The sequence below is a fragment of the Neophocaena asiaeorientalis genome, unplaced genomic scaffold (genome assembly GCF_003031525.2).
Source record: "Neophocaena asiaeorientalis asiaeorientalis breed wild unplaced genomic scaffold, Neophocaena_asiaeorientalis_V1.1 scaffold460, whole genome shotgun sequence".
NCBI lineage: Eukaryota > Metazoa > Chordata > Mammalia > Artiodactyla > Phocoenidae > Neophocaena > Neophocaena asiaeorientalis.
Genome location: NW_020172461.1, coordinates 1 through 60,106, shown reverse-complemented (window position 1 = coordinate 60,106; position 60,106 = coordinate 1). Strand labels below are relative to the sequence as shown.

General features: G+C 41.5%; 1 protein-coding gene across 1 annotated transcript; it reads left to right on the top strand.

Annotated features, from left to right (window-relative positions):
* Positions 1-3,438: 3,438 nt before the first annotated feature.
* On the top strand, positions 3,439-41,864 carry MTAP (methylthioadenosine phosphorylase). Its single transcript, XM_024738078.1, has 8 exons — positions 3,439-3,970; positions 11,918-12,004; positions 13,196-13,254; positions 17,539-17,706; positions 30,439-30,541; positions 34,806-35,045; positions 38,748-38,870; positions 41,038-41,864. The coding sequence occupies exons 1-8, from the start codon at positions 3,938-3,940 to the stop codon at positions 41,074-41,076; spliced, it is 852 nt and encodes a 283-aa protein (XP_024593846.1). The 5' UTR covers positions 3,439-3,937; the 3' UTR covers positions 41,077-41,864.
* The last annotated feature ends 18,242 nt before the right edge of the window (positions 41,865-60,106 follow it).

Here is a 60,106-nt window from a genome sequence, read left to right as displayed (position 1 = left end):
ACTGAAAGTGATGAAGGAGAAAAGCCTGCAACCAAGACTACTCTACCCAGCAAGGATCTCATTCAGATTTGATGGAGAAATTAAAACCTTTACAGACAAGCAAAAGCTGAGAGAGTTCAGCACCACCAAACCAGCTTTACAACAAATGCTAAAGGAACTTCTCTAGCCAAGAAACACAAGAGAAGGAAAACACCCACAATAACGAACCCAAAACAATTAGGAAAATGGGAATAGGAACATATATATCGATAATTACCTTAAATGTAAACGGACTAAATGCTCCCACCAAAAGACACAGATTGGCTGAATGCATACAAAAACAAGACCCATATATATGCTGCCTACAAAATACCCACGTCAGACCTAGAGACACATACAGACTGAAAGTAAGGGGATGGAAAAAGATATTCCATGCAAATTAATGAAGTAAGTCAGAAAGAGAAAGACATACCGGATGCTAACACATATATATGGAACTTAAGAGAAAAGAAAATGTCATGAAGAACCTAGTGGTAAGACAGGAATAAAAACACAGACCTACTAGAGAATGGACTTGAGGATATGGGGAGGGGGAAGGGTAAACTGTGACAAAGTGAGAGAGCGACATGGACATTTATACAATACCAAATGTAAAATAGATATCTATTGGGAAGCAGCCGCATAGCACAGGGAGATCAGCTCGGTGGTTTGTGACCACCTAGAGGGGTGGGACAAGGAGGGTGGGAGGGAGGGAGGCGCAAGAGGGCAGAGATATGGCAACATATGTATATGTATAACTGATTCACTTTGTTATAAAGCAGAAACTAACACACCATTGTAAACTATACTCCAATAAAGATTTTAAAAAAATAATAAAGATGATTAATATTTTGTCACATGTGAAAAGTATATGAAATTCAAATTTAAGCATCCATAAGGTTGTACTGGAATACAGCCAGGCTCATTCAATCAGATATTGTTTATGTTTTTGAGTTTCACACACTCCTCAATTTTTGCCTCTTTGTAGGCAAGGTTTGCAGACCCTTTACCTAAGTGCTGTAACTTTGTTTTATTGTTTCTTACTGATAAGGGTTCAGACTCTGGTGGTAGATATCTTGCTTGTTAAGATAGATAAGTGACAATCTTTTTTCGAAGTTGAAGATGCAGGTGGTATCTGTTCACAGACATGATAACCCCGAAGGCTAGAGTTTTATTGCCTTGTAAAATATATACCAGTTTTGTATCTAATTTTTCCATCTTATTCTAACATTCTCTTTTCTGCTGTTGCAGCATCTTACATCCTCCTTTGAATCAGCTTTGTCATCCTGCTGGTTCCTTTATTAATGAGTTAAATACATCTCTGACATGTGCCAACTATTTATTTGAATGTTTTTAACTTTCTGAAAACTTAATTTGACATGTTCTTCTAAAATCGATTCTTTTATTAAGAAAACTCTACAGTGGTTGTTGTCAGTTCAAATTACCTACAGCAGGCCAGTCCCGTGCTTCTAACATTTGTAAGCTCTTTTCTCAAAATGCATAATGATGAAAACTGCTAGAGTCCCCTTGGAAGGGGGATCAATTTGTCTTGAACTCCATGCCCCATACACAAAGAACAAAATAGTGCCTTACAGTCAGCTGGTGGGTGGGTGCCTGTTTTCTGAGAAGTTAAAAAATTGTTTAAATTTTGTCTAGAAATGCTAATTTCTTCCCAGAAATGGCTTATAAATTACATCACTCAAAAAACCAGACCAGACTTGGGACACTGTTCCCTTCACAGACATCACAAGTTCAAGAGCAAATGCTTGAGCCCTGTCCTGAAATTTAAAGTAGAAAAGTCCAGAAGTCCAGTTTAGCCCTGTTAAAAAGAAAACCACAAGCCCAAAATGGCATCACTTGCTTGTGCTAAAAGCCCATGAAACCAAACTTAGACTCAATACCTAACCTAACCGCAATTTCGACCTTCCTCAGAAATAGTTTGAAATTTTCTGATCAGCACCAATGAGGTAATCTGTCACAAGGGTCCTCTCCATCCATCTCTCCTTCCTTCCCTCCCCCACTACTGAGGAAGAAGAGGCAATATGCATGATAAAACCCTTGCTGGTCCTTTCCATCCAAAAAGATGTCCTGGCCTAAAAATAACCATTTCTTTTCTTTTGCTAATAGCTCCCTGCCCCATCCTTCTTCCTATAAAAACCTTCCATTGTGTACAACACTTCTGAGAGCACTCTAGTTCTAGCTAGGTGGGATGCTGCCCTTATGAATTGCCTAATAAAGCTAGTCAGACTTCCAATTTACTCAGTTGAATTTTGTTTTTAACCCTTCCAGGTTTCCAACTCCTTCTTTGTCTAGGGGTCTTCTAATGCTTACAGGATTTAACTTGTTTACAGGGTCTAACTCTCCTCAGGGAGACAGTGCTGAGTAGAAACTGGACTTGCTTGTCACATTAAAGCACATAAGTTGGTCAAGGTCCCCTAATTGTGAAGCAGCCATAAAACCCAAGTATCTGTGTCCCTGCAATGGTTCCCCTCTGAGTAGTGGGCTACCAACAATAGGACAAGCAGCAGACAGGCTCCTAGGAAATTACATTTGGGAGGAACTCCCAGCCTCCTGCTCTTTCAAAGGAGCACCCCAATCTTCTACTTTTATTCTTTGCTCTTTCATTTTTTGACTTAAAAGAAATAGAAGAAAATTTACATTGCAAGAAAATTTAAACCTAGAGCAAATGATAAGGAGAGAGTGAAAGTCTTTACTGTTTAAGTGAACAGTATACAGGAAGCACCCAGTGACGTTTTGAATGAAATTATGCTTGCATCGTGTTTCAGTGTTTTACTGCTATAGGGAAAGAGGAAAGTTTACCCTCCCACAGCCATTCTCCCACCCCCAGAGTAATCTGCAAAGTTTCTGTATATCAGAACATCACTGTCACCCAGCATTTTGTTGAAGAGTTTAATCCATCCGGGGAGTTTAAATTGGATTATCCCAGTAGAGAAGGGATGAGGATTTTGAGAGTAAGGGATTATCCCAGTGAAGGGCTGGTATAACGGGGGTGGGGGGTGGGTGACCAGCCAGTGTTGAGTGATGAAGACATGAGTCTGGATTCTGAATCTAGTTGGCTTGGATTTTGGCTGGTGTGGGTAAGGTTAAAGATGGCCCCGGCCCTGTTGACCCAGGCTGGGAGTTAGGTAATATTTTATCCCCTTGAAAGCCTGACCTCAAACGGCCAGAGTTTGTAGGTCAGAAAGGTTATCCAGCAGCACGTTACTCTGTTTATTTTCTTTTTGTCATCCCTGAGTCTTGGGTCAACCCCTCCCCTGCTCTGTCCCCCACGAATTAACAGAAAGGAGCAAACCCCCGGTTGGGTCACGGTGATAAGAAGAGCCAACCGCGCCCCGCCCCGCCCCGCCCCGCCCCGCGTTAGCAGCTGGAGGTAACCTTGGCGAAGAGCCTGTTCCCTCCTCTCCACGATTTTCCCTCCCGCGAGAACTTCTGCACCGAGAATGGGCCTGGTTTTACAGATAAGGCCGAGCTTGCAGCTGAGACGAGGCGGAGCCGGGAGTGCTGCTCTTCCTTCTTTGTAGCGTTCTTGTGATGGTTAACGGAGCTGATTAAAGTGCAAAGCACAGAGTCTGGAACAACATAAGTACTCAATCAGCGGTCTCCATTATTCTCACTATCATGAGCCTGTTAGTTATAACTGGGGGTCGAAAAAAAATCAACGGAGAACCAGAAAGGTCTGCAAACGGGGCGGGACCCTGGAACCTCAAATTGAGGTGGGGGGTGGCGGGGGAGAGCCCACACCAGCAGCCAATCCAGCTGTCCCGGGGAGGAAGAGGAGGAGCCACAGCCGCCCCCGGGACCTCGTTGGTCAGCCCCGGGCCCAGCGCCTGAAACCGCTTCGCTCCGCCGCTCCACGTCTCCACCCCGCCCGAGGCCGTCGCTCCTTCCTCGCGCAGCCATGGCCTCAGGTGCCACTCCCGCGGCCGTGAAGGTAAGATTAGTCGTTCCGGATGCTGCGGTCCTCCGTGCCCTGTACGATCCCGCTCCCGCTCGGGGGGACCGCGCCTCTGGGCCGCGCGCCCAGCCAGTGCGCCCCCGCCGCGGCGTGGAGGGTCTGAGGCCGGTTAGCCCAGGGGCGGCGAGCGGGGGAGAGGGAACAATTGCAGAGTCGTCCCCCAACCTTTGGTCTCAGCTGCATCCGCAGCGCGCAGCGGGTAGGCAAGCAGTTAAGAGAGAGGGACAGCGGACCGGTGCTGCGCCCGCGCCCAACCCTTCCCGAGCACCTTTCTGGGCAGATGCGTCTGGCAGGGGCTAGCGGGTGTGCCAGGTGGGTGGGCACCTGCAGCCGCTGAGACGGGCTCCTTGAGCCCTGACCGACTTCAAAGCTTCCGCTCTGACTTGGCTCTCTGCCCGCGGCCCACGTGGGAAAACTGCATGCTTGCTCTTTTGCAAGCTTCCGGCTTTTTTGTGTGTTCTAAACTTAGGCCTTCTCTGCTTTAGGAACTCTTGAGAGTTTTTTACAACGCCGAAATGGAGTATAGGAATGCTGGGCCACTCTCTGTTTGGAGGCCTCTGGCTTTAAACTGCTTTGTTGGCAATCTTGAAAGTTAGGGATCAGTTTCCTTGTGCCCTTGGTCCTCACAGGTCTCGGTACAAGGCATCATTGTGCAGTGGGAGCTTTGGCTGGAGGAGGGCACGAGTTCCGAGGATTGCAACAAGTTTCCCTGGGGCTTTGACGCACTTCTTCCTGGTTGATGTCTCGCAGGGAGAGACTGTAGAATTACAGTCCACAGAAATAAACAGGATCAAAGTTAAGATCTCTTCCAGGCTGTTTATGATCAGCTAAAAACTCAGTTGACTTGTTTGGCTGTAGAAATTCTTGGTCGTGAGATAGGAAGGCCCGTCGCCTTCAAGTCTCTCTCTTGACTCCGCGTTTTGTGTTCAGTTCCCCCTGGAGAAGGCAAATCTCTGAGATCAGTGTGTAATCAACCAGAGTGATTAGCTTAGTAGGCCCTTGCAGCTTTCAGACACTTGATGTCAGGGGGTGGGCTGGGGAGAGCTGCAGTCACATTTAGATACTGTATTCCGTTTGCCATTTTGAAAAGAATCTTGCATTAAACAAATATTGTAGAATGCCTCTTCCTTATCAGTCATGGAGAACAAAGAAGAATTTTTATGAAGCTCTTTTTCATTTCAGTAAAATGGGAACATTACTGCAGGGTTTGCTGGGACCTTAGAATTGTATTGTCTTTCTAGCACATGGCTGAAACTTATTAAATGGTAGTGCTTCTAAGTGAGGGAGATGAGATTAATTTTGAACATCTTTTCTCCAAAAATTACATTATGATAGGCCACAGTTTTCAGTGGGCAGGCAGGAAACTATTGCCTTTCCTTTACAGGAATACACTTAAAGTGACATTAAAAATAGAGAGCAGTGGTATTTAAAACAGTCTCACTTTAACCTGGTTTTGCATTCTCCCTGCCACAGTTTCCCTTTAAAATTAGTGCAGTGCATTTAAGTGCAGAATGGGCACTGTGATCAGAGCCCTGATGTAAATATTGAATGATGTACATTTTTGTTCTTGGCCAGCTCCTGAATATAAAATTAATAGGTACAAATAGTGCTAGGCCTGCCTGCTGATTTCTCTCTTTGGGGTTAGAACAGGTGATAATTTTGCTGTTGCAAATCCATGATTCCTACACCACTTCTGCCAGACTGCTGAGGCAACATCCTATATAGAAAACATGAACTGCTAGTGTCCAGAGCAAAATAAGCTAATGGAAACCATATCCTATCCCCAGATCATAAAATATAGAGCTGGAGTGTTCCTTAAGACCATATAACCACACAAACCTCTTTTTGTGGACATAAAGCTGAGGCCCAGAAAGGTCACCTAAGGAGTCCAGAATTATAGTTGGACCTAGGTAGTGATAGAATTGGCCTAGAGCCTGGCATTCCACCAACTACATGTTGTGAGCCATTTCTGAAATCTGACATGTGGTCCCGGTGCCCTGTTTTATTCTGTTGACAAAGGTCATGCAGCCTTAAGGAAGGGGGAGTGTAGAGTGTTTGCATGAAGCAAGCTGCCTGCCGAATGCCCAGTGGATACTCTCCCATAGTATTAGTAGCAGCCACTGTCTGGGAGGACCTCAGGGAGGCAGTGTCCTCCGGCAACAGCCACGGGCAGTGGCATGCTTGGCCATGCAGAGGGCTGAACCGATCTCTGGCATTCCGGAGGGCTCCTGTAATGGGCCATGGCTCCCCTAGGCAGCTGCCCAGCTTTTACTCTGAGGGATTAAAAATAACTCTTGTTTACATGGTTGCTATGACAAGGAGGGGATATGGTCCCATCATAGTTGGGTAGTGGGCTATAAACAAAATGGTATCAATATTAAGGGGGATGGGCAAGTCTAGACTGTGGAGAACAGGCCTTTGAAACTCTCCTTTTCGATGGCTGAGTGCGGCCAGCAAAGGCCTTCACACTGAAAGTCCTTGAGTGACCTTCAGAAACTGGTGGACAACCCACAGGCCCCAGTCAGAAACCAAATGACCAATGAGCCTTCATTTTTTGCCTAGAGACACAATGCCATTTGGGGTACGACAATTCCTCCCTTAGTATAACTGTCCTGAGCATTGTAGGACATTGTACACATCCTGGGTCCCCTCTCCCCACAAAATGCTGGTAGCACTCCCTCCAGTCATTGTGGCAGCCAGAAATTTCCCCGTGGATTTCCAGGCGCCTCTCAGGAGAGCCTCAGCACTTGGTTGAGGACCCCTGGGCTATAAATCCCTGAGACAGAGACTGCCTGGTGAGGAGATGAAGAAGCAGCCAGGTTGGTGTCCTGAGCAGCAGAGAAAAACAGAGATGGGGGCTTTTTTGCTGTTGTTACTTTGAGAAAGGGGTGTGTGTGTGTGTGTGTGTCTGCTTTGGGTCTTTATTGTGGTGCGCGGGCTTCATCTTGAGGTGGCTCCTTGTGAGGCACGGGCTCTAGGCACACAGGTTTCAGTAGTTGTGGCACGTGGGCTCAGTAGTTGTGGCTCATGGGCTCTAGAGCTCAGGCTCAGTAGTTGTGGCTCACGGGCCTAGTTGCTCCGCGGCATGTGGGATCTTCCCAGACCAGGGGTTGAACCCGTGTCCCCTACATTGGCAGGCGGATTCCTATCCCCTGCACCACCAGGGAAATCCCTGAGGAAGGTTTTTTGATTGTGATTATAATCATGGTATTCTAGTCTGTGCCTCAAAAGCATCTAAAGCAGTAGTTCTCAAAGCCTGTGCTGCATCTGCACCCTCCTGGGAATTTGTTAGAAATGCAAATTCTTGGGCCCTTCCCCAATCCTGCTGAATCTGAAATAGGGAGGTGGGCAGCAAATTGGATTTTCAAGAGCCTCAGTATATTCAGGTACCCGCTAAAATGTGATAACCATTGGCCATGGAGCTTTGAAAAGGCTGGGCATCTGCATTTTTAACAAGTTCCTCAGGTGTTTCTTAGTGAACTAGTTTCCTTGGCTGCTCTCACAACCACCACAAACTGGAGGGCATAGAACAACACAGGTGTAGTCGCTTAACAATTCTAGCAGTCACAAGTCCAGGATGAGTCCTATGGAGCTAAAATCAAGATGTCAGTAGGGCAGGTCCTCTTGGAGGATCTAAGGGAGAATGTTTCCTTGCTTTTTCCGGCTTCTAGAGATCACCAGCGTTCCTTGGCTCTGGGCCCTACATTACATCGCCTTTTCTCCCCCTGCTTCCATCATCACATCGCCTTCTTCCTCATTCGACCTTATTAAAAGGACCCTTGTGATTACATTTAGGGTCCACCCAGATAATCCAGAATCATCCCCCCCATCTCAAAATCATTAATCACACAGGTAACATGCACAGGTTCTCGTAATTAGAATGCTGACAGGCTCTCTTGCAGGAGCCATTATTCAGCCTATGATGCTCAGCTAGCCCAGATTTTAGAAATTGATGATCTGGGCCCTAGAGCAAGGGTGCTCAATTATGGCTACACATTAGAACCACCTGAGGAGCTTTAAGAAAAATAACAACTCTGTCTTGCTCAATTAGAATATCTGGAATCTGGGACCTGGGCTTTGGTACTGAAAGCTCCCCTGGGGATTCTAGTATCCAGCAGCTGACCCAGGAGGAGCACCAGGAAGAACGCTATGCTCTTCCACAAGTGAAGGAGAGTGCTACAGAGTACAGCAAGCTTTGAGGAAAATCCTCCTCAAAAAGTCACTGACCACTTCCGGAAGTGAACTGTATATTCAAAGAGGGTGTCTGCCCATTAGAATAATATCTTGACTTTGCAAGGAGAGGTTGGTTAAATTAAAAACTACAGATGTTCTGAACCTGAAGTTATTTTGGATTAGCACTCCCCCCAAGACCTCATTTAATTTTAATTACCTCTTCAAAGACCCTATTTCAAAAAATAGTCAAATCCTGCCCTTTGATGATGGCTAATCATCAAAGAAAGGCAAATCAAGACCACAATGAGATCATCTCACACCTGTCAAAATGGCTATCATCAAAAAGTCTACAAATAACAAATGTTGATGGAAGCAACCTAAGTGCCCATGAGCAGACGAAAGGATAAAGAAGTGGTATATATATACACAATGGAATATTAGGCATAAGAAAAGAATGAAATTCTCCACTTCATGGGGTGCTAGGTTCCTCCATGTAGTATAAAGTGATGGTGAACGGCTGTTGAAACCAAGTGGGGTATGTGAAATCTCCTGTGGCTGGTACCAGGGGAAGTGGACACAGGGTAGGGGTTGGTGTGAACCCTTTTGGCATCGTTGGAAGTAACCATTCTGGCTGGGTAAGCCAACATTTAGATAAAATGCTTACACAGTCTCAGGAAGTCAAACCATCTCTTCTTTTTGAGGAGTTTGACTTGGTGGTCTGCAAGTGGAAAAGTGTGGGATGAATCAACTTGCTGTTAAAATCTAGCAATGGCCTTGATGGACCAGGGGGTCCTTATTTCAGAACTTTATCTTGTGTAGTGAAGAAGTCCTGGCTGGGCAGAATTGGCCTAGAAATTCCATCTCAGACCTTGAACACTTTTCCTAAGCATTCCTAGGACTGCTTGGACTGAGGGCGATGCCTCTGGCCTAGGAAGCCTGGTAAGTATGCATGAGATCATGCATGGACAGCCCCCTCCCTTCCAAGGTGGTTCACTCAGGTGCCCAGAGTTGCTGTTTCCATGCTTGCTCTGTGACCTTGGTCCAGAACTTGAACTCTGAGGACCAGTTTCTTCATAACATGGAGACAAATTTCTAATAGGTTGTGGTGTTTATCAAGGATTCCAGGGGATACTGGGAGGTAGTACATAATAGTGGTTGAGTATGAAAGACCTGGGTTCCAATCCCAGCTTTGCTCTTTATAATTTGCTCTTTGGACAAATTTCTTTTAAGTTTTGTGTTTCTCTTTCCTCTTTTATAAAATGGGTGTTACACTATAGGGCCCATCTTACAGGGTGGTTGTGAAAATTAAATGAGGTAAGGCCCCTGGAGAACTTGGCCACAGTGCCTGTGACATGTAAATGCAAAGACACAGTTACTTTATCAAGGCAGGTACTGAGTTGACCATTTGAATTTAGAGGCTGGAGGGGAATGACAGGCCACTGGTGCTTGGGAGTTTCGTCCCATAGTTATACTTTACCATGGAGCCAGCAGGTGGCGACATTGCCATATCTTGGCACTGCTGGCCTCCGTCTGCAGCAAGAAAAAGGTTAGGGATTGAGTTCCCTGGTGTGGCTGTACTCAGTTGCTACACTTGTCCTGTGTCCCTTCCAAGATATGGGTTTTGAGAAACAACTTGAGCCAGTTTGACTGGACGGGCTCTCCTGCAGATAACTCCAGTGCCAGAGAACACATCCTGGCCTTTCTGATGAGCTGTAACGGCTCTTGTTTTCACACCCAGTACTAAATATTCCTCACTGAGGGCTGAGTTAGCAGCTACCCAGTGCATGGTCATCATGCAGCCAGAGTGTTTTGGGCTGAAGTTTGGGGCTGCTGAGGGTGGGCTCCAGGGCACTGAACTTCAGCAAGACCCCAACTGGCATTTCTTATTCACTGCTGTGAGGCTGGGCTGGCTTGCCTAAACAGAGGGTGGTTTCAAAACCAAGTCTGGTTTGTTTTGTATATACGAGTCTGAGTCCAGTGTTAGATCCAGAATGCGAGATGCCATGGCCCAGGGGAACGGCCAGAAACAGCCAAGGCAGAGTGGTAGTATTTTTTTAAAAAAAGGAAGCAAAAACACCAGACGTTTCCATGAGTAGTAGAGTCCCCAGAGGGTAGGCTGAGAGTAATTTCAAAGTCAGCAACTCAGTTCGGCGGTCTGAGGTGATGACATGGGCTGGACAGTTCATTGCACCCCCTACCCCATCCCAACTATGATCTGTGGTTCTTCGGCCTTACATGAAATGATAAAATAAAGACACCAGCTAGAGGATGGGTTAGGATTTCATAAAATAGTGCGATTTTAAAAATTTCTACTGAACTGAAATGAATTTAAACCCACTGACTTAAGTGAACACTTCTGTTGATTTGAAAACTGCAGTCCTGTATTGATCAGTCTTTACCTACAATGTTAAGTTGTAACAAAGAAAAATGTTGACTTGCTGTAGAATATGTAACCTGCTGTGGTTTCAACAATGTACCACAAGGTGGCAGCAACTTCAAAAACTGGTTTAGCCACTTGAGGATGCTTTCCAAGTACTAAATCGTGTAACCTGCAGTTCTTTGTAAAAATCTTACTCAATCGCCCTTTTTCTTATTTTGTTGATTTATTTTTCTAGGAAATAGGGCCAGAGAGGTAACTATTTTCCCACATACTAGTATAAATCAACTGTGTAACCTGATCTCAAAATTATTTAATTCAGATGTTCAGTTAATTTTTAACTTTGGAGTTTTGTTCTCAAGGAGCTACTTCCGCTGAGTAGAAATTTTACTCAAGTGACAATAGATTTAAAGCTGTTCATTGAAAAAAAAATGCTCAGGTGACTTTTTATTAGGTTTCTAGTTCATCTCTGTAGCCTGTTGCTGACAATTTAAATAGTATTTTTCCTTTAGGAAGTATCAACCCAGGGAAACCTTCCTAATGATTTCAGTTATTTCATATTTAGTTAACAGTTTCGTTAATATATTTAGTTACCTTTGTAATTGTTTTTGTTCAGGTGTCTTAATCATCAAATTAGATTAACTCTATAGGGTAATATCAGGGTTTTTAGACTCAGATTACTTCCTGAAGACGAGGACAATTAAGTTAATGTCTGGAAAATGCAATAAGACACTTGAAAATAATTTGGAACTAAAGACCTTTGAATTACTTACATTTACATGTATATGAATGACAGCTGGAGTTCATAAATATAGAGGCTAACTTTTCATGCTATTCCAGATTCCTCTTTCTGTGATCCCTTACAGCTCTGATTTTAGTGGCATAGGGAAGAAAATCTCTCGTTTCTTTATCAAGTGCGGTAATGAGGAGAAATCCTTACCAAATGGAAATGCTGAATATTTTCTATCCTAGTTGTTTTTTGAACGTTTATTCCATCACGCATTTAGTAGAGATAATAAAATTGGTTAGAAAGTACTTTCTCCAACCATATTTACCTATTTTTAGGTTTGGCTTTATGATTTAAACTAGTTGAAGTACGTTTCCATGCTAATTTGTTATTTAGATAGTCAGCAAGAACATGATTTAGTCCGAAAAGGTGACTCATGCTTTGGTTATTTCTGGAATATAGAAGGCTTTCGAATGTTTGCTGAATAAATGATTGCTTTTCAGGAATGTTCAGATTTTTAAAATAACTAGGGCTTACCAGGAATGGAGAAGAGCATATAGTATGGATAAACGAATTTGCTTAAAATAATGATTTTGTTTCTACTGCAAACTGATCAAATGTGATATCTTTTTATTGTCTCCTTCAGATTGGAATAATTGGTGGGACAGGCCTGGATGATCCAGAAATCTTAGAAGGAAGAACCGAAAAATATGTGGACACTCCATTTGGCAAGGTTAATATCCAGTTAGTGGAGACATACTAGCTTTTTTCTTTCTCCTTGCTGGCTTGATTTTTAAGTTAAAAAATCTTTTTAAATTGCTTTTGTCTTGGCAGCACAGGGCTGCCTGCCCCAGGCTGAGAGAGGCCAGGAGTTTCTGTTACTGGGCTCTGCCAACTGAGACAGTATCCCTGAGATTGCCTTGGACTTGACTACTGAGAACATGGCTTTTAAATGTGTACAAATAATTTCTTAATTATATCCCTAGAAGCCAGATGCTCATTTCAAACACAGGAACTGTACTCTCCAGATCACTGCATTCAAATCAGCTTCTAATTTGGGGCCTATCGGTCATACCACAGTCTTTAACAAATGGGAGGAAATATCTAATGGCCTTTTCTTAGTAAGCCCTGGCCCAAAGGGGGATTTTGGGGGAATGAGAACACAACTGCATAACTGACTTGGAAATAAAACACTCCTCCTTTTCTATTAAAAGGAGGCTGTTTAGTTCTCCCAGCTAGGGTGAGGGTGTCTGCCTTCTCCTAACTCCATAGGGCTACTTCCAAATGCTGTGGTTCCTCTGATCCTCCTACGAAGATCCCTGTATTTGGCAATCCCAACCAAACCCTCCTTTTCAGCCAAGTCCTTAGATTTTATCCGGTATCCTCCAAGTCCTGCTGTCAGCTTGTTCACTTCTTAGCCTCATGTTTTCTTAACCTCCTAGGTTCTCAGACTTTTTCCTCCATTACCTGAGGTCATCTTGTGGCCATCTTAGACCTGGTTAACACAGCAAACGGTTCCAGTGCTGAGTTCTTAAATTCCCTGATAGGGGCCTCCTATTCCTTTTGCATTCCACTCTCACACCTGTTCTTGAACCTGCTAAATAGCCTTGACACATCTGTGTATGATCAGTGTGGCATCAGAGTCTCCAGGGGTGTTTGCTACAAATAGATCTTACTAAATGCTACCTACCCACGCACGCTTCTAAGTCTTACGAATCTCTGTACTGGTAGAGAGGGCTCAGTAAATATTGAGTGACTAAGTTGATCCATCAAATCTAGACTCTTTTACTTCTTTGAAATATACCCTCAGACCCCAAGTTTCTATGAATCCTACTACAGATGAACAATTGAAATGGCAGCTTTTTGATTGTTTCTATATGTGTTTTTAAATCACTGACTTGTAACCATTTTTCACTGTGTGCAGCCTTCTGATGCCTTAATTTTGGGGAAAATAAAGAATGTTGATTGCGTCCTCCTTGCAAGGTAACGTATTTCAAGCTTTTGAATGTTACTACTAAAGAACATTTTAAATTTTACTTAAATTGTGAAAAGAGTAATGATGCAGGTATGAGTTTTTAATGTGTTGGTGGAGCCATAGCATCTGAGTCATCTTTATCGCTTACAGTTTCAGGGTAGGTTTTACTGACTTTGGAGATTAAAGATCTTGCCTATCCCCCCTTAGGTTGGCAAAATGTTTAGAACAATCCAATGAGTGATGCAATGATTTGACTAAACTTGAAGCTCTGCTTTCAGTTCTAGCTGCAAGAGGAAATGTTTTCTTTTGTTCTTTTCTGTCTTTTATCTTCTAGTTAACAAGATCAAGAAAAACTGCTTCATTCATGACCCCTTGTGTAGTAATAGTTGTATATTTGTGGGGAGTGGGTTTCGGGTCACTGAAGTGGGTTCTCGGTGGTGTCTACACCCTTATTGCCTTGACAAGGCTCGTGCTGTTCCCTAAAGAGAAGAGCAAGTCATTTTATCACAGTTAGAAATTAGTCAGACTGCATGTATTAGCTTTCTATTGCTGCATAACAAATGACCACAAATTTAGCAGCCTGAAATAGCATACATTATCCCACAGTTTCCAGGTAACCCGAGTGTGGGCACAGCTCATCTGCGTCCTCTTCAGGGTCACACAAGTATATATTGTGTCACATGGGTATATTTAAGTGCTTGTTCTTATCTGGAGCTCCAGGTCCTCGTTCAAGCTCATGTAGGAGTTGGCAGAACTCAGTTCCTCAGGGTTGAAGGACTGAGGCCGTCAGCTCCTAGAGGCTGTCCATGTTCCCTGCTTTGTGGCCCTCCCCGTGGGCAGTTCACAAGACAGCAGCTTGCTGCTGCAAGGCCAGCAGGAGGGCCAGGTACTGCATGCTGGCAGGCTGGGGACTGATCATGGGAGTGACTCCCAGCACCTTCCGCTGTGTTCTGTTGGTTGGAAGCATCTCAGGTCCGCCCACAGTCGAGAAGGAAGGAATTATTCAGAGCATGAAAATGAAGACCACCCTAGGGTCTGTCTGCCACACTGCATTTTTGAAACGGAAGTGGCTTTGCTGAGTCCAGTAAAACTAAATTTTAGTTCTAGATGGTCGCATAGGGTTGATTTCAGGCAACCTTCTTTGTTGGTCTGTGGTCATTGCTGGAGAAACGCTTAATTTTTTCCAGACTGTAAGAGAAAATGGTTCGTGTTGTAGCCCCATGGTGAAGGTTTTATACTCTTGCCAGCTGAAATGAAGTGTGTCGGACTGTGAACCACTTCATGCAGTGGTTCTTAACTCCTTTTGATATGTGAATTTCTTTTGAAAACCTAATCAGAGATTTGGAGACCAGCCTTAGAAAAAATGCATGTACAGTAGTCCCTTCTTACCCACGGTTTCAGTTACCCATAGTCAACTGTGGTCCAAAAGTATTAAATGGAAAAGTCTAGAAATAAACAATTCATAAGTTTTAAATCTTGTGCCATCCCACCCCCTCTGCTCGGGTCAGGAATCATTCCTTTGTCCAGCATATCCACGCTGTGTACACTACCCACCTGTTAGTATAGGAAAAAAACATAGCATATATGGAGGTCAGTACTATACGCAGTTTCAAGCAGCCACAGGGGGGTCTTGTAACACATTTCCTGTGGATAAGCGGGGACTACCATACTTTCTGGGCATTCATGGACTTCCACCTTCTGAGAGGTCGTTTATGACCTTGGGGTAAAAACCCTCATATGCTAATGCTTGTCTGCAATTATGTACAAATTATTTCCATATTCTTAATTCTGTTGTTGGTGAAGAAGAGACATTAAAGTTTATTTCAAAATATCAATATGGAATGATACAAGGGATATTGGATAGCAACCCTGTGGTGCAGGGTTTTTTATTATCCATTTTACAGATCAAAAAAAAAAAATTGGGGGCTGAGAAAGCTGAGTGATTTTGATGAGGTCACACAGCTAGTAAGTGGCAGACCTAGGATTTGAACCCAGGCAGTTTTACTTCAAAGCCCAAACTTTTAATCATTATCGTACAAAGTGAGATTTTTGTGTGTTGTTACTTCCTTGAAAGCCTGTTTCTATATTATCACATGTGAAGACCACTGGTCTCTTGACACTTAGCCTTCCTGTGGCAGAACATTACCTGTGATGTTCATACTTTTTCAAGCAGCTCAGGATAATTTTAACTCTCTGTGAAATACTGCTTATAAATATACCCTCTAACGTGTGAAGTTTTAAAGATAATTTTAGAAGTCAAGTTCCCGTTACTGGCTGTTTCCTGGCACACTGGGTGTGTGTGTGTGTGTGTGGGTGTGTGTGTGTGGGTGTGTGTGTGTGGGTGTGTGTGTGAGTGTGTGAGAGATAGGGGGAAAGAGTGTGTGTGTAAGTACTCAGTTTTTCATCCAACAGATTGAACTACTCATATGGCAAGTCCAGTTCTAGGTACCAGCAGGGAAGACAGATAAGGGCCTCACCGTCTTAGGGCTGATGCTAGTGGGAAGGATGGACACTGAGAAGGAAATATATAGTTTGAGTGGCCAATAGGTGCCAGAAAGAAAAATAAGGTCAGGGGGTAGTGATGTGATGGAGATGCAGTGGTCATGGAAAGCACTCCTCTGGGGAGGTGATGTGGGAGCTAAGCAGCGAGGCCAGTGAGGCTGAGCCCCGGTGGGAAGGGATAAAGGTAAGGACTGACGTTGCTGTTTGTAGGCTGGGCCCAGATGATACGAGCGCCATGGCAGAGTGTTTGGATTTTGTTTGAAGCGTGACATGAAATCATTAGCGGTTGTGTTAAGTGTGCTGGGGCTGCCGTAACAAGGTGCCATAGACTGAGTGGCAACAGAAATTTGTTTCCTCACAGTTCTGGAGGGTAGAGGTCGGAGATCAAGGGGTCAGCAGGGTTGGCTCCTTCTGAGGTTGGGAGGGAAGGATCTGTTCCGGGCCCCTCTCTTTGGCTTGTACCTGACTGTCTTCTCCCTGTATCTTCACATGTTCTTCTCTGTGTATGTCTGTGTCTTTTTATAAGGATGCCATTCGTGTTGGATTAGGACCCACTCTAATGACTTCATTTTAACTTAATTACCTCATTAAAGACCCTGTCTCCAGATATGGTCACATTCTGATGTACTGGGGGTTCGGATTTCAGCCTAAGAATTTGGAGGGGACATAATTCAGCCCATAACAGTAATGATGAGTGAGGTGATCCATTCTTGGACCATACCTGCTGATGTCAACATAAACAACTGGGAAATCTAATATTTTAAATGTTTCATTAATTTCTTTGGGTGATCAGGCAGAAAAGAATAGAGAGATTAGACTGGAAACTTGAGTTTCTATTTTGGGTGTTTCTTCCTTGGCACCTCTTGTTTTCTGTGTCATGGCTTATGAGAGACCAGATGCCTCAGATTCTGGGGTGTTGGTGCCCCACAGGATAGACATGGCATATTTTCCTGGAGAGTGAATTCTAAGTAAGCTATTACCTACTCTTGATAGGAAAGTAAACTATGAAATGTAAATTGAATCTGCACCTTATTTATTTTTATTTTCGGCTGTGTTGGGTCTCCGTTGCTGCGTGCAGGCTTTCTCTAGTTGCGGCGAGCAGGGGCTACTCTTCGTTGTGGTGCACGGGCTTCTCATTGCGGTGGCTTCTCTTGTTGCGGAGCACGGGGTCTAGGCGCGTGGGCTTCAGTAGTTGTGGCACGTGGGCTCGGTAGTTTTGGCTCTTGGGCTGTAGAGTGCAGGGTCAGTAGTTGTGGCGCATGGGCTTAGTTGCTCCGCGGCATGTGGGGTCTTCCCGGACCAGGGCTCAAACCCATGTCCCCTGCACTGGCAGGCGGATTCTTAATCACTGCACCACCAGGGAAGTCCTGAGTCTGCACTTTAAAACCACATAGTTTATACTTAAAGTAGGCTGGTTATTGCCTGGCCTGTTCTCACTCTTCCTCTGCCAAGGAAAGCATTTTGGTGGGAAGGGCTGGAAGGCACTGCTGTAAATGAGTTTTCTTTTCCAAGAGTATTAAAAATGCCCTGCTCGGGCTTCCCTGGTGGCGCAGTGGTTGAGAGTCCGCCTGCCGATGCAGGGGACACGGGTTCGTGCCCTGGTCCGGGAGGATCCCACATGCCGCGGAGCGGCTGGGCCCGTGAGCCATGGCTGCTGAGCCTGCGCGTCCGGAGCCTGTGCTCCGCAACGGGAGAGGCCACAGCAGTGAGAGGCCCGCATACTGAAAAAAAAAAAAAAATGCCCTGCTCACTCCTCTACCATATTTAATATATTTACTCTCTTTCCTTAGGCATGGGAGGCAGCATACCATCATGCCTTCAAAAGTCAACTATCAGGCGAACATCTGGGCTCTGAAGGAGGAGGGCTGTACACATGTCATAGTGACCACAGCTTGCGGTTCCTTGAAGGAAGAGATTCAGCCTGGCGATATCGTCATTATTGATCAGTTCATTGACAGGTGAGCAGTCGTCTAAAATGCTCAGGCTCCTCCTGTACAGTCGTTCTCAGCTCAAGTGGACAATGTGTGGGGACTTGTGGGAAAGGGGACACAGGCCCACAGATACAAAATAGAAGAATCATCATGAACTCTCAAGTTCCTAATTCCCAGCTTCAACATTTATCAGTTTGTAACTTTAAAAGAACTTTTTAAAAAACAAATTACTTAGTATTTCCTTAGTATTAGATGTCTAGGCAGTGTTCTCTTTTTCCCTATTGTCCCACAGACATTTTTTTTGTAGTTGGTTTGTTGAAATGAGGGTCCAGAGAAGGCTTTTTTTCTTTTTTGTCCTATAGTCTCCCCACATGCTGGATTTTACTGATTGCATCCTTAAGTCTCATTTAGTGTCTTCCCCTGTTCCCTCTGTTTACCGTAAACCAGTGCTTAACTCCGGAGGCCTGATCAGAACCAGGTTTGAATTCTTGGTGAGAATCTTTCTGCATCATATCAGGAGGCACGTAATGTCTGGTTGTCTTTTCGTGATGTTAAGATCAATAGTTGGTTCCTGAGCTAGGGATTTTCTGTTACTTAATTGCACAAGGAATCTATAATGTTCCTTTACCAAAATATTGAACAATAATGGACTGCCAAGATCCTGGGCTTTCTCTGCATTTAGAAGTAGTTGAAGAAGTCATAAGAAAAGGGGTGGTCTCCTAGGGATCCCATCCTCCTGCTGCCCCCACCTCCCATTCCTGGGGGAAGTAACCACTTCCCAGAATGCTCTGGATGGAGACAGGTAACTGCAGTCTGCTACTTGAGCCAGAGCGGTGGGGAGAAGTACCACAGAGGGTATAGCACTTGGTATCTCCTATCAGCATCCCCCATCCATTCACCCTGACCATCACCTACCTCAGTCCATCCTACTCTTCCAGTCTGTTAACTCTGGGCTCGCTGTACCCAACACCTCTCCTACCTTGACTGTTATGGAAGGAAGGTTTATTCAGTCCTGTTCTGTGTGTCTTCTGCTTTTCAGGTATTTAAATATTCCCTAGTCCATCAGAAGCATTGAATGTTACCTGATGAAATGAAGCTATTAGCTTGAACCAAATGAAATTGCCTGTTCTGTAAGCTAGAAATGGTTGAATATCAGTAATTTCATGTGGTTCAACCTAATAAATAATGAGGATAGACTAAAATCATTACGTGCCCCTCCCCTTACATTTTTCCTATCATTTTTCTGCACCTGACACTATATGTTTTTCATCTTCCCCTCTAGAATGTAAACGGTGTGAGGGCATGGACCCCATATGTCCTGTTTGCCACTTTATCCCCAACACCCACAATACTACCTGGCCTGTGGTTGCTCAGTCAGTATTTTTTGAGTGACTGAATGAACATGATTGTTCGAAGGGAGAGGGAGGCTGGAGTTTGTGTTTAGGGGACATCCTGATCAAAATCTCTATGGCCGTCAAAAACATGTGTTTGGGGGTAATGACCTAAGAAAATGGGTGCAATGTGGTTTTTTTAATAATGCAGTGCACAAAACTCTAGAATGATGTGGATTTATAAAGTATGGTAGATGGTACTGGAAGGAAAAGTTTGGCTTGGATACTAAGCCTGGGATTAATTTGTTACTTACGTGGTGTAACTGTACACTGTTGCATTTCCCAGATCTTTGTCTCACATGTAGTAAATGTAAATGTTTCACATACTGGCTCTCAAGAAAGCAGGTGGGGCACAAAGAGAATAGAAAGAGAACAGGTGTTGCCATCAGATCTGGTTTCTTTCTGCCTTGGCACTTATTAGCTGTGTGACCTTAAAATCTTCCGGTGTCTGTTTTCTTCTATGTGCCATGTCTATAACCTGCCTCCTTAGTCTTGCCTTGGGAGTTCTGAGTCCCTAGCGAGTGCCTTTTATGGATCTAGCCTGTGGTACCTACCCAATAAATGCCTTTACTGTGAGTCTGGGCTGGAGTATGTCTGCTAGTTAACATCACTTGGTAAAAACAGAAAAAAAGGTCTGTTGAAAGGAGGATCCCCTAAGTAAGTAACATTTAGAATGAGATCTCAAATTTTGTATCAATTATACATTGCAACAATAACATTTTTGATATATTAAGTTACATAAGGTACTAAAACTCATTTTACCTGTTTCTCTTATACTGTTTTGATGTGGGTGCTAGAACATTTTAAATTACATATGTGCCTTGCATTATTTTGCTATTGGAGAGCATCTTCTAAGTGTTACTGCTGCTGTTTGAGCTATGTGGTTTCTGTTACCCAGGCTTGAGAATGTCTTACAGGAGAGGAGAATCAGAACTTTTTGCCTTGTGAGAAATGCCCTACATGTGTTGTACTGACAGCACTTTTTTATTTTAACAAAGTAAATCCTGGTGTGTTAAGGCAGGCGTCTGAACCTCCACTTAGTCCTGTCATCAGGCATGAATGGTGAGCTGCAGGCTCTGCTGTTTACAGCCTCAGTGCCCATAGCTGTAACCACAGCCCCAGAATATTTGATAGGACTGCACCATCCTGCAGAGGTGCACAGAGGATTAGAGCTGTGGGGGCAGGAGCACTGAACTCTAGAAGGGTCATCTTGGCTCTGTTTGGCCTCAGGCAGATCACTTTACCTATGTGGGCCATGGTCCTTTCTTCAAAATTACAGGTTGAATTCTGTCACTTAAGCTCCTTTTCCTTGCACTGTCCATGGGTTCTTCTCCAGGGATTGATCTGGAAACACATTTTTGCTTACTACTGCTATAACTTTGCCAGCACATCATCTTAGAAAAAATATCCTCATCCTAAAGTGTCTTCCAAGACTAGAGGGACTGTTATAATCTCCCTGACATACATTTGTGATAAAGAATCAAAATGGAATAGTATGGCTATTCTTTTTTAATAGATGGCAGAACTAGAGCATCTTGCTTTCTTTGCCCTCAGTGCTCAGCATAGGGGGAAAAAACACCAACGTGGCTTGTCAACCATGCCATGCATAACTTAGAAGTCATTAAGATTTAAGAGTGACAGGTAGCTTTGATTTTTATGGTTGTTTTTAAAATCATTAGATGCCTATAAGTTAAAAATGAAAAATACCCTTGAAGGTGTCTGACAGGCTGAAAGCTCTTTTAGGAAAATAAGATCATTCTCTTCTGAAAATCATTGGGTTTGCTCATGCTACATTCCAACCTGTGAAAACTTGAAAGCCTCGGCATGAGAAAAGGGGAATCCTGGGTGTGGCTGACCTGGAGAAATCAGGACAGCAGACAGGTGGGGAGAGGAGTTGGTTCCAGTATTTTTGGGTGTGTGTACTCAGTCCTTTCATCTGTTTCTCAAACATGCAAGGAAATAACCTTTGCTAATATTTAAAGTGAAAGTAATCTTTCATTTGTGATTAGGGCTGCTGTAGAAAGGAAAATGTATGTGGATCTAGAACTTAAATGCTGAAAGAATGTGTTCTCTGGTCATTTTCCCATGTGTGTTGCACAGTGACAGGTTTCCTGACTCTTCCCTTATCCTGGACCCCATGTGCAATATTCTTCACAAACCAAAAATTTTAAATAGTAATTTATACCAAGAATTTGTAAGAGGCTCACCCACAGTAAGTGTCCTCAGTGCCTGCTTTGGGCCTCCTGATATACTGGGGGATTTTTGGTTTTTTTGTTGTTGTTGTTTTGTGTTTTTTTTTGCAGTACGCGGGCTTCTCACTGGTGTGGCCTCTCCCATTTCGGAGCACAGGCTTCAGACGCACAGGCTCAGCGGCCATGGCTCACGGGCCCAGCCGCTCCGTGGCATGTGGGATCTTCCCGGCCCGGGGCACGAACCCGTGTCCCCTGCATCAGCAGGTGGACTCTCAACCACTGCGCCACCAGGGAAGCCCACTGGGTTTGATTAATCCCTTTCTTCTACTTGGTGGAGGTCCCCACCATCAGAGCCATAAGTCATTTGGCAATTCATGATAAAACATGGTTAAGAATGGGGCTTGTTCTGCTTCTTGACCATTATTAAACAGTCCATGTGAACTGGGGAGAGAATGTGTCTGTCTGACCTTTCATCTGTTTTAGGATTGTGAGGCTATTTCTACTTTAAAAGGATCTTATAAGGGAGACACTCCCAAGATTCATAATTTGGGGTAGTTCTCCTGTGGTACAAACCTCTGCCCGTGCAGGGTACATCTGGCTCTCACGGTGTCTCTGGTGGGGAAGCAAGACTGTCTGAGTGACGGAGAGAAAAGACCTCATAGGGAATCCAAGTTGATTCCCTCCCCATAATCTGGCTGTTTGAGCTATGTGGTTTGCACATGAAACAGAGACAGAAATCTGAAAGCTTAGCTACTCTCAGGGTTCCACTAAGGTTTTTCAAATTGTTTCTCTACTGTGCTTTATACCTGCCTGCATCCTTGTGTCTTCTGATCTCCTGTATCTATTTGCCACTGTCCGGGAAGCAGCTGGGACAGCCAGCGGCTTTACTTGCTCAGTGGTTCTGCTGTTACCTCCCTTCCTGCTGGTAGAAGCACCTCCCTCCTTTGAGCCCAGCAGGATCAGTGGTAGGTGTTTTATGAAGCTGGATCCTCCCTGCCTGTGGTTTGGTGAGGGCTCCATATAAGACTAACCAAATTCTGAGACAAGACTTAGAAATTTAGAGGCATAACTATGCATTTACTTGGCTTTTGTTTTGTTTTGTTTTTCCTTTTCAGCCTTGCAGGTAAAGACATAACCATCCCTCGCATCCCACCCCACTTTTAAGGCCTGACTTGGATGATACATTATAAAGTGGAGTATAGAAGTGATTTCTAATGAGATTTTTGCTATTATAGAGCAAGCAACACTGTTTCCCCTAGATGCTTTTTTCAAAGCATGAGGCATTTTGTTGTCTCTTCCTGTTTTCCTTCTGTTGCACATACCCTCCATTGTCGACCCAGTCGTTGTTAGATACTCCTAGAAATTCATTTGTCTGTGGGGGGTGGGGACTGATTATATGGCGTCTCTTCCACCCTAGACTAGTAACTTTCCGTGCCATGGAAGGTACACATGGGCAGGAGATTCTAGCAACTTCCACATATGACCTTTCTCCTTTCACCATCAATCCTGAGTATCATCATTGAAGGGAATTCAACTCACCTTATTTGTTTGTTTATTTATTTTTAAAGAATTAGTTTTATTTATATATTTATTTTTGGTTGCGTTGGGTCTTCGTTGCTGTGCACAGGCTTTCTCTAGTTGTGTTGAGCAGGGGCTACTCTCTGTTGCGGCGCGTGGGCTTCTCATTGAGGTGGCTTCTCTTGTTGTGGAGCACAGGCTCTAGGTGCGCAGGCTTCAGTAGTTGTGGCGCACGGGCTTAGCTGCTCTGCAGAGTGTGGGATCTTCCAGACCAGGGATTGAACTTATGTCCCCTGCATTGGCAGGCAGATTCTTAACCACTGTGCCAACAGGGAAGTCCCTCACCATATTTATGAAAGGAACAATTAGATATGCAGAGTGTTTGGAAAGATGCCCACATTAAGTTAAAAAAAGGGCTTCCCTGGTGGCGCAGTGGTTGAGAGTCCGCCTGCCGATGCAGGGGACACGGGTTCGTGCCCCGGTCCGGGAAGATCCCACATGCCGTGGAGCGGCTGGGCCCGTGAGCCATGGCCACTGAGCCTGCGTGTCCGGAGCCTGGGCTCCGCAACGAGAGAGGCCACAACAGTGAGAGGCCCGCGTACCGCGAAAAAAAAAAAAAAAAGATGCATACTAGTAGGGTCCCTTAAACTGCTTCTGTCACTACCAGAAATATCTCAAGGTGAAGCTGGGTAACTTCTGTAAGGATGAGAATAAGATTCTTTCTTTTTAATAGCGGCCTCTATCAGGAATGTTTAAGGTGTTTGGGGGATTTTGTTTTTTGTTTTTTTAACAATGAGAAAAATATGGCCAAAAAATTAAGATTAAAAAAAGGCAGGATGTAATTCCTAATGCCAAGTGTTTTCTGCAAAATGCTGTTAACACGCTGGCCTGAGGCCCCTGGTTAGGTTCAACTAAAAGAATGTGGTGGAAGAAGCCCCAGCTTGGAAGTGAAGACATCCAAAATTGTATCCTGGCTCTGCCCCCAAATTCCTGTGTCACTTAGTGTCCTCATCTGCTAAATGAGGGTGTTGGATTGATTCCTAAGAGTTCTGATGCCCACCCTCTTAAGAGAATTATTTTCTCGCTAGAATCGGGAGAGGTTGGGGGTTGGGATGAGCGTTGGCTGGTGATGCACACTTACTCATCAGGAAAGTCCCGCTGTAACCACAGGGGTAAGGGATGATGTCAGTTTATTTCCCTCTCCCAAAGACATAACCCTGCCTTGGGCTTCCCCTAGGGTTTTACAGTGCAAAGTTCTTAGCCATCCTTGGAAGGTAGGCCTAGAGGTTGAGGTGTGTAATGATGTCAGTTCCTCAGTCTTTCAGCCTCTTGGGCACGGGGTTTGTTCTTACCAATAGAAATGGAGGTTTATGATAAAGAATTATACAGGAAGCCTTTGCTTAGCTCTTTCTCCCATTCCTGTCAGCAGCTACTTTGAACCCTTTCTGTTCTCTCACAGCTTCCTGCCCATATCCCTCGCTCTTGGTTGAGAACATTGCCTCTTTACAAGAAAACAGATGGTATTAGGCACAAACTCGCCATCTTCCTTCACCCTCCCTTTCGCCAGTTACTTGCATCCCTGTTCTTCTTTGTCACCTTGCTGCTGTCCTTGAAGTGGGAGCAACTGTTCCCTGTGTGAGGTTAACTCTGTTCTGCAAACTACCTTCTCACCTTATATCCTTACTGTTATTTAAAAAATGCTGTAAGCTCCCAATGTTTGAGTTCCTACCAAGTACCACAAATCAATTAACCCTATTTACCACATATATGGGTCGTTTCCTCAGTTTAAATTGAGGAAACTTAAGCTCAGAAATATTGGTCATTTGCTAATAAGTGGGACCTGTGGGGTTTGAATTAGGTTCATCTGCAAACCCTATGACCTCAACCACTCCTGACACATGGACTTCCAGCTCTGGCCTCCACCTTGAGATCCACACTGGCTCCTAGATACAGGACAAGGTCCCAAAGACACCTCACACTTTGTAATTCACACTTCATTAATTTTCCCCCTTGGTTGTCTTCTAACCCCACACCTTCCCCCGTCTCGAGCTCCCTCTTCTCCACTTGGTAAGTTGCTAAGTTGGTAATACCATCGCACTGCCATCTACCGGGTGATCGCTGCTGTGGATCTGTCACCCCTACATCCAGTCGGTCTCTAAGTCGTGCCCATGTGTGCCTTGAATCCACCCTGTCATCTGTCACCACTGCCCTCATCTGGGTTAGTTCTTAACATTTTTACTTCTCCCAGCTTGACTCCCCTCAAAGCTGGTTGCCATACTACTCCCAGAAAATATAACAGGAAGGAAGACACAGTCACAGGAGTGCTGGAAACCAAGCTCAAACAACTGCTACCCTCTGGGAGGGCTTGCCCCGGAATCTGTTACTGAGCATCAGCTCATATGCAGACTTCTGAATGAGCAGCACAGTCCAGAGAAGGGCTGTCCCTGGGTAGAAGACCTCAGCTATTCAGCTCTTCCTGTAATTTGATGTAATTTTTTCCTAGTTCCTTTTGTCATTGATGGTAATGATCTTTGATGTGTACTTAAAACTATCTTGTCCCCTTTGTGGTGGTTTCTTCACTGCTTTTGTACTTTGCATCCCTGCTCATTTCCCTTTCCCCAGTGAAGTATTAATGTTTATTATCTGGTCATCTCTGGTCTTTTGAACATGAAGTCAAGTTATTTCTGGATAATTATGAAGGGAAAGAAAAATATTAAGTTCTTCCCATCTGTGAGATGCTGTCAGGCCCTGGATAATTAACGCACATACCTATTACTGGTAGAGATGGTTAGAATCGTAATAGAAGGCCATCTGACACATTACTAAAGTTTTCAATATGCATGCCTTTCCAACCAGCCTTCCCCTTTTGCAGCTTGCAGTGCTAAGAGTAAATGCACCAAACGATGCATTTTTCACTTAGGGGCACTCATGAGATAGACTGTTTGGGTAGACTTTAAGTGATATGGGTAGAATCATTTCCCCGAAACCAAGCTGCATATGAGCAGCCCTTGGCCTCGCTTTGCCAGTAAATTAACCGCCTCGTGTTCCTGTGTGCTGAGGCTCGTGGACATGTGCTGTGCTCCAGAACCACCTTGGAAGTGTGCAGGTGTGTTTGCTTCTGCTGTGGGAAAAGTGTTTTTCCTCATCTTGTTTGCAACTCAGCATTTCCTCAAAGGAAAACTATTAACAAATGGCTGTCTTTGTGCCAGTTCAAGGATCTTGATCCAGAAAGAACCTACTGGTCAGTCTTTCTCTGGGCTTTGTTCCCCCACTGTGTCTGAAAGTGCCCAGTATTCTCTCCCTGATGGCCTTGAACTCATTTCTCTTGCCAGTACACAACATCATTTTGTCTTCTTCACTCTTCCATACGCAGTTTGTTGTTTGTTTTGCTAACTTTTCTCATCACATATCCCCGTTTTGGGGGTACCCTTGACTTGAGACCCGAGTACGTCTGCTCTGAAGTTGGCAGACGAGAAGTACAGAAGCAGATTTTCTACCAGCAGTAGTTACTCGGGCTGAGCACTTGCTTCATGTGTTCTTATTCAGTCTTCACACAGTATTTACCCTTCATACTTCCCCATTTAAAATATGAGAAGACTGATAAGGTGAACACAGGTCAGAGTGACTCTCTCCTGGAGGCACACAACCAGCCAGGGAGCAGTAAAGCCAGTCAGTTGGGCAGTCCCTGAAGTCTACTTCCAGTGGATATATATCCCAGGCTGATGGTGGAGAGGGGGGTGAAATTAGCAGTCCCTTTGCCTCGCTAGGAGGCTTCAGCAATTGAAGCAAGAGTTAGGGGCAGAGTTGCATTGTGTTAAAACTGTGTTAAACCATATGAGCACATGTATTAGCTTCCTATTGCTGCTGTAACAAGTTACCACAAACTTAGTGGCTTAAACAACACAAATTTATTATCTAGTTCTGCAGGTTAGGAGTCTAACATGGGTCTCAGTAGGCTAAAATCAAGGGCTGCATTCCTTTCTGGAGGCTCGGGAGAATCCCTTTCCCTGCTCTTTGCCACTTTCATTCCTTGGCTCCTGGCCCCCTTCCATCTTCAAAGCCAGCAATGGCGGGTCAAGTCGTTTTCATCACTAGTATTGACCCTTCTGCCTTCTTCCACATGTCAGGACTCCTGTGATTATACTGGGCCTACCTGGTTAATCCAGGATAATCTTTCTAAGTCCAGCTGGTTAGCAGTCTTAATTCCACCTGCAACCTCTGTTCCCCTCTGCCATGTAAGGTAACATATTCATATGTTCTGGGCATTAGGGTGTGGATATTCAGGGGTGTAGGGGGGCATTATCTTGTTTGCTGCCACATGCCACTTTCATAGCTTGGTAGGACAGAGCCGCCACCCCTAAACTCTCATCCTTGGTCTAGGTTGCTTCTGGAAGGTGTGTGATCCTTCCTGTTCTTCTCACCCACAGCCTAAAACACAGCTTCCCAATGGATCCAGCCAGTCGGACGTTGTCTAAGGCTAATTTTTTTCCTGTGGCCCAGGAAGAGATTCCAGTTCTATCTCTTGATGGGAGGAAGAAGAGATCTCATTAAGGGCCCCCTTTATCAGGGAAAGGTGCTCACCTAGGCACGGCTGCACACCTAGTTTCTGCCCTCAAGAAAAATCTGCAAGTGTCTTCCATTGATGAGCTCCTCCATGTGCTTGCTTCTGCTAAGCCTGTGTCCATCGGTAATGTGACCTGGGTGAATACTGTGGGCCGGATGCTGCATCTGTTCCCTCATTGATCCTCAGGGCAATAGTAGTAGCACTTTGCAACAATTACTGTTTATCCCCAAACGCACATTTGACATATAAATGGAGGAGTTATTGCATCACCCTATTGGGATGTAGCTACCGGAGGTTTTTTGCGGCCCTGTTTTAAACAAGGGTGTAAGTGGATGTTGCTAAATACCTTATGAAGAAAGAATTCAGGGAGGTTAAGTAATTTGCTCAAGGCCACACGAAAAATCAGTAACAGGATTGAAATCCAGGTACAAAACTACATTTTCTATATTTTCTCCATATCCGTCAGAAAACTCCACTTGAGAGTAGACTGCTGTTTTGTTTATAGAAGAGCTCTTTTGACTGGAAATTGGGAGTGAACAGGCAGGAACCCCCTTTAACACAGGCTCAATGAGGTAACAGTCCCCACCGTGTGGGACGTCCTTTGCTTCTTGCTACATTACAGAAGCTCTCACTTCTCCTTAAAAGCTCTCAGGGGGAGGACAGGAGATCTTAAAATCACATATATTTTCATTCTAGAATTTCACTTGGGTGGTGTCCTTCAGTCACTTCACTTGTGATTGCAAACCCCATTGCTCTTGGTCTGAATTTCATTCAGCATAATCATGCCTCATTATTTTATGCAGCATAGGAGTACTTATAGTGATTTAAAATTAGATCATTACTTTTCCTTGAATATGTCACTGTTTGAGTTATGCAGAACACCACAAGTAGGTGGGCAGTCTGTGTGAAGAGATGTTTCTTATTGGCACTTTCCCTCCTGGGATCTTAACAGCATAACCCTGAACCTATTAGAAATACTGGTATTAAAGTCCCTATTTCTTCCTCGGGGCTACCCCTCCTGCAAGGTTGGGTGCTCTGAGACCCCATTCTCAGCTACAGCTTCTCCTTGGTGCTGACTCCCAATTCAGTCTCTAGCCCAGACCTCAGTTCTGAGCTGCTGTGGGATATCTAGGCATCAGGGCTCACTTAATCCTTATAACACTCTTATAAATGGGTGGATGAACACTACATTTTGTAATTGGGAAATGAAGAATCAAGAAGATATGGTGGTTTGCTATAAGCCTTAGAGGTGGGAGTTAAGGAGCTTTGTTTAAAGAGAAAAATGTAAAATGTTCCAGTTGAGAGGGAATTAAAACTGTAGGCAGTTAGTATCACATGTATATAGCATAACATAAGGAATAACTCATACATATTATGTCTTAAGGTAAATGTTCAAAACAGAGAGAGGAGTAATTAGGCAAAGAAGGGATGGAGATAGAGAGGGACAGAGATAGATAAGATGGGGGTGTTACTGCATAGGTATCTATTGGGGTATAGCCACTGAAGGGTTTTGTGGCCCTGTTTTCACACTTAATCATGGTTGTAAGTAGGATTTTTGCTAATACTTGACTCAGTGAAGGCTGAAACCAAGCCAAAGCTGGAATATGTGGAACCATTTTATTAGTCAGTTTTACAAAAAGAGAAAAGCCTCTGTTTATATAGGCTGGAAGAGTCATTTGACCTGTTCTTCAATGCCATCTGACATTGCTTTGGGGTTAACTTAGCCTTTCCCTTAAGACCCGTATACGATAAGGGGTTGAGAGGAGAACAGACTGGGTTTTCATTCCTCCCAATCTCTGAGGCCTGATCTCTGAGCAAGGTGGCTTTGGTGCCAGCTAGTGTCACTGTTTAATATGTGATGGGGAGGAAGTAACAGGTTAACTTTGATAGGTGGACATGCCAGCTGTGTAAACTGAACCAGAATATTTCTCCATGCCGTTGCCTACCCTCCCACCCCCGGAAGCAGAAATGAAGTGATTTGCCTTCAGCTGTTGGTTTTCCCTTGCCGTGTCCCTCCCCTGCTCTCCCCTCTCTAGGGAAATGAGGACTTTCTTTTCTATATTACTCATGAGTTCAAGTTTAGAACAATATAATGGATATAGGAAGTGCTTTATTCTGAAAACGTTGAGAGAGAAGTTGCTGGGTGACTTGCCACTGGCTTAATTTTACCCTCTCTCCTACAGATTCAAAAATGTTTTATCAGAAAGTTAACTTTAGAACTTTCATGAGACTTTAGAACTAATTCTGGCGGGTAGACGCATAAGCTTAAGTAAGGGAGCAAAGAGACAAATGATTCTGAAATGTGGAGCTGGATGAATGGCTGCTTTCTTCAGTGGGTCAAAGGCATGAAAAAATAAGGTTGAGGGCAGAGGGCAGGAATTACTCTCAATTTAGTGACAGGGCAATCAAATGCAAAGTTTGGACAGTGTTTGAACATGAAACTAATCAAGCAACGGTTTAAAAAAAGATTTTTTTTTTTTTTGAGGACACCAGGGAAATTTGCCCATGGTCTATATATTAGGTGATACTGAGGAATTGATGTCATTTTTATCAGCTGTGATAATGACATTGCTGTGGAAAATACTCCACATATTTTGGTCCTTCTGAAGTAGGGGTGAAGTGACAAAGTCTGGGATTTGCAACAGATGAAGCAAGTTTGACAAAATTTAGGAAACTGTTGAATCTAAGTGATATATATGGGGTTCACTATACAATCCTCTACATCTGAGATGATGGAAAATTTTCATATTGACTTCTTAAGTGTTTTACCTGGCCTCCTGAGCCCGCAGTTGAGTTGCATCTACAGTTCAGTGTGGTTATCCTATCACAGCCACCAGACCACAGACACTTTAATTCCTGTTGGGAAGCACGTTGCCACCAACTCAGAGCCAAAAAAGCCAAATACCATCCAGAAGCTCTTTTTCTTGTTGTTGTTGTTTTTTTCAAAAAAAAAAAAAAGTTTCCTTCAGCTTATCCAGAACTATTGATTCTGGAGTGAGGACCAAGATATCGACCTAGATACAACTGATTACCAGCCCCCAGAGGGTGGGAAGGTGGCTTTTTAAAAACTACCCTTTTTTATTTTATTTTGTAGGACTACCAGAAGGCTTCAGACCTTCTATGACGGAAATCATTCCTGTGCCAGAGGAGTGTGTCATATTCCAATGGCTGAGCCGTTCTGCCCTAAGACAAGAGAGGTTCGTAATATTTCTGGAAGGTGCACCAGAATAAATCATGAGGGCTTGGGGTGGCATCTAGACATAGAATTAACTGGCCAAGCATGTGGTCTCTCTTCCCCTCTCTAGCTTGCTGCTTACTCAAGGTTTTATGAAGAGTTGTTTCCCTTTGCTAATAATGTCTCCCCTACTCTCAGTCATTTGTAAGATGAATCACTCAAAGTTGCAACCTACTTTTCTTTTTTTCTTAACTAAGTTTTGATTTTGCTGTCAGGATACCTTTTAAAATAATTTAGGGTAGCATAGTATGTCTAGAGTATACAATCTGGAACCAGATTTCTTATGATCAGGTCTTTACTCTTCAGCTTAATTGGTGTGTGTCTTTGGAACAAAACCTCGGGTTTGGTTTCCTCGTTTGTAAAATAAGGTGATGATAACATGTACCTTGTAGGACTGTGAGGGATAAAAGAGTTATTTACTTATAAAGTGCTTTGAGTGCTGCCTGTTAGTTATAAGACATCCAGTGACTGTTAACTGCTTTTATGAATTAAGTTATTAATAATCTGTAAATTGTCAGATTGGCATCATTTGCCTTTGAGCTGAGTTTGGCTGTTACTGTCCAGCTTCCTCTCCAGGATTATAGTAAGATCTCAGGACTAAAGGGGCAGCCCTACAAAAGCCAATGGTGATATAAAGTGAGGAATCACAGCCTTAGCTTTCAGAGAATAAAAATGGCTACCACAATTCAAAAGTCCATCCATGGTACTTTTCTTATAACTCAAGATTTGAAAGTCAGGTGCAACCCAGTAGGTCAGAAGTTATTGTCAGAGACAAACTGCCTAGTAAAATCTACTTTATAAAATAACTTAGACGATACAGATACCTAAACATGTTAATCATTCAGGTGATTTTAACACCTGAATGTGGAAAGTAGTATATGTTCAGCCTTGTATAATCATGTAAAACTAACTTCCTTACAGTTAAGAGCTAGGGCACCTTAACCTCACTCTGGTCTCAGAAATCTAGAATCCAAAGCCAGGCGTTGGAGCCATTTCAGATATATCACTGCATGTTGATTCTCTGTGACTTCTGTGAAAACACCTTTTTTACTTCTTTAAAACAAAAAAAAGGGCAGGTTAACTTTTAAGTGTGAGTTTAGAATACATTTGACCCTTGAACAACAGGGGTTGGGGCACTGACCTACCATGCACTTGAAAATCTGAGTATAACTTTACAGTTGGCCCTCCTTATCTGCAGTTCTGCATCCAAGGATTCAGCGAACCACAGATTGTATAGTATTGTAGTATGAATTTATTGGAAAAAAATCCATGTATGAGTGGACTGCACAGTTCAAACCTATGTTGTTCAAGGATCAACTGTGTATGTTCCTGGGTAGTTATCAGCAGAATATATCAGAACAATGTAAGTCTGAAACACAGATCTGTCCACAGAATAAATTTGCTCTCCAGAGGAAGGTAGATGTGTGCAATAACATTTTTGTCCACTTCAAAATGGGGGCAGCTTGGGAAGAAATAGACTAGGGAGAGAATATGCATGTTAGTGGGAAATCAGAGGTACTGCCCAGTGATTTGGGTACTAGGAGTAGAGGTGGGTAAGGAAAAAGTGCTAATGATGTATGCAGAGCACATGTAAATGTGGTGGCTGGATGATAGTTTCCAGTAATGCAGTTTGGCCTCCCTTGAGACTGAATTAATTCAGCTATTATTAGTCTAGTCAAGCTAAGGACCCTCACATAAAGATTTTAAAAGAATGCTGGGGAGGGCAGTTTAAGAAAATGGGAAAATAAGGCCTTCAGAGTATTACTTTATTCTTATATACCCTAAAAGAGATTTTAAAATATTGTCCAAAAAATGTAAAGAGTGGGTGGTGTTGCCCCTTAGTAATTATCACTTTAACTTTCAACATCATTTTGTCCTTTCGTGTACCGATGACAGATTGTCAAGTGGCAAGCAAGGTACACTATGGTTGTACTATATCTTACCACTTGTGTTGAAATATATGTATATAAAAGAGATAAATATGAAAATATTTATATGCAGATAGAGTGTTTCTGGAAAGTTGACCGAAGAACTGGTAACAGTGGTTTCCCATGGGGAAACTGGGTCACTAATACACAGGTAGAAGAAATACTTGTCACAGAATAATATCCTTTTGTACTGTTTACATTTTTGTACCATGTGCAAGTGTTACCTATTCCAAAAATAGTACTTCTAGTCGAAAGGTAATCTGAAACACATTCTTCTAAAGTCCTGACACAGTAAAGAGACCTCTCAGCCTGTAGTTTATATTTCTGGCACCTTACAGTGGCGTTATCTGTTTGTGTGGGAGTGCAGAGTACTTGCCCAGGTGGCAAGGGCCCAGGGTCTGTCACTGGCTGGCCCACCCAGGCCGATAAGCCTCTACTTCCTCCTCCCCATCGTGGCACCCACCACCCAGGGTGATGGTGAAGACGTACAAGGCACATTGCCACTGGCCTGCGATAGTTGTGATCTTCCTTCACACACCTCTAGAAGCACTCTGAAGTTTGGCTGAGACATATAGCTCAGTTATTTGGGATTTTTAAAGACATTTAATGAAGACAGGACTGGGCTGGTTATATCTTAATTTTGAAAGTGGGGGGGGGGGACAGCAGGGGAAAGAGTGATTTAATAAGCCTGTGTATTTATACCTATACTCCTTAAGGAAAAGTTTTTATTTAGCAGAACCTTATTTTCAGCATGTATAGGATAAATAAACATGATGTAGCATCAGGTGGTCATCTAGGGCTTGTCATGGTTCTAAATTTGGAGTTGCCGAAGCTCTTGTTAAAATTCTTTCTCGTCTTGCCATAGCATAATGTGTTATTTTTAAGGAAATAGGTTAATTTGCTTATGTGGTTCAGACATGTGCAGGTAGGACTTTGGCCTAGATTGGAGCCTTCTATTGACTTTGAGTCACTCCATCTTATATATGGTATCATAGGAAACTTGACAAATTATTTGGGAAATGTGTAGAAGCTGCCAGTGTTAATAATTAGAAGACCAGTTAAGCATTTAGATTCCTTGCTATATATATTCCTTAGCTCATTTAATATTCACGGTAGCAGGGCTTCCCTGGTGGCACAGTGGTTAAGAATCCGCCTGCCAGTGCAGGGGACACAGGTTCGAGCCCTGGTCTGGGAAGATCCCATATGCTGCGGAGCAACTAAGCCTGTGTGCCACAACTACTGAGCCTGCGAGCCACAACTACTGAAGCCCCCACGCCTAGAGCCCGTGCTCCGCAACAAGAGAAGCCACTGCAATGAGAAGCCCACGCACCGTAACAAAGATAAGCCCCCGCTGGCTGCAACTAGAGAAAGCCCACATGCAGCAACGAAGACCCAAAACAGCCAATAAATAAATAAATAAATAAATTCTTAAAAAAAAAAAAAAAAACTTCTCAGTATCTCTGAGTTATATAATATTATTATTCCCATTTTACAGATGAAAAAACTAGGACGTACATAAGGGTAAGTGAATTCTTGGCAGTGCTTTAACAGTTAAGTTTAAAAGACTAATTTTGTTTTTTAATTAAAAACGAATGTTGAAGCACAGGCTAAGAAAATAATGAAATTAGATTAGACATACGTTATTAGACACTAAAAAAGTGATCAAACTTTTAAATAATGTTTCTAAACTCATATGTGACCTTGCCTCTAAAGGGATGCCAAGATAAGTTTATCTCTGGATAGAAGAAATCAGCACAGCCCCATTCTGTTTTTTACTGTATGTCTTTAGAGAGGCAATAGGCAAAAGAGATTATAAAATCACTTTCTACCCCCAAAAAGCTTTCACAAAAGCCCTCAGGTTTTGTATAAAAGACCAGTGAGAATGAGTTTCTCAGGAGCTTGAAAACAGTTCACTCTGCACATCTCTGAGATGTGAATGAGGAAGGCACCTTACAGTAGCCTTGGAGGTTAAGAGCTCAGGCTTAAGCCCCCATTCACAATCCATGATAGTCTCTTAAAGTTGTTAAGAAGTGAGATTAAAGCATGTAAACAAATGCCTGGTGTGTAGAAAAACCTCACTGTTTGCTCTTATAGCTGTGAGCTAGGGGCTGGGGCAGGACAGAGCACTATGTAAGGGTCTAGGAAACACCCTTCTGTGATTTCCTAGGTTCTCTTTGAGGGCCTACAGGTACTAGGTATTTATAGTAACAGTCTTTTAAAGAATCAGAGGAAAAATAAATTAAGCTGAACTTCTGTTTGTATGTTCATGTGTTTTGAGTTTGGTTCTTTGCATTCTAGGTCCTCATAGAGACCGCTAAGAAGCTAGGACTCCGGTGCCACTCAAAAGGGACAATGATCACAATTGAGGGACCTCGTTTTAGCTCCCGGGCAGAAAGTGTCATGTTCCAAACCTGGGGTGCGGATGTTATCAACATGACCACAGTTCCAGAGGTGATTCTTGCTAAGGAGGCTGGAATTTGCTACGCAAGTATCGCCATGGCAACAGATTATGATTGCTGGAAGGAGCATGAGGAAGTGGTAAGTGAAATTCTTTTTGGAACTTGTATGGCCTGGGTTTCCACGTGCTGTGTGAGCCAGTAAGAGAGTGTCTTAACTCTTTGTTTATATTACATTAGTTCCAGAAAGTGCCATTCTACCAGGTTTTAAAGTCAGCTTTTTATACACTGTCATTAGGTATTAACAGATTTTTTCTGTAGTTTCCACTGGAAGAACAGAAATCTTCATAGAGAATAAAAAGACACTTTTATCCAAGGATCAACAGGGGAACAGTACATTGTAAACATGTAGGTGTGTTGGGAATTATATTGAGACTTGGCCCTTACTTTAAGGATAAAGACTTGGTTATAAGTTCTGTATGCTGTGCTACTGTTTATTATGTAGGGTGAAAACCCTACTATTACGTACCTCTTCCTGGTAAAAGGACTCTGTATTCATGTCTGTCTGTATTCCTGTTTGTCTCACCTACCTTGGCTGGGTACTGTGCTTGGTAAAATAATATGATAGCAGACAGACAAGTCCATAAGGAGCCAACATTCTGGGTTTTGTGGGGCTGGGTAGAGGCCAAGCAAACCAATGTGAGAAGGCTCAGGGTTATAAAGAAATAGTGTGATAAGGTACAGAAGTACATATCAAATTGGCCCAACCAAATACTTGAAATCCAGGAAGGCTTCCTGGTTTAAGTGTGATGGGAAAGATGGCCGTGCCTGAGTTGAGTGGAGAGGAGAGGAGGGAGAAGAGGGAGGCAGGGCCACGTAGGCTGTGTAAGGATTTCAGATGGGAGGTCAATGAGGGTTTTTGGCAGGAAAGACAGCAAGATCCAGCTGGTATTTGAGGACACTGGGCCACTGAGGTCAGGCTTCCAAAACAAATATTTTCTTTGTGGAAAACTTTGAACATCTACAAAAGTAGAGTCTAGTATAATGAACCCCCAGTTACCATCACTGAGCTTTCCACAGTTATCAGCCATGTCAAATCTTGTTTTATTTATATGCCCCTACCCACTTTTCTCTCCCCTACCCTAATTATTTTGAAGTAAATTTTTCTAAAAGGCCTCTCTTTTAAAATAATTTTTTAAAGCCACACCATTGTTGTATGAAAAAATATTGATATTAATTCCTTAATATAATTAAATGTCCAGATTTGTCACATTTTCCCTCGTTTTATAATTTTTAACTGTTCAAATCAGGATCCCTTATAATCCACACATTGTATTTGAACGATATGCTTCTTAAATCTTTTACTGTAATATTCTCCTCCCTTTTCATTCCTTGCATCTTACTTGAAAAAACCAGATCATTTGTCTTGTCATTTATCTCATTTTAAAAAGAGAAAGTGATAAAACTACAGCCAAGAACTTTTGAAGGAAGAAGTGCTGGTGTGGCGGTTCTGAACACACTTAGGGAAGGTGACATCTTCTCCAAAGGGACCTTACCACCATCTCAGGCTGCTTGTTTCACCATCCAATTTCATGTAAAATGGAGTAAGATATTCTAGCTGCCTGTCCATCCGTGGGTATGGATTTTGGGTCATAGATGAACACAGATTCTTTGCATGAATGTCTTATCCTGACTCCACAGTGTAATAAACTGTTGCTGACAACTAGGATGTTTGTTATGTAAGAGATTTGCAAATCCTGACTCAACAAAGTCTCTGACTTGGCAGCTTTGGTCACCTAAGGGACAGCTCAGCCTCATGATGTTGAGAAGCTGCTTCCAATTAATAGGAGACTCCAGCCTCTGCCACTCCACAAGAGCAGATTGCTTCCTGCCTGTGGCTTTCTGCTCGGTCTAGTAACATTTGTCCCCCATGCAGAGCGAATGGTACTTTCGTTTAGTAGCCCACATGAGGTTTGGAAAACAGTCAGTTGGAGCTACTTCAGTTAAAAGCAAAAAAAAAAAAACAAAAACCTAAGCTCTTTGTAAGCGGTAAGGCACGAAAGCAAATAATATTAAATGCCACCAGGAAAACATAGACAAAGATGGCATCATCTCAGTCAGCTATGTGTGTCATTGTGCTTTAAACCAGATGTGTAGCCTGGCATGGCAAAAAGGTTTTAGAGTTGCCTAAACCCTTCTTCAAATTCCTGTTGTTCTTTTTACTTGTAATACTGGTTTGAGTTATTTAACCTGTTCGCATGGGTGGGGGTTGTGTAGTTACATTTCTGACCTTGCAGATTATTAGGAGATTTATTAGGAGATTAGATTATTAGGAGAATTAAGCCATATGATAAGTGTAGAGCATCTAGTATAGTGCTGGCTCCTGAGAGGGTGGTCATCAGATGGTAGGTGTGATGGAATGGGGGAGGGGGATAGTTTCTGAAGAAAACTTCTCTGAGATTTAAGCTGGATGTTGAACAGAAGGTTAGAATTTATTGTGAGGAAGTTAGTAGAAAGGACATTTTGGGTGAAGAACAACAGCAGAAACAAAGAGAAAAAGGAGATCAGAATCTATATTAGTCACAAAGTGTGAGGAAAAGAGTAAAATACAAGGTAAATCTCTTGGATGCTTCATGACCCTGCATTTGAAGATTCATAGCTGGCCAGGCACCCAGCTAGCTGGTCACCACCTTGTGCTGTGATCCCCTCGCACAGTGATGGGACTCCCCTCTGCTACAGTGCTCATCATTTTGTTCTAAACACATCTCAATGTTGTGGGAGGGGTCTGGACTTGATACTTCAGGAAACAGAAAGGTGTAATCATTGTGCCCTGCCCCTGAATCTTGGGTTTCTTCTAAGCATAGTGAAACATGACAAGTACTCTTTCTGATCATCTGTTTTACACTTAACTTTTTTCAGCTTTCTTATGAAACAACTTTACTCAGAAACAGACAATGGTAATGAACGTCCAAGAATCCAACATCCAGCTTCAATCATAAACATAACAACTTAAGGCCAATCATATTTCATCTATACTCTGATCCATAATTTTATCCATAAACATTTTAGGAAACATTTAACATAACCACATTACCGTTATCGCATTCCAACAATAATTGCTTAATACATCCAGGCAAAGTTCGATTTTCTAGTTATCTCAAATAGCATAAGTGATTTTTTTCTTCCAGGTATTTTTTCAAGAAACCAGGTCATTTGTCCTGTAGAGTTTCCCACCATCCGAATTGGTGATATCATCTCCTTAGGGTGGTTTATCCAATTTCTCAGTGCTCTGTTATTTTCTGTAAATTTGCAGTAGGATCTAGAGATTTGATCATATTCGGTCATCATAATCCACAAGGAAGCTCATTAAAGTGGACTGTTTCTTTGTTTGGTTTGGGTTTTCTGTGATGTTAACAGCCCATCCATTAATTCACTGGGACTGTAAAATGGTTGATGCTTTGATTCCATCATTTTTCTTTATTAGCTGGAAGACTTCTCGAAAGAGAAATGTGCTTATCTTCTGATTTATCCAGTATAGCAACAGTTTTTAAAACTGGAATCCATTCTATGGACATGAGAAGAGCCACAATCTTTTTAGGCCATGCTAACACATTATATATCTGAGAAACTTTCTTGGATGCCATACTGAAAACCAGTAGTGCTTTTCAGAGATGTCATTGGGTTTCTCCAAGAGCTCTCCCTGATACATGCAGAGCTTGCGCTCAGGGGATTGAAAATGGGGTAAACTGACTTTAACAGATCAGGTAGGAACTCAAGAAAATGTTCTGTGAAAAGCAGTGGAATTTTAAATTGCTGTTAACATCCCGTGTTGTTGTTTCTCTAGGTTTCTGTGGACCGGGTCTTAAAGACCCTGAAAGAAAATGCCAATAAAGCCAAAAGTTTACTTCTCACTACCATACCTCAGATAGGATCCATGGAATGGTCAGAAACCCTCCATAACATTAGGGTAAGTATCCTCAGCCATCTGTAAGCAGACACTTCCATAGACCCTCAGCTGCCTTTTTCTCTTCATTTGCATTTCACCCTTGGTCCATCTTCTTATGTATTTTATACTAGACTAGATGTTTTCTACAAGTTTTCATGCTATTTACTACTACTAACCATAAATGGAATAGATATACATTTTGGCTGGTAATGCAAGAGCACTGGAAGTTAAGGTGGGGAGAGTTTTATTATGTAGTCTACCAGGTTCTTAACATTGTCCTGCTTTGCAGTATATCCCTAAGTTTTACTTCAGAAGATTGGTAATATTTGCTCTGTACATGGATTACACTGCAGACAAGGCTGTTTTCTCTTTGGCAGATCCATGCAAAGTGTTGGCAGCCTTTAAAGCCAAAACGCTGACAACAGCAATACTGAAATGGTGCCAGGGAATGTCTACTTAACAGTTAATGCTGCGTCAAACTAAGATAGTAATTAATGATAAACAAGTGATGGGTTGCAGATTGGTAGCTCTTCAATTCTAGTATTAATTCCCAGAATATAATTTGAACTGACTGCTGAGCTCAGAGATGTGTGGTTTTTATCTGGACATCTTGAGACTCTCTTGATTAACCACCTTGGATAAGGAGTTGCCTGAAATTGATCAGATGTTACATTCACCTAGTAGCCAGTATATCCTAAGGTCTCCTAGAACACATCTGTACTTTTAGGTCTTAAGAAAAGTAGTTGAGAGAGGATTCGAAAAGTTGATAAAAGCCCTCTCTACCTGAATTACTACCGAGGAGCCCTGGAATGAGAGCCACTGTTTTAGTGTGACAAGGACACTATGTGGTAGTAAATGATTGCCAATTGCTGGGCATGGAGGTGCCAAGATTTGTAGTGTTTGCTGATTGCTGTGGTATAAATGCTCTTGCACGGCCAACTTCAAGCTACTAACATGAAGCCACTGGTAAGCTGGGAAGTGATGTACATAATCAGGTTTTTACAAGCTGGTACAAGCAGGCTCCAGCACACCACTGTAATAATATGCCTCTCAGCCTTGAGGACTGGCAGAGTCAGGAATATTGACATTTGTAATCTGTCTTCCCTACTAGACTTTAAATCCATAAGGAGCAGGAAACACATCCATTGGTTTCAGCCTATATACCCAGGAGATAAATGTTCTTTAATGAGTAAATGTTAGGCCCTTCCCCCCATGAAGTATTTCATCATAATTGAAATACAGGCAGCCCTTATTATAAGGATAAAGAAAAGGGGAACAGAAAACAAATTCTAAGAATTGGAGAATGTCACTTTAAACTAGAAACAGTTACATTTAGCTAAACATAATGAGTGTAATGTGATAGAGCAGCATGACTTTGGCTTGTCTAAATAAACACACTGTTGATTGGCAGGAAATGTGACTCTACTTTTGCTGCTGCTGAGGGTATAACCTGCAAGATGGGATGGTGTGTTTTGGGTTTGTTTTTTTTCGTTTTTTTTTTTTTTTAGGTTTCTGACCCCATTTTGACCATAGTCCCTTGAACTTAAAGATAATTTGTCAAGCAATAAATTTATTATTTCAGCTGCATTTTTAAGTAAAGATGTATGGATAGTAGAAATTGGTGTTCTTTCTGTGACGCTTCTGAAAGTGTGTGTAAAATTGTGTGTTTCTGTATGTATGTATTTTTTAAGAGGGTCAATATGTGTAGAAAAGAGAAAATGAAGAATTGCTGCTCTAGACAAATTAAGAATCATGGCCTCCATTCTATAGCATTAAGGAACACCATACTAATAATCCCTTATTCCAGGGCAGTATTTTCAGCTCTCTCAGCACTGAAGTGTGTATCATTAATTCACTACACTTAGTGAGCACCCACTATATGTCAAGATATGTAAGACGCTGTAATGAAGAAGCTCCGATTCTATTTGGTGATACTAACGTAGAAATTTCAATGACGTTTTTCAGTGGAATAAGGCAAATGATGGAGGTTGCATAAACAACAATCCAGGCTAGAGGTTGGTGTATAAAATATGTCCTAGTGGATGTGAAGGCGGATGGAGATAAGTGAGAATCAGAACAGTCCTCTGAGATAAACATTCTGAACGTCACCTTACATGAAAGAAGAATGAAGAGCTAAAAGTTAGGAGTTACACTCAAAGTCCCATAATTTGTGCCTGCTTTCTTTCAGAAAATGGCCCAGTTTTCTGTTATGTTACCAAGACATTAAAATAGCATGGCTGCCCAGAAGACAAGGTAACCTTCTAACTCCAATCATTTGGGGAATTCCTGCTTGAGAAAACACAGAAGAGATATGCAGCTTCTGTGCCCTTGCCCCCTAAGGAAGAACAAGTGATAAGACAAGACATTGCTCACATCAGAGATGCCTTCTAAAAGACTTGGACTGCTTCAAATAACAGAAGGAAAGCAAATAACCAGAAAACGTGGGGAAATATTTACACATTAGAAAAAAAGAAGACACCTTTCACCATTCCCCCAAATTTGTAACAGTAAAGGTAAGCAGTAACATTCCTATGTTGCCAAGGAATGTAAAGAAATAGCTCTTAGACTATGTATTGATGTGACTGTGAATTGGTATAATCTTTTTGGAGGGCATTTTGGTAAAATGTGTCACAAGGCTTAAAAAATACCCTTTGTACTGGTTACTTTACTCCTAGGAATTTATCTTTAAGAAATTATCAGAGATACATACAAATAATTATGTATAAAGAAGGATGTAGAACATAGTTTTAATAGCAGATATTCAAAACACTCTGAATATCCAACAACTGGAGGTAATCATGGTTAAGCTCTAATTAGATTGTGAAGCAGCCAGCTGAACATCATGGTTTCACATAATATTTAACGTACTAAGGAAATTGTTGCTGTATAATATGAAATGGGGATATATAAGCATTTTACAGTACTAATTTTGTTTTAAATATGTACAAAGAATAGAAAGATATATACTCTTTTATTATATTTGGGGGGAGGGATACTGGATAAATTTTTAATTTTCTTTATATTTTTCCATATCTTCACATTTTTCTACAATGAATATAATCAAATAGTGAAGTTTTAAAAATAAAAATGGGGGCTTCCCTGGTGGCACAGTGGTTGAGAGTCTGCCTGCTGATGCAGGGGACACGGGTTCGTGCCTCGGTCCGGGAAGATCCCACATGCCGCGGAGCGGCTGGGCCCGTGAGCCATGGCCACTGAGCCTGCGCGTCCGGAGCCTGTGCTCCGCAATGGGAGAGGCCACAACAGTGAGAGGCCCGCGTACCGCAAAAAAAATAAATAAATAAAATAAAAACTAAAAAAAATAAAATAAAAATGGGCTTAGAAAGATCCAGTTCTTGAAAACACACTTTCTGGTAATGCAGCAAAAGTTAAAATGGCAATACTAAGAGGAGTTCTGTTTGAGTTCAGTCTTTATTTTTGTTAAAAAAGATAATTAATGACTGTATAGTCAGAACAATACTTGGGTTTGCAACAATGTGAGAAAAGCTGGGTGTTTAATATGGAGCTAATCTTAAATTATTTAAGAGACTGTATACACACATTATAGTGTGTCAGATATTCTTTAAATTGACATTTGATTTTTTGTTTCTACTCCTTTTTATGATTTGATGAATTATTTTCCATGAGTTGGTGATTTTTGTTTTTTAATAAAGAAAATGGAAGCTTCTTATTATTTTTTATTGTCAATTTTTTAGGAATGTGGTTTGTTTTCTTATCACAGGGAGATCATACTTCCCTCAAAATTACTCCTTCTCACTGTGGTCTGTTACTGGGTCCTTTAGTGATGTATCTCGTCTGTTTAAAGAGATTGTAGAATGAATGTGTTTGTGTCTAAGAAACTGTCTTCAAGATAATAAGCTGCTAATTGTAAACAATAAACTAGTTACCCACCCTTCAGCATTAATACTAAGCTGTCTGGGTTACATGTGAGTATGGCTCTTGGATTCTCAGATGCAGTGGTTTCAACTCTGCATATGAGGGAGCCACAGAGGAACTGATGGGTCTGAACCTAAGGTTCTCTGGCTCTATACCCCATGATTGTTTTCACTACCCTGTAATATATGCTATGCCTTATTTTCCTTCATTTTTGGTAGGTGTCTGAGGATGTCAAGGCCAAAATGTGGGCATTTTTCTTGTTGCCTTCCCAAAGTACAGTGCTTCCCAAGTTAAAGAAGTTCTTTTCTCGATCCAGTAGCCTTTTCTTGCAGCCTCATTTTTAGACTTCTCAAATGGAGTACATGGTACTCTTGTTTTGTTACCCATCATTCACTCCTTAAACAAAGCCAATAATATAATTTTCCTCCTACCTCATTCTTGAGGACTTTGCTGACCATTTCTTCCCAGAACACTTCCACTTCTATGATTCTTCACTCCTTTTCTTAGCTACAAAAATAAGTGAACACTGTGATCAGTTTTGAGCATTTCGAAGTTTCCCCAGTGGATTATGGGCATAATGGAAAAGTTCTAGCTTAGTGACTTAGCCCCTTGGAAGAGTGCTGAGTTACTAATTAGTACATCTGCATCTATTTAGAAATGTGTATTGGCATTGTGAGCTGCTTATTTTTGTTCTGCATTGTTGTTCATGATTTTGACAATTAGATAACCAGAACAGTTCATATTCAGTGTTAACCAAAAAGAGTGGAGAAGGCTGGAACAGCAGGCTTACATTTGAGACCTGAAAATACTTCGCAAATTAGCCTCAGTGCATCCGGGGTCTAAATAAGGTACATTAATTCAAATAAATAACATCTTTATGTGCCAGTAGAAAACAATGTCGGTGATAAAAGTGGAAACCAGAGAAATATGTAAAGTAAAATAATGCAGTTTGTGTGGGTGTGTGGATAGCATATTTATGCTTTATGTCCACAGAGTTTCTGGAAAGAAGCTGAGTGATAACCTCTGAGGTACAAGCCAAGGGACCTACTGTCTACCTCGTACCTTTCTGTACTCTTTGGACTTTTTACCATAGGCATCTTATCTACTCTTGGTTTATTCATTTTGAGGCATGGAGAATAGGGGAGGCCTTGCTCTATAGCAGTTTATATAAAATAACCTCTTTAACCTGACATTGAATTCTGCGAGGTCATGTCCGGGACAGTGTGTCTACTTCTGGGCACAACACTTTCAGGGGCACTCTGACCACCTGAAAAGCACCGAAAGAAGCGTATGGGAACTGGGAAGACCATGCCACGTACATAATGGTTAAAGGGACTGAATATGTCTAACTATTTAAGAGAAAATCTTATGTGAGCATTTCAAATATTTAAAGGGCTGTTCAGTTCTGGACTAACCTCTCTCACTACTGATAAGCCTCCATAAAAGCAGGAAACATCTTTTTTACTTATTATGGGATCCTTTGTTCCTTGTACTTAGCACAAGATCAGTGAATATCTGCGTAAGTGAAAATCTGATCCTATTTTTCCTACATAAAACCTCCATCAGCTCTTCATACACCTCCTCCTGTCTTCACTTTCAGCGAGTGACTTCAGTTCTCTCTTCACTGACAAAACTGAAGCATCAGCAGACAACTTCCAGGCATACCCCCATTACCCTCCCCCAAGCTCTTTCCCCCTCTGTTGTCTTTTCTGACAATACACATATTAGCAGCACCTGGAGGGCTTCTTAAGCCAGACTGCATGATCCCACCCTAGAGGTTCTTTTTTAGAAGTCATCAGTCTGGGACATAGTAATCTGAGGTTTGTAGCCATCTTGAAATTGTGCACACATTTCAGTACTGGTGTCTCAGTCCCCCTTTCTGTGTTTTGCATCTTCCAGCCTCTGCTGAGCTTGTTGATTGCTGCTCCCAACATAACCCATTCCACTGGTGGACAGGGGATGGTTAGAAAGAATTCTTTTTCTTAAATTTTGAATTGAAGTTAATCTACCTGTAACTTTCATTTGTCCTCTCTGGAACTACTAGGGAGCCATCTAATCTCTTCCACACAACACAGTTCTAATATTGGATGACAGCCTGTCCTTCCAAGAGACATTTTGCCTGAACATCTTTAGTTCTTTTTCTTTTCCAGTGTTATTGAGATACAATTGACATTAAATATTGTAAGTTTAAGATAGCATAATGACATATGTATATATTGCAAACTGATTAGTTAACATCCATCACCTCATACAGTTACAGAAAAAAAATGTTTTTCCTTGTGATGGGAACTTTTAGGATCTGCTCCCTTAGCATCTTTCAAATATACCATAAAGCGTTATTAACTATAGTCATCATATTGTACATTACATCCCCGGTACTAACTTATTACTGGAAGTTTGTACATTTAACCACCTCCACCTAATTCCCCTACCCTCCACCTCCTGCCTCTGGCAACCACAAATCCGATATCTGTTTCTATGAGTTTAGTGTTCTGTTTTATTTTAGATTCCACATATAAATGAGATGAATAGTATTTGTCTTTCTCTGACTTATTTCACTTACCATAATGCCCTCAAGGTCCATCAGTGTTGTTACAAATGGCAGGATTTCCTTCTCTTTATGGCTGTACCATATTCCACTGTTTATAAACATACCACATTTTCTTTATTCATCCATCAGTGGGTACATAGTTTGTTTCCATGTCTTGGCTGTTATGAATAATACTGCAATGCACATGGGGGTGCAGATATCTCTTCAACATGGTGATTTTGTTTAATTTTTTTGAGAACGTCCATACTGTTTTTCATAGTGGCTATACCAATTTACATTCCCACCAACCTTGCACAAAGGTTCTCTTCTCTCCACATCCTTGCCAGCATTTCTTATCTCTTTTTTTTTTTTTTTCTGATAGCCATTCTGACAAGCCTGATGTGTTATCTCATTGTGGCTTTGCACTGCCCTAATGTTGAGGACCTTTTCATGTACCTTTTTGTCATCTGAATATCTTGGGAAAATGTCTGTTCAGGTCCGTTGCCAATTTTTCAGTTAGATGATGATTATTATTTGCTATTCAGTTGTACGGGTTTTTATATATTTTGAATGTTAACCCCTTATCAGATACATGATTTGCAAATATTTTCTGCCATTCTGTAAGCTACCGTTTCATTTTGTTGATCATCTCTTTTGACTTTCAGAAGCTTTTAACTTGGATGTGGTCCCACTTGTTTATTGTTCATTTTGTTGTTTGTGCTTTAACTGTCATATCCAAAAAATCATTGCCAAGACCCATGTCAACAAATGTCTTTCCTGTGTTTTCTTCTAGGAGGTTTGTGGTTTCAGGTCTTACATTTAGGTCTTTAATTCATTTCAATTTAATTTTTGTGAGTGGTGTAGGTATAAAATAGGGCTTCAGAGTTTCTGATTCAAGAGGTCTGGGATAGGGCCTAATAATTTACCTTTCTAATAAGTTCCAGGTGACCACACTTTGAAAACTGCTATCATAGATGTTTTTCCCTGCTCATCCACTTACTAGGTCTTGTAACTCTCACCTAGTCAAAGACATCACTCTGGCACTTGCCTCTTTCTCCATAATCAAACTGCCCCTCGTTACTGGATCACTGCATCTCAATGCACAAATACGCTGTTATTTCTGCTATTAAAAAAATACTTCTTGACCACAATTCTACTATTTTTCTTAATGCTTTGACTTTCATTGAAATATAACCTCTTGAAGAGCTATCTATTTTCACTGCCTCCAATTCATCTTCATTCTTTTTTTAAAAAATAAATTTATTATTTATTTTTGGCTGCATTATGTCTTCGTTGCTGCACACAGGCTTTCTCTAGTTGTGGCGAGCGGGAGCTAGTTTTTGTTGTGGCGCATGGGCTTCTCTTGTTCCAGAGCATGGGCTCTAGGTGCACAGGCTTAGCTGATTTGCAGCATGTGGGATCTTCCCAGACCAGGAATCGAACCCATGTCCCCTGCATTGGCAGGTGGATTCTTAACCACTTTGCCATCAGGGAAGTCCCATCGTCATTGTTTCTTCAGCCCACTCCAAATCAAATTTTGCCAGCATCTCACTTCCAATACCACAAAAATTATACTCAAGGTCACTTGTATTAAAGCTATTGGTCAATTCTCAGACTTCACCCTTCTCCTGTCAGCAGCATTTGATACATTTTATCCCTTCCTGCTCTTTAATAAACTTTCTTCATGTAGCTTCCAAAGACACCACACTCGGTTTTTCTTCTACCTCAACAGCTGCTATTCAGTCTTCTTTGCTGGTTCCTCCTCTTCTCCCTGATCTCAATCTTTGGATTTTGTATCTTCACTCATTCCTTGGTGACCATTTCTCATCTTCCCCCCAAATCTGCTCTCCCAGCACAGTTGTTGGCAGTTTCATTCATCCAGTTCCTCAGACCAAAAACATGGAGTCATCCTGGCCTCTTCAAAACCCACATTCACACCAGGAAAACCTTATTCACTCTACCATCAAAACATATCCAGAAACTATTTCTCACAATATCTACTGCTTCTACCCTGCTCTGAGCTGCTCTCATTTCTCACCTGAATACTGAAATAACCTTCTAACTGGTCTTCCAGCTTCTACCCTTTTCCATGGGAGCAGCACCTGTCCTTTCTCTCTCTGACTTCCTCTCTTACTAACACCCTCTAACTCACTCTGCTCCATACCACCAACCTTGCTTTTCCTACAACACACCAGGCCTTCTCCTTGAGTACATGCTTGGTGTCCGTTCTTCCTGGAAAACTCTTGCCCCAGATAACCACGTGGCTCATACTAGCACCTTCTTCAAATCACTGTTCAAAATATGCCTCAGTGGGTCAACCCCAACCATCCTACTTTAACAGAAAGCAAGAATCCTCACTCTACACGCCCAGCACTCCTGAGAACAATTACCTGGCTCAACTTTTTTTTTCCCCATAGCTCTTAACATTCCCAACATACTCTAGTATGTTATTTGTGTTTGCTTCTTTGTTGACCCTCCTGCTTTCTCTAAAATGTAAACTCTGCAGGAATTTTGTCATTCACTGATACACATCCCAAATGGCCGGAACAGTGTCTGGCACTTAGTAGCCTTTCAGCCAATACTTCTGAATGTACGGTTTCCCCTTCCTTATCACAAGCACTGCATGTTCTAACATGTTATGGCTTACTCCAGCCTCTTCTCTCACTTCCCATATCTCATGGCAGTCTGGATCAGAGCTATCCTATAGAAATATAATGTGCACCAATATATAATTGCAAATCTTCTAGGAGTCACATTTAAAAAGTAAAAAGAGATAACTGAGGACCTGTTCGGCAGCAGCTGCCGCCTCCTGCCTTCCTTTGCCACCGCCACCCCACAGCATAGCAGAAGAGACAGACCCTGGCACTGTAAGTGTGGATAGCCAGCCCTCAGCCCCAGCAGCTAGTTCACTGCCTCCAGCCCAACGATTCTGAAAACCATTCCTCACTGGAAAGAAAAATCCCTTTTGAGAGGAGACAAGAAGGTGGAGTAGAAGGAAGTGAGCTCACCTCTTCTTATGGAAACACCAAAATCACAACTAACTGCTGAACAACCACTGACAAAAAAAATGCTGGAACCTACCCAAAAAAATACTCTACATCCAAAGACAAAGAAGAAGTCACAACAAGATGGTAGACAGGGTGCAACTGTGATAAAATCAAATCCCTACACATTGGGTGCGTGACCCACAAACTGAAAAATAATTATACCACAGAAGTTCTTCCACAGGAGTGAAAGTTCTGAGCCCGCACATCAGCCTCCCCAGCCTGGGGCTCTAGCAATGGGAGGAGTAGCTCCCAGAGAATCTAGCTTTGAAGGCCAGTGAGGTTTAATCACAGGATTCCACAGGACTGGGGGAAACAGAAACTCCACTCTTATAGGGTGCACGCACGGTCACGTGCACACCAGGACCAAGGGAAAAAAGCGGTAACCTCATCAGAGACTGGGCCAGATTTACCTGCTAGTATTAGAGGGTCTCCTGTGGAGGTGGAGGGTAGCTGTGGCTCACTGCAGGGACGAGGACACTAGCAGCAGTAGTTCTGGGGAGTACTCATTGGCGTGAGCCCTCTTGGAGGCCACCATTTTCTCACCAAGACTGGGCCCCACCCAACAGCCTGTAGGCTCCAGTGCTGGGATGCCTCAGGCCAAAAAACCAACAGGATGGGAATACAGCCCAACCCATCAGCAGACAGGCTGCTTCAAGTCTTCCTGAGCACACAGCTTCCTGCTAAACACACTCCCTGACACAGCCCTCCCCACCAGAGGGACAAGACCCTGCTCCACCCACCAGTGAGCAGGAACCTGTCCCTCCCATTAGGAAGCCTGCATAACAAGCCTCTCAGACAGCCTCATCCACCAGGGGACAGCCATTAAAAGAAAGAACTACAATCTTGCAGCCTGTGGAACACAATCTGCAATCACAGAAAGTTAGACAAAATGAGATGGCAGAGGAATATGTCCCAAATAAAGGAACAAGGTAAAACCCCAAAAGGGCAACTAAGTTAAATGGAGATAGGCAATCTACCTGAAAAAGAATTCCGAGTAACGATAGTAAAGATGATCCAGGATCTCAGAAATAGAGTGGAGGCACAGATCGAGAAGATACAAGAAATGTTTAACAAAGACCTAGAAGAACTAAAGAAGAAACAAATAGAGATGAATAATACAATAACTAAGATGAAAACTACACTAGAAGGAATGAATAGAATAACTGAGACAGAAGAACGGATAAATGATCTGGAAGAGAGTGGTGTCTTTATTCTGCTGCAGAACAAAGTAAAGGAAAAAGAAATGAAAACAGTCTAAGAGACCTCTGGGACAACAGTAAATGCACCAACATTTGCATTATAGGTGTCCCAGAAGGAGAACAGAGAGAGAAAGGGCCTGAGAAAATATTTGAAGAAACAATAGCTGAAAACTTCCCCAACACAGGAAAGGAAACACCCAGTTTAGGAAGTGCAGAGAGCCCCTGGCAGGATAAACCCAGGAAGGAACATACCGAAACATGTGATAATCAAATTGACCAAGATTAAAGACGAAAAAAATATTAAAATCAACAAATAACATACAAGGGAACTCCCGTAAGGTTATCGGCTGATTTCTCAGCAGAAACTGCAGGCCAGAAAGGCACAATATATTTAAAGTGACGAAAGCGAAGAAACTACCACCAAGAATACCCAGCAAGGCTCTCATTCAGATTCAACAGGAAAATCAAAAGCTTTACAGACAAGCAAAATCTAAGAGAATTCAGCACACCAGACCAGCTTTGCAACAAATGCTAAAGGGAATTCTCTAGGCAGAAAAGAAAAGGCCAAAACTAGAAACAAAATTATGAATGGAAAAGCTCACCAGTAATGGCAAACTTACAGTAGAGATAGGAAATCATCTGCAGACAAATATGATATCAAAATCAGCAATTGTGAGGGGAGCACAAATGCAATAAACTGGAAATGCATTTGAAATTAAAACACCAACAACTTAAGACAATCTTGTTCATATACAGACTGCAGTATCAAAACCTCATAGTAACTGCAAACTGAAAATCTACAGAGATACACACACGAAAAAGAAAAAGGAATCCAAACACAACACTAAAGATAGTCAAATCACAAGAGAAGAGAGCAAAAGAGGATGGGAAGAAAAAAGACCTATAAAAACAAATCCAAAACAATTAACAAAATGACAGTAAGAACACACATATCGATAATTACATTAAATGTAAATGAATTAAATGCTCCAACCAAATGACACAGACCAGCTGAATGGATACAAAAACAAGACCCATATATATTCTGTCTTTTTAAAAGAGACCCACTTCAGATCTAGAGACACATACAGACTGAAAGTTAGGGGATGGAAAAAGTTATTCCATGCAAATGGAAGTCAAAAGAAAGCTGGAGTAGCCATACTCATATCAGACAAATAGACTTTAAAATACTGTTACAAGAGACAAAGAAGGACACTACATAATGATCAAGGGATTAATCTAAGAAGAAGATACAATTGTATATATATATGTACCCAACACAGGAGCACCTCAATACATAAGGCAAATACTAACAGCTATAAAAGGAGAAATCGACAGTAACACAATAATAGTGGGGGACTTTTAACACCCCACTATTATCAGTGGATAAATATCCAGAGAGAAAATAAGGAAACACAGGCCTTAAATTATATATTAGACCAGATGGACTTAACTGATATTTATAGAGCTTTCCATCCAAAAGCAGCAGAATACACATTCTTCTCAAATGCACATGGAATATTCTCCAGGATTGATCACATGCTGGGCCACAAATTGAGCCTTGGTCAATTTAAGAAAACTGAAGTCATACCAAGCATCTTTTCCAACCACAATGAGATTAGAAATCAACTACAAGAAAAAAAACTGTAAGAAACAACAAAACACATGGAGGCTAAAAATTATGCTACTAAACGATCAATGGATCACTGAAGAAATCAAAGAGGAAATTAAAAAATATCTAGAGACAAATGAAAATGAAAGCACAACGATCCAAAACCTATGGGATGCAGCAAAAGCAATTCTAAGAGGAAAGTTTACAGCAATATAATCTTACCTCAGGAAACAAGAATAACCTAAAATAACCAAACCTTACACCTAAATCAACTAGAGAAAGAAGAACAAACAAAACCATAAAAAATCATAAAAATCAGAGCAGAAATAAATGAAATAGAGGCAAAGAAAACAACACAAAAGATGAATGAAACTAAAAGCTGGTTCTTTGAAAAGATAAACAAAATTGATAAACCTTTAGCCAGACTCATCAAGAAAAAGAGGGAGAGGGCTCAAATCAATAAAATTAGAACTGAAAAAGAAGTTACAGCTGTCACCACAGAATACAAAGAATCACAAGAGACTACTACAAGCAACTAAGTGCCAATAAAATGGACCTAGAAGAAATGGACAAATTCTTAGGTACAATCTCCTAAGACTGAACCAGGAATAAATAGAAAATATGAACAGACCAATCACAAGTACTGACATTGAAACTGTGATTTTAAAATTCTCAATAAACAGAAGTCCAGGACCAGATGGCTTCATAGGCAAATTCTATCAAACATTTAGAGAAGAGTTAACACCTATCTTTCTGAAACTCTTCCAAAAACTAGCAGAAGAAGGAACACTCCCAAACTCATTCTATGAGGGAACCATCACACTGATAACAAAACCAGACAAAGATATCACACAAAAAAAGAAAATTACAGGCCAATATCACTGATGAACACAGACACAAAAATCCTCAACAAAATACTAGAAAACTGAATCCAACAATACATTAAAAGGATCACACACCATGACCAAGTAGGATTAAAATCAGGAACAAGACAAGGATGTCCACTCTTGCCACTTGTATTCAACATAGTTTTGGAAGTCCTAGCCACGGCAATCAGAGAAGAAAAAGAAATAAAGGGAATCCACATTGGAAAACAAGACGTAAAACTGTCACCGTTTGCAGATGACATGATACTATACATAGAAAATCCTAAAGATGCTACCAGAAAACTACTAGAGCTCATCAATGAATTTGGTAAAGCTGCAGGATACAAAATTAATACACAGAAATCTGTTGTATTTCTATACACTAACAACAAATGATCAGAAAGGGAAATTAAAGAAACAGTCCCATTTACCATTGCATCAAAAAGAATAAAACACCTAGGAATAAACCTACCTGAGGAGATAAAAGACCTATACTCCAAAAACTATTACAATTCAGATGAAAGAAATCAAAGATGACACAGATAGAAAAATATACCTTGTTCTTGGATTGGAAGAATCAATATTGTCTAAATCACTACACTACCCAAAGCAATCTACAGATTTAATGCAATCCCTATCAAATTACCAATGGCATTTTTCATAGAACTAGAACAAAAATTTTTTAATTCCTATGGAGACACACAAGACCCCAAAGAGCCAAAGTAATCTTGAGAAAGAAAAACAGAGCTGGAGGAATCAGGCTCGCTGACTGCAAACTATACTACAAAGCTACAGTTATCAAAACAGTATAGTCCTGGCACAAAAACAGAAATATAGATCAATGGAACAGACAGAAAGCCCAGAAATAAACCCACGCACCTATGGTCAATTAATATACAACAAAGTTGGCAAGTCTATACAATGGAGAAAAGACAGTTTTTTCAATAAATGGTGCTGGGAAAACTGGACAGCTACATGTACAAAAATGAAATTAGAACATTCTTTAACACCATACCCAAAAATAAACTCAAAATGGATTAAAGACCTAAGTGTTAGACTCGATACTCTAAAACCCTTCGAGGAAAACGTAGGCAGAACACTCTTTGACATAAATCACAGCAATATCTTTGTTTTGATCCATCTACTGGAGTAATAGAAATAAAAACCAAAATAAACAAATGGGACCTAATTAAACTTAAAAGCTTTTGCACAGCAAAGGAAATCATAAACAAAATGAAAAGACAACACACAGAATGGGAGAAAATATTTACAAACAATGCTACCAACAGGGGATTAATCTCCAAAATTTACAAACAGCTCATCGGGCCCAATATCAAAAAAAGAAACCATGCCATCAAAAAATGGGCAGGAGACCTAAATAGACATTTCTCCAAAGAAGACATACAGATGGCCAAGAGGCACATGAAATGCTGCTCAACATCACTAATTATTAGAGAAATGCAAATCAAAACTACAATGAGATGTTACTTCACACCAGTCAGAATGGCCATCATCGTAAAGTCTAGAAACAACAAATGCTGGAGAGGGTGTGGAGAAAGGGAACCCCTCCTACACTGTTGGTGGGAATGTAATTGGTACAGCCACTATGAAGAACAGTATGGAGGCTCCTTTAGTTTCCTTAAGAAACTAAAAATAGAGCTACCATATGATACAGCAATCCCACTCCTGGGCATATATCCAGAGAAAAATATGGTTTGAAAGGTTACATGCACCCCAGTGTTCACTGCAGCACTGTTTACAATAGCCAAGACATGGAAGCAACCTAAATGTCCATTGACAGATGAATGGATAAAGAAGAAGTGGTACATATATACAATGTATTATTACTCTGCCATTAGGAAGAAGGAAATAAGGCCATTTGCAGCAACATGGATGCACCTGGAGACTATCATGTTAAGTGAGAAAGACAAATAGTATATGATATCGCTTATATGCAGAATTTAAATAAAAATGACACAAATGAACTTATTACAAAACTGAAACAGACTCACAGACTTAGTGAAAGAACTTATGGTTACTGGGGTAGGGAGGGTGTGGAGGGAGGGACAGACTGGGAGTTTGGGATTGACATGTACACACTGCTATATTTAAAATAGATAACCAACAAGGACCTACTGTATAGTACAGGAAACCCTGCTCAATACTCTGTAATAACCTAAATGGGAGAATTTGAAAAAGAATAGATACCCGTATATGTATAACAATCACTTTGCTGTACACAAACTAACACATTGTTAATCAACTGTACTCCAATAGAAAATAAAAATTTTTTCAAAAAGTAAAAAGAAACAGGTGAAATTAATTTACTTAACCTAATATATCCAAAATATTATGTCAACATAAAATTAATATTAAGAAGTTACGAAATTTTACACATTCTTTTACAAATACTAAACCTTTGGAATCTGGTGTGTATTTTATACCAACTTTACACCTCAATTTGGGTTCTAAATTGTCATCAGAAATATTTGATCTGTATTTAAATTTAATAAAATTTACTTTCAGAAAGTAGGTTCACATGTTGTTAGTTGTTCCAAGTATACTGAAGCAGATGTTAATTTTTAAGCTTAAGTTAATAAAATTAAATAAAACTAAAATTCAGTGTCTCAGTCGCATTTGCTATATTTCAAGTGTTCAACAGCTGCATGTGACAAAGGGCTACCATAGTGGACAGAGCAGTTCTTGGCCTTGCAGCTCCAGTCTGCGCCCCCTCTTGCCTCTGGCCCTTTTCAACTGCAATCTCTCCACCTGGAAGAGTGTCCTCTTTGCTCCATCACCACCCCTCTTCATTTGGCTCATTTGCTGTCTGTCTCTCCTCTGTGTTCCACAAACACCCTGTTCTATTACAGTACGTTGTCACACTGTTATTATGGATTGGCCACAAAGTTCATTCGGGTTTTTCCTTAACATCTTAAGGAAAAGCCCAAACGAACTTTGTGACCAACCCAATATAATTGTCTGATTCAATGTCTATTTAGCGTAATGACTTACACATGAGAGTTACTATGTATAACTGTTAAATAAATGTATAAGCCCATGACATTTCTGCCTACTGAAATTTCAGTCATCCTTTCATTTCTAGTTCAAATCACTTCTCCCTAGGAACTCTAGGCAGACCAGCCCACAGTAAACAGTCTCTCCTTTGTACTCCCAAACTACTTGAAGTCCATATTACTCACAGACCATTTATTAGAATGATTTTACTTATGTACAAATTCTACTCCCCCAACTAGATAACGAACACTGGAAGAGCAGGAATTCTGGAAAAGAAAATTACCTACATATTAGGTGTTCACAAAATTATTAAATGTATTGCCTGGTTTGAATCTTGTGTCTGGTAATTGCATTTTCCTGGATAATCCAATGAAACTTTTTTTTCTTGTTTTAACTATGATGTTAAAGCCTACTTTCTTTCAGGGACTTCCCTGGTGGTCCAGTGGCTAAGACTCTGCGCTCCCAATGCAGGGGGCCTGGGTTCAACCTCTGGTCAGGTAATTAGATCCCACATGCTGCAACTAAGAGTTTGCATGCTGCAACTAAAAGATCTCACATGCCGCAACGAAGATCATAGATCCTGAGAGCCACAACTAAGACCCGACGCAGCCAAATAAATTAATTAAAAAAATAAACCTTCCTTTCTTTCCACCTTTTGACTGGATTTTAAAAGCAATATTTCATAAAGAAAAACTACTTTCTGAATGACTCCATCTATCTTCATGTATATGTAGTAAATCATTCATCAAAATATCTTTTGTCTCACAAACCTCTTCATTTATCTGGAATTGGTCAGATCTGATTCATTGTCTAGTCTATCAGCACAGGGTATGTGTCCATCTCTCTGAAGATAAAAGTAATCAATCATTCATCAAAATGTTGTTATATACCAACCTTGTTCATTTCATTTATCAGTGATGAGCTAGATCCTAAATAATCAGGGGCTTCCCTGGTGGCGCAGTGGCTGGGAGTCCGCCTGCCTATGCAGGGGACGCGGGTTCGTGCCCCGGTCAGGGAGGATCCCACGTGCCGCGGAGCGGCTGGGCCCGTGAGCCATGGCCGGTGGGCCTGCGCGTCCGGAGCCTGTGCTCCGCAGCGGGAGAGGCCGCAGCGGTGAGGGGCCCGCGTGCCGCAAAAAAAATAAATAAATAAATAAATAAATAAATAATCAATTAAAAACAAAGCTTATTTCTCCCTTTTGCAAAAAGGTATCCTTCAGTCGTCAGGCTAAAGGGGAAAAGAGCAAACCAAACTATAAAACTGCTGCCAAATCTGCTCTATGTGATTTACTGCAAGCATTAAAAATCTCTTCTCTGTTTCTCTACCACACTGGAAAAGAGAAGAACGACGAGTGGGTTCAGTTATCATAAATAAATCAGAGCTTCTCAGCTTCTCACATGTTTTATCAACATAGTCCTAATTAAGAACCCCTGAGGCAAAGCGGGACCTGCCTGTGGGTAGATATGAGTCTGGAGACCCACTCCCTGTAATTGTTCCATTCATGATAACGATCATGGTGTTCTGGCCATGACAGAAGCCAAAAGTCTACATTTTCCAGGAGAATGAATGAATGTACGTATCTTATTTTGGTGCCTCAATTAGTATTAATAGAGCCCTTTTCCCCATTCTCTCCTATTTTCCCAACTAATGCCCCCTTGTTATCTTAGCAGAGGTGGGGATTAATCAGGGTATAATATAGTTGAAAAACACCTAGGGTGGAGGGAATTAGGAATTCTGGGTATTGAATTTTGAGTTGGCAAAAAAATTATATAACATTCTGTTGCCTTGACAATTATTTACATCTTTCAGGGGTTGTTCATCTTGTCATGTACTTTGTCTTCCCAAGGACATTATAGGTTTCTATAAATTGTGGAGTGATTTAGGTGCCACTCCCAAAAGCCTGGCACATGCCTTACACTTAATGAGCAACCAATTAATTGTTATTGGTTTTACCTCAATCAGTAGTTTAAACTGAACAGACTTGGAAATTGAACAACTAATCATATCAATAAGATCCTGAAAAAATGGTTTTTGAAAAAGAACACTGAAACACGTAAGTATTTCAGAATTCAGCATATAACTGAAAAAAAGATATGCTTGATTTCATAGGTATTTTGTTGTAGAGCACATTTCTTCACAATAAAAAAAAAGCATCTGAATGCTTTCATTTAAGGGAAAATGAACAGGAAATTGTCAGTGTTTTCAAACCATGCCCTCAGTTTCACAGATGATCCAAAATTAAAAAGTCTACACATCAGAAAGTGATGATGCACTCGTTAACTACTATTTTTGGCCTCACTTTAGTTTACAAATTCCCTCCCTGTAATAATCAAGATTACAAAGCCAAAGTAGTAATAGGAAAGTCAATTCCGAATATATGCAAAAATACAAAAAACAGTAATTAACTTTATCCATCACCCATCTTCAAGAATTATCATCTCATAGCCAATTTGTTTCTTCTACACTCCTACCCACTATTCTCCTCCCATGTTCTTTTGAAGCATTTCACATATATAATTTCATCCCTGAATATTTCACTGTTACTTCTAAAGGATAAGTATTTTGAAGACAGCCACAACACTGCTAGTATACATAAAAATGAATAAAAATTCCTTAATGTCAACTATGCACAGAATACTCAAAAGTTCAAATGTTTCATAAATGCCATTTTTTTACACATTGTTTATTTGAATCAGGAGGCAGTTAAAGTCCACACATTGCAATCTGTTGATATGTAGTTTATGTTTCTTTTAAATCTCTGTGTTTACTCTCCCTCTCTTGCTGGTCCTTTCACTCTTCCTTTCTCCCCTCTTCCAATCTTTCATATGCACTCTTTCTCCTTACAGTTTATTTGAAGAAACCCAGTTGTTTGTCCTTGAGAGATTTATATAATCCAGATTTTTGTAACTGCATCCCCATAGCATAATTTAATATAATCCTCGATCCTCTGTACTTCCTCTAAATTGCTAAGTTGAATATAGACAGGTTTTTTTCCGAAGCTACTTCAGAGGAGGTGGCGTGCTCTTCCATTAAGGGCCACATAATGTCTCATCTGTCTTGGATTTAGCACCCTCAGCTTTTAATGCCTCTATCCATCAATTTAATATGAGTTTCTAAAAATATGATATTCTAATTCAAAGTTACCTCCATTTAAATACATGAAAAGTCAGAGGACAGCCTCCTTATTTTAAGACTGAAAACATCTTAGTTTACACAGACAGAGCATTTCATAAAATTTAAGTCATTCATGCCAAACAAGCTTAGTAAACAAGAAATCAAAATTCCTTAGAATTTAAGAATGGGTCAGATATACACTATAAAATACACATTGGATAAACAATTAAGAACAAAGCCATAGGAAAAGAAAACAAGAAAAAAATGACTCTACCTTAACATACAAGGCAGATTTAATTTAAAAAATACTAAATAGTACTGAAGGAAATTTGAAATATAATCAATAAAATTAGAAACTCAAAAGAGAGTTATATAGAGTTGGAGAGATAATTCATGAGCTGGATTATGAACTAAAAGGGAAACCCAGGATGTACGGAGAAAGAGATGGAAAATATGACAGCGTGAAACATAAAGTGTAGCAGAAATTCTAACAAAGATCTTATTAAAGAGAATGCATTTTCCAGAAAGAGGAAGTAAAGAGAGTGGGTGGTGTGACTCTGATCTCCAGCTTTACAGCATGAGGAACTCTGTGGATTCACTCACCAGTGAAACTAGTGAAAATTATTTTAAAACAACCAGTTAAAATCTCTGGACATGGCTGAAGGACATATACAGCAAATATAGAAACACACATTCAAGAAAATTTTCTACAATTTAAGAATATTGAGAGTCTCTGGTATTTGAACTGAGATCTGCTTCCTCCTTTCTCCCTCCTAACTCAGCAAGAGGGAAACTTTACTCCAGACTGGGTATAGCCAAGAACGCAGGGATCCAGCTCCCAGTTTGAGGGATACAATCCCAGGACAGGCAGTATGTTAGTATTTCTTTTCCTACCCCCACCTATCTGTTACTGACGCTAAGTTATGGGCAAGTCTCTTCTGCCCAGCCCCCAAGAAGGCTGTACCCTGGGTGTGGTGCTGATGAGAATATTGAGACCCAGTCATCATTCTCCTGGTTTGTAAAGCAGTGATTCTGTGCTGCAAGAGTCAAACAAAAAGATCTGAAGGTATCATCCCCTCCCCACCACCACTGAGCACTCAGCTTCTAAATTGGGAGTGTCACTGACAGAGAAGCTTGCCATTGTCCCCTCTTCCAGCCCCATAGCCATAACTCAGAGATTTTGCCTTGAGGGACAGCAGGTCATAAACCAGGGAGCTATTCTCTTCCAAAAGGAACTGACTTCATTTACAACAGAGTGTGGAGAAGTTCAAGCCTACCGGTGCTCTCAAATTTAGTAGAGGTTGTGGTAAGGGCAATTGGGGTATTGGTAGAATCACTGGACATAAAAGCTAAACTGTAAACTGGCTAGTTTGTGTGAGAGAATCTGGGAAGGACATAGCTGGGCAGAGACTGCCTGAAGTCAGAAAAAAATCTCAACAGACTTCCAGAACTATCCCTTCAAAGGATTCTGAATTTCACTGGTTCAGCTGGTGAGCAATTTATGCACCAGGGCATTGTTGAAAGTAATTAAACAATCACCTAGCAATTAGTAGAGTTCAACATCTGGCTAAGGTCAGGGACAGAGTCAGCCAAAGAGAACCCCCAAAAAAACCCACTGTTAACCCAGGGTGACTGTAGACATAACCCAAGAATATGCTCCCTGAGGAGCAATATCAGAACTTACCAGTGCAAGAGAGAAATAGACTCTACTAAAATAATACAGCCAGTTACTTGACCAATAAGCTAGCAAATAACAATAACAAGCTCCAGAGGGAGGCACCAGTACCCAAAATTGCTACAATGTATTACCTAAAATATCTCATTTCCAACAAAAATTAGTCATACAAGGAAACAGGAGAGTATAACCCATACACTGGGGAAAAAAATCAGGCAACAGAAACTGCCTGTGAGAGCAACTAGATATCAAATTTAACAAAATCTTCAAAGCAGCCATTATAAATATGTTCAAAGAACTAAAGG

What these genes read in the sequence shown, in the direction of transcription:
- MTAP (XM_024738078.1), top strand. Translation starts at nt 3,938, where the DNA reads ATGGCCTCAGGTGCCACTCCCGCGGCCGTGAAG. An exon ending in ATTGATCAGTTCATTGACAG is followed by an intron (nt 17,707 to 30,438) that starts GTGAGCAGTCGT and finishes TTTATTTTGTAG; the next exon opens with GACTACCAGAAGGCTTCAGA. An exon ending in GGAAGGAGCATGAGGAAGTG is followed by an intron (nt 35,046 to 38,747) that starts GTAAGTGAAATT and finishes TTGTTTCTCTAG; the next exon opens with GTTTCTGTGGACCGGGTCTT.